Source organism: Lissotriton vulgaris, chromosome 6, assembly GCF_964263255.1.
Source record: "Lissotriton vulgaris chromosome 6, aLisVul1.2, whole genome shotgun sequence".
Lineage (NCBI taxonomy): Eukaryota > Metazoa > Chordata > Amphibia > Caudata > Salamandridae > Lissotriton > Lissotriton vulgaris.
Window position 1 is genome coordinate 1,771,761,493 of NC_141694.1, and position 72,089 is coordinate 1,771,833,581.

Consider the following 72,089-nt stretch of genomic DNA (forward strand, 5'->3'; position numbering starts at 1 on the left):
CAGAATTACAAGGGAGCTCTGCCCCTCTTTCCATACCCGTTCACTCACAATGGCTCCTGCGGAGCATGGTTTAAAATAATTAATTCTTTAGATCCTGATATTGCTGTTTTCGATGGGGGTTGGGTTTGGGGAAACCTGAACTTGGTCCTGCTCGACGCCTGTTACCCAGATAAGGAGGGACTCCCCACTAGAATAGGAACTGATCTAGAAAATGAAGTATATGGATTAGGTAATTATACAATTAGCCTTATGATTCTCACTGTCGAATCCGAAGCCACATCAGTTCTACCCATTATGTCAGTACTACCAGTCACTGGTGAATTATGTATCAAGAAGAAAGGTTCTGTACACTTAGGTCATAGTAAATGCACTACTGTGGTCGAATTCAGTGATCATGGAAAATCGTCCTTCAAAGCCATCAGTCACTCTTACTTTGTTTGTGGTCATACCGCATACATTCGTCTACCTCCAGATTGGGATGGTATCTGTTACATTGCATTCCTTCTGCCACCTGTTTTTCTAGCTCCTCCTGATTACCATAGAAATACCAATCTAGTAAAGAATAGACCCAGAAGAGACATCCCACTTGTCGACTACACAGAAACGGCATGGGAACAATACACCGATTTTAATAAAGGATTCTTTTTCTTTTTAGGTCCTGTCCAGAATAGTAAATTAATACGCAGATTAACTAGAACACTTGAAGCAGTAGTGAATGAAACTGCCTCCGCCTTAGGTAACCTAACAGAAGAGCAGTCCGCCATGCGGGTTGTTGTCCTTCAGAATCGTCTTGTAATTGACGTCATCTTGGCAGATAGAGGTGGAGCCTGTAAGGTCATCGGGTCAAGTTGCTGTGTTTTCATACCACAAAACGCACCATCTGTATATCAAGCTATCACCCGTCTTCATAAAATTGCAAATCAGATACATCAGAATCCAGGCACCTGGACTTGGTCCGGTTGGTTCTGGACAACGTTAACAGCTTGGGGATGGAAGATCCTATCCTTCCTAGGCATTGGCCTAGTCCTAGTATTCAGTTGCTGCCTGTGCCTGCAGTGTGGGCCAGAGATTTGTGGACTGTGTGCCACCTCTTGTATTGAACACTCCAGTTTTCTCACAAAAAGTAAACGAAAGAAAGATGAACAAATGATGTTACAAGAACAGACTGATCGATTCATGAGGATCGATATTTCATGAAGGGTCCGTAGGGAACAAGGAGGGAATGAGGAAAATTAAATTTTGGTCATGTCATGTTCCCTAGCGCGTACCCCACCGACTCCATGTACCAGCTTAAAGTGCATGTAACTTCCCTCCTGTGCCAGCTATGAAGACGCAAATATATTTGCGTCCAACGTTAACTTGTCCTCTTTCAGATCCACCCTGAATGGATTATATAGTCCGTTCCTAAGTATGCTATGCCACCGTCTTTTTGTAGTACACTCTACATGTTTTCCTGCTCCAGCAGAATAGGCCCTGAATTTCTACCATCGAACCTCTTTTGTGGCTCCTGACTCTGGCAGCCTCTGCCCAGGTTACCTCTGTACCCGTGAACTCTGACTTACTTTCAGCGCGGCCCCTCGCGCTCAGCTCAAGCCTGCTTTCTGCCAAGACTGACTATAACCTTCGAGTTATCTGTTCCGCTTCTCGAAAATACATTCCTGCCTACTAGATCCTATAAACATCCTCCCCAGCTGCAGAGCCAAAGGGCCGACCTGTCTCAATGCAAGTAATTCATAGCCTCTGTTGCCATGCTTCCATGGAAGGCCCCGTGCCCCACGCTTCACATGTAGACACTTAGGCGCTTATACACGCATCCACAGTTAGCATAGAATAGCTTCTGCCCTAGAGACCTTTTCGCCCAGATAGTATAGTTCCTAAACATCAGATATCATATATGATAGAAGTACAAGTTGATCTGACATGTCAGACTTCTGTCTCTTTCCGTCAGTGTAAATGTCAAATCCCCTGCACCCCGTCAATCACACGTCATGCAGCTGCGCGCGCATCCAAGCTTCCGATTTCTGCTGACCTCGCAACACCCCTTGGTGCCACCCACTTGCGTCACCTATCAGTGACGTTTCTAGCACACACCTCTGGTTCACGCCTAGTTCACGCCTCTTGATTACGTATTAGTATCACGTGTATACTGTTATCTTGTCTTCTCTCAGCCGTTACGCCTCTTGCATTATTCTTTATGATATGAATTAAGTATATAAGCTATGTATTGTTAATAAACGAGAGCGCTCTATCCCTTCTGACACCCCTGTGGTGGTCAGAACATGATATCCTGATCAAGACCATTCCTTTATGAGGAATAAAACCCTTAGAAACTCTAACACCACGGACTCTGTCTTTTTTCATTCTGATTGAGTTATTATTGATTAAGTACTTACCTGCATAGAAATTAAGAGAGTAAATTAATTATTTACGTCAATTCACTTGGCTTCCTGTTTTTAAGATTTTTCCGGCTCCACCCGAGATAACAAATGTAGGAAAATATAAATAATAGAGTTTAGAAATTAAGAAATAGATCAAACTAATAAACTAGGGATTATGCAACAACCTTAATTGAATACTGTGGAATTATAGGACCTTTTTGTTTTGATATCCTTCCATAACAGGTGACATCCCCCCTCTTTGTATAGTTTCTTCGGGCTCTTCAGATAGGTTACACTATGAGAGACAGATATGAGGATATTTCCTCCCGAATGATGAATTAGATACGTAAAAAAGTATGGCATAGATCGTAAATCTTTTTTCCCCTCCCTCTAATAATTTTTCTCTCTCTCTTTCTTTCTTTTCCGTTCTTTTCTCTCTCTCTCTTTTCTTGCTCTCCTCTCTCTAGCCCTAAGACATAGTGTTTATAAGTCATTGATCTGTTTACACAAATGTTTTAAAGTTAATTCTTGTGTACATTTATGTATATATGTATATAGAGATATATGTATATAGGAAGCATACTTGTCTAAATGTCCTCTCCAGCGATGTATCATGTTATATATATGTATGTATATTTTTTTCATGTCTGACGACAGATGGTAACACCACTGTATATAGTAATAAGGCTTCAATTGCGACTGACATAAGGAGATGTTATGACTCTTTGTTTGTTTAAATCTTAGCATTTTGCTGATATTGTCCTGAGGAAGACACAAAAAGGTGTGTCGAAACGCGTCGACAGAAATCAGCATCCTCAACAATTTTTGGACATTATTATTATGTTGATAATATTTTTGTGACCTATGTATATTTCTCTGGAGTAACAGCTTATATTACAAAAATCCAGTTTTTTATCCTTTCAATTTTAATTATATGTATCAATAAATATGTTCATATCAAATTTTTTATCAATGTAATTAAACTTTCTACTTTATCATATGGTATTTTCTTCTGAGTCTCTTTTCTCCTTATGGTGTGTCTTTTTTCCTGTTTTTGTCAGACTTTGTATTTTTGGCCTGGGCCTTTACCCTTGCATATGTTTGCTTAACCCTGACCCAGGAAATGTATCCCTTCCAAGGGGTCCCTGTTACCTCACCAAGCTTACTTTTTAGTAACCATATCGGGACTTCATCAGGACTATCAAGAGGAGGTGGACAACCTGATAGTTTGACGATATCCTGCGTCCATTACTGTATGGGCAGGGGGCGTGGGGGTTTATTTGGTGTCAGCGACACCATCTACTACTGAAACTTGATCGTGATATCTTCTGCAATAAATGCTCGGAATTTCTCCACCAGCCGGTGGAGAAATATGAGAGTAGGGGGATAAGTGCCGCAGAAGCGATCACCTCTGTTGTTGCTCCAGTTGAGTGTAAAGGCTTTGTTGATTCTAGCTGTGTTGTTGCTCCAGTTGAGTGTAAAGTCTTCGTTGATTCCACCTTTGTTGTTGCTCCAGTTGAGTGTAAAGGCTTTGTTGATTCCACCTGTGTTGTTGCTCCAGTTGAGTGTAAAGGCTTTGTTGATTCCACCTGTGTTGTTTCTCCAGTGAGTATAAAGGCTTTGTTGTTTCCTTGGAGGAAAGAATTCTGAGCAGGGCTTCTGGGCGCTGAGGCAGGCTGCGCTCTGTGCAGGGCTTCTGGGCGCTGCGTTACTGAGAGAATTTCATTTTTTTCCACATTACACTTTAATTGGTCAGCCAATCACTGGAACACTTAGGGGTCCCTTAGGATAGCGGATGGACAAAGTCCGTCCACCATCCTGTCGGGGGCCGGTAACGTCCGCCCCAAGGGCGAAGGAACCGTGCCCCCAATTAGGATGCACCCGACACAGTGGCGGGTGCATCCCGCATTTTTTACATTGGGGCGGGCGGTGCTTATTGCACCAGCCGCCGCAATGTGAAAAATGCTTGTTGGGCGTTTCACAGCACAACATGACAGACACCACGCGGTTCCTGTCATGTTGTGCTGTGAAACGCAGGGGGTACTATAGGTACCCCCCATGTGCACCCCCCACCCCCACCTTCACCCTGGAGGCCCGCAACAGGCCCCCAAAGCAGAAACCGTATGCTTTTTTGTGGCGGCATTGCCGCTTTGGAAAGGCATTCCTCCCAGGCCATCCTAATATGGCTGAGGTGTCTGATAGACCATTAAATATAATGGGGTGGCCCAGTGACCCTCAGAACCTTGGTTCTAAGTATTGTACATAAAAAATATTTCTGGCGGGAGATTAGTCAATTTCTTAGCAAAACTCCATTGTGCGTGCTACTATCAGTGTATTACACAATATTATTTTGGAGATACTTCTTCAAACGAAAAACAACTTAATATGAGGGGAGGGAAAGGAAGGAAAGGTAACAAACACACCAATTTTTTGATTTTGCAAGAATTTTTCTTATTTTTGAAAAACAGACATTGATTTGTCATGGGTAAAAACGGGTTGTCCAGAACATAATTGGCATAAGTATATGAATAACAATTACGTGCTCAGGTGAATGATAGTGACAAATGATGATTTGAATATATGGTGACACAATAATACATAAAAACAATGGATCAGTCCAAAATTCAAAGTTAGTTGTTCCAACAAAAACACTGTTTTTCTCCTTTTATCGTTGAAACTTGGTATGGGCTGATTGGTAGTACAACATCGACGTTTCGACCCTATAGGATGGTGCTTGCTTTTTGGCAACCGTATCGGGTCTTCATCAGGACTATCAAGAGGAGGTGGGCAACCTGATAGTTTGACGATATCCTGCGTCCATCACTGTATGGGCAGGGAGCGGGGGGGTTTATTTGGTGTCAGCCGACACCATCTACTACCGAAACTTGATTGTGATATCTTCTGCAGTAAATGCTGGGAATTTCTCCACCAACCGGTGGAGAAATATGAGAGTAGGGGGATAAGTGCCGCAGAAGCGATCACCTGTGTTGTTGCTCCAGTTGAGTGTAAAGGCTTTGTTGATTCTACCTGTGTTGTTGCTCCAGTTGAGTGTAAAGGCTTGGTTGATTCCACCTGTGTTGTTGCTCGAGTTGAGTGGAAAGGCTTTGTTGATTCCATCTTTGTTGTTGCTTCAGTTGAGTGTAAAGGCTTCGTTGATTCCACTTGTGTTGTTACTCCAGTTGAGTGTAAAGGCTTTGTTGATTCCACCTGTGTTGTTGCTCCTGTTGAGTATAAAGGCTTTGTTGATTCCACGGAGGAAAGAATTCCGAGCAGGGCTTCTGGGCGCTGTGTTACTGAGAGAATTTCAGTTTTTTCCACATTACACTTTAATTGGTCAGCCAATCACTGGAACACTTAGAGGTCCCCTAGGATAGCAGACGGACAAAGTCCGTCCACCATCCTGTCGGGGGCCGGTACCGTCCGCCACAAGGGCAAAGGAACGGTGCCCCCAATTAGGATGCACCCACCACAGTGGCGGGTGCATCCCGCATTTTTCACATTGCGGCGGACGTGCTTAAAGCACCGGCCGCCGCAATGTGAAAAATACTTGTTGTGCGTTTCACAGCACAACATGACAGGCACTGCGCGGTGCCTGCCATGTTGTGCTGTGAAACGCAGGGGGTACCCTAGGTACCCCACCCCCACCTTCACCCTGCGGGCCCGCAACGGGCCCCCAAAGCAGGAACCGTATGCCTTTTCGTGGCAGCATTGCCGCCACCTAAAGGCATTCCTCCCAGGCCATCCTAATATGTTCTGCCACAAAAAGGCATAAGGTTCCTGCTTTGGGGGCCCGTTGCGGGCCCCCAGGGTGAAGGTGGGGGTGGGGGGTACCTATGGTACCCCCCTGTGTTTCCCAGCACAACATAGCAGGCAACGCATGGTGCCTATCATGTTGTGCTGTGAAACGCACAACAAGCATTTTTCACATTGCGGCGGCCGGTGCTTTAAGCACCGTCCGCCGCAATGTGAAAAATGCAGGATGCACTTGCCACTGTGACGGGTGCATCCTAATTGGGGGCACGGTTCCTTCGCCCTTGTGACGCACGGTACCGGCCCCCGACAGGATGGTGGACTGACTTTGGCCGTCCGCTATCCTAAGGGACCCCTAAGTGTTCCAATGATTGGCTGACCAATTAAAGTGTAATGTGGAAAAAACTGAAATTCTCTGAGTAACACAGCAGCCAGAAACCCTGCACAGAGCGGAGCCCGCCTCAGCGCCCAGAAGCCCTGCTCGGAATTCTTTCCTACGTGGAATCAACAAACCCTTTATACTCAACTGGAGCAACAACACAGGTGGAATCAACAAAGCCTTTGCACTCAACTGGATCAACAACACAGGTGGCGCCCGTGTGAGGAGCGGTAGCGCGCGTCCTCGGTGAAACTCTCCGCTCCCTTTCCTCTCCCTCTCTCATGATACACGGAAGGTCGTGGTGCCGCTAAACGGAAAGGCGCTGCCTCTCTGAGCCGTCCAGCAGATGTGTTTTGGGGCTTCGGACTGGGCCCCCGCCCCCACCCTCATTTCTGCTCGCGGGCTTTCTCTACCACAACGCTGGAAGGCTGCAGCCGTGGAGCTCAGGCGTGGCCCCAGCGCAGCGGCTCGAGGACTCCTTCGGGGAAAAGCAGTGCAGGCAGGCATCTGCAGAGATCGCGGTAAGGTGACGGGGGAAAAAGGAATTGGCGTTTTTTTCCCCTGGCGACCTCTGTATCAGAACCTTCTGTCCCGTTTTTGGAGCCCCCAGAGTTGTTTTGCGACGGTGAGCTGGATCCTACCTGTGTGGGTAACGGTCAGAGTGTATACAGGGGGGGCACAAGCGAGGCTGTTTTTGTGAGCTCTAAGAGCTCTAGCTTTGGAAAAAGTAAGAAAAAAGCCAAAAGTAAATCACGAAAAGGAAGGGGGAGAGGCAGGGGGTTAAAGGACAGTCAGACATTATCATCGGATTGTGGCAGTGAAAGTGATTTGCAGGAGGGGTACGTTTTTTAACCAAAGGGGCGCCAGAGGGGGCTCCAGAGAGCTACAATCAAAGAGAGACCCTGTGAGCTAAAACCTGCTCGTATAACCCCCTCCTTGCGCTCATTTTCTAAAGTTTTGCCCCAAGTATTGACTATTCAGAAGCCCCATATACCTGAACAGGACTGCCACTCTGACCGCTTAGATTTTCAAGGGAAAATGACCTCCCATATGGCAGATCTTGCTCTAGAAGATACAATCATGCCAGTAGATGGGTCAGGCAGTAATGACCAGACGGCAGAAGAAGTCAGGAGCTTGACAATATTAAAATCTAACGGGCCAGTCAGCTCAGGAACCTGTGAGGTAGTCTCGAAACAGACACAGAGAATTAATCAGCACCCACTACAAGAAGAAAGGGGAGAGTCTGGTGGAGGTGTGGATTCAGCCGGTTCCTCAATTGAGTCTTTGTTAAACTCTCTAAAAGCAGACATAAAGCAGGGTTTTGCAACATCTGCTGAAAATCAATCAGAGATTAGGGCTGCCTGCGATGTCTTGGAGCGAAAAGTAGATCGTTTGAATGAGAGGACAGAAACGCTTGAAGGCTCTGTAGAAGAACTTAAAGCCAATTTAGGCTCTGCCCAAGCAAAAATTCTTAACTTGCGAAGAGAGGGAGATGCGATAGGGTTGAGTCTTTGGAGAACTTTTCAAGAAGAAATAACCTCCGGCTTCTGAAGATTCCCGAGGGGAGAGAGGGAAGCGACATAAAAACCTTTGTCGTAGAACTGCAAAAAGTCTCATTCAGCTTAGAAGAATCATCAGATATCTTGGGGAGAGATATCCAAAGGATTCATAGGGACCCTTTCCGTCTAAAACCTGGCAGAAAGAAGCCTAGAAAAATTCTGGTCAACTTTCTTACCTATTCAATCAAAGAAAAAATCTTAAATTTGGCCCTAAAAAATAAGACTTTAAATGGTCCTGATTTTCCTTTTGAGATTCGTTCTGACCTGTCCAAAACCACCCTGGATCGGCAGTGGGAGCTGGGCCAGAGGATGGAGAAATTCCGTGCTCTGGGTGCAACAGTGCAAATGAGATTTCCTGCTTTTCTGCGCGTTATGTATAACAACAAAATGCATAATATTAGATCTCCTTTTGAGGCAGATGAAATGTTGGAATTACTAAAAGATCATTCCCGGGGAGGAGCAGGAGTCTCCTAAAGGAAAAAAAAAGAAAAAAAAAAAGAAAGGTTTGGCTGATCTTTCCATGTCATACTTGGGTTGTACGGTGGAAAAGATAGGGATCTTCCAGCCAGTCAAGAAATGTAACAGAAGTTAATTAGAAAATATATAAGAGGGCGAAGGAACCTAATTGTCAGAGACATAAGAAAGGAAGGGAAAAAAGAAAAACATTTTTTTTTAAAAAAAATGTGTATGTTTATGTGTATGTATGTATATATATGTGTGCATGCATGGATATATGTATATATATATATATATATATATATTTATATATATTTATATATATATGTATATATATATATATATATATTTATATATATATGTATGTATAGGAAAGAAGAAATAAAAAAGGAAAAAAGAGGCTGGAAGTCTCCTAAAATGGGGTTGTTTGGTGTCACTGGGAGGCTCTTTTTGTTTATTGTACTTTTATATTCTTTAGGAGTGAGTACCTTTTGCACTGCCCTTGCACTACCTATTACGCAGCTTGTGAGTGGAGGGAGGGGAGGAGGGGAGAGGAGGTAGAGGGCGCAAACTGGCAATACATCTGTCCAGTTTAGGTGGGTTAGGGTTTTCCAGGGGGGAGGGTGTTGCACAGGGTGGCAGGGGTAAAAATACAAAAATAAATCCTCAAATGTCTGAGCCCGAAGGGTACTTGTATGCAAATAGCCTAACCTATCAACGAATATTTCTTGTCTTATGACCCATAAAAATCAGAGTAAGACATGACAACAAGGTGGCAGGGAATTTAGAGGAGGCAGGGGGGAGTGGTGACTGTTTGAGGAGATGATTCAGTTACATTTTTTATCCTGGAATGTCAATGGCCTGCGCACTAGGGGGAGGAGAGCAAACATTTTTCAATATTTGAAAGATTCCCCGGCACAGGTCATAGCCATTCAGGAGTCACACCTCCTCAAGGTAGAAACAACAGAGCTTCTAATAAAGGAAAAATGGGTTGACAATTTTATTTGCACAGACCAATCAGCAAACATTAGGGGGGTGCTCTTTATTTTCAAAAAACAAGCAACAGCACAAATCATGGAATATAGGGAGGATAGAAGTGGTAGGTGGCTTATTGTAAGGGTTATGTTAGATGGCCTTCCTTTTACCCTGATCGGGTACTACGGCCCTAACCAGGACGACCCCACCTATTTAAATATCATACTAGACAACCTACTGGCTCTTCATGACCCAGTTATTTGGATGGGTGACTTTAACATCGTCCTAGACCCAAAATTAAATAAGTCTGCTAAATCTAGAGCCTGCGCCCTCTCCAAATCTAGACAAGACCTCTTAATAGCAATGTCACAACTGGGTCTTGCAGATGTTTGGAGGGAAAGGGCAGGGGATACGTTGGGGGTTTCTTTCCGAAACTTTAAATATAAACATGTGTCTAGGATAGACTATGCTTTGTTTAGCTATTGTCTGAAAGACCTATTGATAGATATTTCCTACCTTCCCTCACATCTCTCTGATCATTCGGCCATCTCATTTATATTGAAACCTGGACACAAACATAGTCATACTTCTTGGTCATTCGACCGCACCATTCTTTTAGAAAATGAGGAGGTCAACTTTTTTCGATCAGAGACCCGGCATTTCTTGGAGGTAAATATAGATTCTACGGAAATCCACGTTATGTGGGATGCATTAAAAGCCTTCTGGAGGGGATGTATTACGAGCAGAGCTTCCTACAGAAGGAAGAAATTCAGGGAAAATATTGAAAATCTGGAGGGGGAAATGAAATCTATTGAAAGCACCTTGGGTGCCCAAACTAGATCAGGTGCAGACTTTGAAAGACATGGAGAGTTAAAGTCACAATTAGAAAATATATTACAAGCTAGGGTCTCTAGAAGGTGGGAGGCGAGTAAAATCTCTCATTTTGAGTTTGGCGAGGCGGCGGGGAAAATTCTCGCTTGGAAAACTAAAACCGACCAAGCCCGAAACTACATCAGGGAGATTAGGGTGGAGGGAGATGCTGCCCCCCGGACCACTAAGGAAGAAATAGGAGGTGCTTTCCGGGACTTTTTCCAAAATATCTATAAGGAAGACACTCTGGAGGATAAGGCAGGGAGGGAGGCCTGGCTAGACCAACTTTCTATTCCAAAGCTATCACCAGAGCAGAGTAGGTCGTTGGAAGAAGAGATTTCTGTTGAAGAAATTAAGAAGGTTTTGGGGCAAGGAAAGCGGGGGAAGGCAGCAGGCCCCGACGGGTTGCCAGGGGAATTTTATAGGGCACTTAAGGAGGAGATTGCCCCAATAATGGTTTCTGTCTTCAATAACATCATTTTGGAGGGGAGGGACCCTCCAAAGTCTTGGAGCGATGCCACAGTTGTCGTAATACCTAAACCAGGGAAAGATCCAAAAGAATGTGGGTCATATCGCCCGATCTCGCTCCTCAACAGCGATTATAAGATCTTTGCAGCCATTATGGCAAGCAGGCTGGGGAGGGTGGCAAGCTCTTTAATTCATGAAGACCAAAAGGGCTTCATTAAGGGCAGATACTTAGCTGACCTCACGCAAGATCTGGTTGGGGCGATTGACATCGCTACCACTTTTTCTCTGCCTTTGGCTGTCTTTACGCTGGACGCGACTAAGGCCTTTGATAGGGTCAACTGGTCCTATTTGGCTGCAGTCATGGAGAAATTCAATCTGCCCGAAAATTTCTGCCATATGATTTCACTCATATATAAGACCCCGACGGCAAAGCTTTATGTAAATAACTCCCTAACAGAGCCTTTTGAAATTTCAAGAGGCACAAGGCAAGGTTGCCCGCTTTCTCCCCTCCTTTTTAACCTTCATATTGAACCTTTCGCACAATTTCTTAGAGAGGAGGCTAATATACCACCATTTAGCTTTGGAGGGTGGGAAAAGCGGGTAGCTCTATATGCCGATGACATCCTCATAATGACATCAAACTTAGATCTGGCCCTTCCTTCCGTGATCAGGAGGGCTGAGGAGTTCGGTAAAATCTCCGGATACAACCTAAATTCCGAAAAAACTGAAATTATGGTTTGGAATATCCCAAATACTCAGGTGGATGTAGTGTCCTCTATGCGTTATCTTGGCATCAGAATAACCCAAGATATAAGTAAAATCGCCACTTACAATCTTGAGCGAGTACATAAGGAATGTCAAAAACAACTAAAAACATGGAACCGTCTCCCGTTATCTATCTATGGGAGGACAAATCTTATAAAAATGTCTATCCTGCCTAAATATACCTTCTTGTTTAACTCTATCCCCATGGCTTTCAATGTCAAACAAATATCTAAATGTCAACAAGAAATAAATTCTTTCATTTGGAGGAATAGAGCCACAAGATTGGCTTGGAAAAAACCGAGGAGAAGGAGAGAAAAAGAAAAGGAGGGTTAACGTCTCCAGATATCCGATATTATGCTTGGGCTTTCCAATTATCTTTTTCAAGAATGCTTCTAAAAACACCAGTGGATAACCCTAGGGGGAGGATGTTTCGAGCTATGTTGGAGGGGTCAGAACTTTCATCTGACGGTTTTCTTTTTAAGTTTGGGGACCAGAAATTCTTTAAAAAGATAAAATTAAAAACTCTTCATTCATTGGCCAGTAGTTGGTCCATAATTAGGAGACGAACAGGGATGAGCTACTTTTCCAACTTAGCCCCCATCTGGGATTCGCCAGGCACTCCTTTGTGTCTTAAAGAAAGGCTGGCATGCTCAATAAAGGAAGCCGGAATTCTTAACTGGGGAGAACTGATAGCAGGAGGTTCATTGTTACCCTGGGAGGCTTTGCGGGAGAGAGTCAGGCCAAGGTTAACCAACTTTAAATACATGCAATTGACCAGTTGGGCTCAGGCATTGATAAGGAAGGGAGCCCCCCTGGGAAATTACAGCAACTTAGAAAATCTATTGATGACAAGACCAGGGGGGGGAAAGGAGGTTACATGTTGGTACTGGGTGATCCTGGAGGAGATAGATGATGACATCAACCTCCCGGAGGTGCTATGGGGTAGCAATGTGGGGGAACAGTGTCAGCATTTGTGGCGGAACTCTTTTAGTTTACTGTATAAAATTGTGAAGCCAGCTTGGCTGAGACGAAACCACCTATTTACTTTACATCGGGCATATCTGTCTCCACAAAAATTAGCCTAATTCCAGCCTGGTAAAAAGTGTAACAAATGTGATCTTGCAGAAGCTTCAGATGTGCATATGTTTAAAGAGTGCCCAGCCATTAGCCGTTTTTGGGAAGAGGTGATGGATGCCTTTCTTCTATTCTAAATATCACTTTGAGTAGCACTCTCCCTCTGATTATCTTCGGGATTGATGAAAACATCTTAGGGCATGCCAGATCCTTCCTGTTTTTTGCAATTTTAATGGCAAGGAGACAGATCTTTAGGTTTTGGGTGGATACAGCTCCTCCTACATATGCAGGATGGTTATCGTCCCTATATGAAGTTTCTAAAGTAGACCTGGCCAGATCCTGCAGTAGGAAAAGAGTTGCTTTTTGGGAATACCTGATACAGTGGAAGTAGGTTTCCGGGGTTTTTTTTTTCCCCCCGGTCCTATGATTATGCTTGTTTCCCTGCTCCATGGACCAACAACAAGGGTCTTTCTCCGAATCTCTGGTCCAACAGGCCGAAATATGCCTAGATGGAGTTTTCTAAAGGTCCCCCTTTTTGTGTGTGGTTTTCTCCTTCTTCCGCCGATCTAAGATCTGTTCCCTTTGTGCAACTGTCTGACGCACACTATAGTTTCCTGGTGGGCAGGACAAGTTAGCACAATATGGTGGTCGGTGGTTTCTTCAAACACACATAAGGGTTCGGCAAATGAGGACAAAAAAAAACAACAAAAAAAAACACAGGTGGAATCAACGAAGCCTTTACACTCAACTGAAGCAACAACACAGGTGGAATCAACAAAGCCTTTACACTCAAGTGGAGCAACAACATAGGTGATCGCTTCTGCTGCACTTATCCCCCTACTCTCATATTTCTCCACCGGCTGGTGGAGAAATTCCCAGCATTTATTGTAGAAGATATCACGATCAAGTTTCGGTAGTAGATGGTGTTGGCTGACACCAAATAAACCCCCACATCCCCTGCCCATACAGTGATGGACGCAGGATATCGACAAACTCTCAGGTTGTCCACCTCCTCTTGATAGTCCTGATGAAGACCCGATACGATTGCCAAAAAGCAAGCACCATCCTATAGGGTCGAAACTTCGGCGTTGTATTACCAATCAGTCCATACCAAGTTTCAATGATAAAAGGAGAAAAACAGTGTTTTTGTTGGAACAACTAACTTTGAATTTTGGACTGAACCATTGTTTTTATGTATTATTGTATCACCATATACTCAAATCATCACTTGTCACTATTATTCACCTGAGCATGTAATTGTTATTCATATACTTATGCCAATTATGTTCTGGACAACCCGTTTTTACCAATGACAAATCAATTTCTGTTTTTCAAAAATAAGAAAAATTCTTGCAAAATCAAAAAATTGGTGTGTTTGTTATCTTTCCTTCCTTTCCCTCCCCTCATATTAAGTTGTTTTTCGTTTGAAGAAGTATCTCCAAAATAATATTGTGTAATACATTGATAGTAGCACGCACAATGGAGTTTTGCTAAGAAATGTACTAATCTCCCGACAGAACCATTGTTTATGTACAATACTTAGAACCCAGGTTCTGAGGGTCACTGGGCCACCCCATTATATTTAATGGTCTATCAGACACCGCCAGCCACCACGGAAAGGCATTCCTCCCAGGCCATCCTAAAATGGCTGAGGTGTCTGATAGACCATTAAATATAATGGGGTGGCCCAGTGACCCTCTGAACCTGGGTTCTAAGTATTGTACATAAACAAGGGTTCTGTCGGGAGATTAGTCAATTTCTTAGTAAACTCCATTGTGCGTGCTACTATCAATGTATTACACAATATTATTTTGGAGATACTTCTACAAACGAGAAACAACTTAATATGAGGGGAGGGAAAGGAAGGAAAGGTAACAAACACACCAATTTTTTGATTTTGCAAGAATTTTTCTTATTTTTGAAAAACAGACATTCATTTGTCATTGGTAAAAACGGGTTGTCCAGAACATAATTGGCATAAGTATATGAATAACAATTACGTGCTCAGGTGAATAATAGTGACAAGTGATGATTTGAATATATGGTGACACAATAATACATAAAAACAATGGATCAGTCCAAAATTCAAAGTTAGATGTTCCAACAAAAACACTGTTTTTCTCCTTTTATCGTTGAAACTTGGTTTGGACTGACTAGTAATACAACGTCGACGTTTCGACCCTATAGGATGGTGCTTGCTTTTTGGCAACCGTATCGGGTCTTCATCAGGACTATCAAGAGGAGGTGGACAACCTGATAATTTGACACTATCCTGCGTCCATCACTGTATGGGTAGGGGGGTTTATTTGGTGTCAGCCGACACCATCTACTACCGAAACTTGATTGTGATATCTTCTGCAATAAATGCTGGGAAGTTCTCCACCAGCCGGTGGAGAAATATGCGAGTAGGGGGATAAGTGCAGCAGAAGCGATAACCTGTGTTGTTGCTCCAGCTGAGTGTAAAGGCTTTGTTGATTCTACCTGTGTTGTTGCTCCAGTTGAGTGTAAAGGCTTAGTTGATTTCACCTGTGTTGTTGCTCCAGTTGACTGTAAAGGCTTTGTTGATTCCACCTCTGTTGTTTCTTTAGTTGAGTGTAAAGGCTTTATTGATTCCACCTGTGTTGTAGCTCCAGTTGAGTGTAAGGGCTTTGTTTATTCCCCCTGTGTTGTCGCTCCAGTTGAGTGTAAAAGCTTTGTTGATTTCACGGAGGAAAGAATTCCGAGCAGGGCTTCCGGGCGCTGAGGCGGGCTCCGCTCTGTGCAGGGCTTCTGGGCGCTGTGTTACTGAGAGAATTTCAGTTTTTTCCACATTACACTTTAATTGGTCAGCCAATCACTGGAACACTTAGGGGTCCCTTAGGATAGCGGACGGACAAAGTCCGTCCACCATCCTGTCGGGGGCCGGTACCGTCCGCCACAACGGCGAAGGAACCGTGCCCCCAATTAGGATGCACCCGCCACAGTGGCGGGTGCATCCCGCATTTTTCACATTGCGGCGGACGGTGCTTAAAGCACCGGCCGCCGCAATGTGAAAAATGCTTGTTGTGCGTTTCACAGCACAACATGACAGGCACCGCGCGGTGCCTGCCATGTTGTGCTGTGAAAGGCAGGTGGGTACCATAGGTACCCCCCATGTGCACCCCCAGCCCCACCTTCACCCTGGGGACCCGCAACGGGCCCGCAAAGCAGGAACCGTATGCCTTTTCGTGGCGGCATTCCTCCCAGGCCATCCTAATATGGCTGGCGGTGTCTGATAGACACCGCCACCATATCAGGCCTTTTCCGCCGCGGTTGCAAGGCGACCGTGGCGGAAAAGCGGCGGACGGTCTTCCCCTCCGCCACGGTCCCCCCACCTTTGTAATATGGCAGGGGGAAGAAAGCTGGCGGACGGGCAAGGATGGCGACGGATCGCCACCGCCAGCATGGCGGTGGCGATCCGTCCGCCATCCTAATGGACCCCATAGTTAGCCAGGTTTTAATCTGGACTCCTGAGATCTCTTCACCCTTGCCAAAAGAAAACAGCAATTGCGTATCGTCAGCATATGATATAATTTGTACTCCTAGAGCTTCAGCAATGCGGCTAAAGGAGTTAGGTATAATTTAAACAAAGTTGGGCTTAGTGCTGAGCCCTGCGGGCCTCCCACTATCAATTTAAGTGTTTCAGCTGAAAAGGAGGAATCCAGATTCTTAGAAGGGAAGTGTATTTTCCTCTAGGCTGGACTGCCCTTTTAAGGCAGAGTGCGCCAGTCAGTAATGATGGGAGCTTATTTCCTGTTTGGTGTTTATTTAGCTGCCAGATAAAACGGATTTAGTGTCGCAGGTTAGTTGGTACCGTACTGCAAACTGGTTATGTATTCATTCACCCTGTTCTTTAATAGTTATGAGTGATTACAGATATTCTGACATAAGAAAATTGAAGATTACTTTTTAATGGCCTGCCTTCCCTAGAAATGAATTATTTATGGGCGCTCCAGCTTAGATAAAAGCTGCTGGGAGAATCATGGTGATGAATGTGCTCTGAGATCCCATGCTAAGCGATGGCGTGTTATGTCCTGAAGCGAAGGACTGCTAATCTCCCTGTTTCTGTTGCAGTACCAAGGCACATTTTTAAAGGTCGTGCTCATTGCCTGCGCTGACACTAGGCAGTACATCACAAGCGGCTGTCCTTCTTATGGATGCTAAGGAAAGATTTGTAGCTCCTGCTTTCAGAGGCGCGTCACATGGTACCTGAGAGACATGTTCCCAATGGAATCGCCTGCTGGTGCTGCTCTCGATCGGAGATAGGGCTCTGAGGCAGCTGGCCCAATGCACACACAGTCACAGCAGGCATGTAGTGGTGCTGATGGGGCCTGCCTTCACATTCAAGCTCCTAGAAATGCAATCCAGCAGTGGTGTAGGCATTCACACGTTTGAGAAAAAGCTCTCTGGGCTTTCGAAGTGGCTTAAGCCCTGCCTTACTGTAGTAATGAAGGATCCAACGAAGCGTGTTAAAAGTAATAGCATTTATTTTTGAACAAACTTTTTCCACAACAGGGTGCCGCCAGTCAGCAGAATCCGCAGAGTCAACTGACTCATAAACCGGCAGTTCTGCTTACCAGCTAAACGTGGGTCGCTGGCCCAATACAATACATGGAAGCGTTGCCACTAGACAATGCTTGAAAGATAAACGCACTCCAAACTAAACATGATGGCGTGTCTCGAGGCAGAACCTACAAGATGGAACATGCACGCCTTGAGACACACCAGTGCATGCTGAACACCTTGGACATACATATCGCCTTCCTACCCAAAAACACAAGTCAATACACAACAAAATCTTTGAACCTATTAGGTCTTCTGAACTCATGTGATCGGGTAACAGGTACATCAGAAGAAGCATGAGGAGTTACAATAGCCCTTGGGTACATAACATCAGTATCATAAGAGGCGGTCTTGATCCACTGTGTCCAGTCAGAGATGGGCCTCATCACTTTCCTTTGATTAATTACCTGTGCTTTTTGATGTGACACTTTGACTACATTCCGCATATTCCACCATCCTCTATCTTCCAGCAACACAGATCCTTTACCTATTTTAAGAATTCTAGTGTGAGAAGAAAACACAGAATACCCTTTCTTTACTAACACAGGTTATTTGATCAGTGCACAATCCCCAACATGAAGACTTTTGCTATTATCTCCACATGTTTGTCTGTCAGCAGACATTTTGAATTGTTTTATCTGAACTCTTGGTAATACCCTATCTCTAACAGTTGAATCTATACTGGGTTCACTGATTCCCAACTGGTGTTTTTACCAATTGGGACACAACCCAGAATGAGGTTTCCTTCCCTTTAGCGTGAAAAACAGAAAAACATCTGTGGTGCAATGTGGAGAGGAATTATATTTCCTTACTTTTTTCTTGAGAAATGCTTTTTCATTCAAACCTGCAGACATGGCTGTCTGTATGCCTTTTAATCACTTTGTTCTCTCTCTCAACTTGGCCATTGGATGCTGGTGAATAAAGAGCTACTCGTAGGTGCTTGATGTCATGTTTAGCTAAGAACCGTTGCATCTGATCAGATACAAAATGTGTCCCATTGTCTGTGACCAGGGTCGCAGGGGATCCTTCTATGAAAATAACTTGCTCAAGGAACTTGATGGCTGAGACAGAGGAAGCTGAGTTAGTGAAAGAGAAATATAACCACTTTGAGAAATAATCGACCAACAAGATTATATACTTTATATCACCATGTAGGTTGACAGTAGGTCCTGAAAAGTCAAGGCCTAACTTGCCCCAGGAAGCTTCATGGAGTGGAATCGGGTGTAGTATACCTTTACTCATTTTCCGATGTTTGTCTGAAACTAGGCATTCTGGACAGTTGTCAATGGCGAGTTTTACTTGGTTTTCAAGAGAGGGCCACTAATAGTACTCTTTGATACACATGCTGGTCTTGGTGGTACCAAGATGTCCTATGTGTGCCTTCTCAATGATAATGGGACACATTTTTGTAGGAGTAATATGCATACCACCCCTCATGATTAAACCATCATTCATTGAAAGTTCATTGGCTACTTGTGCATATGTTTTTAAATCATTATGTAAACAGCGAACGTGAGGCTAACCCTCGGTGATGTATGTGCTTCTTCGTTTCAATACATTATCCTCTTGGTACGCTGTCTTCCAAGCAGAGAAGATGACATCCTCACCATGTAAATCCAGAATGTCATCAATGCTTGCAACATGCTTAATATCATCAGTGTCATGTTCGTCTTTAACGTCAGAAACAGTCATTCTGGAGAGACAATCTGCTCTAAAGTTGCTCCCCCTAACACAGAGAGTAATGGTAAAATTGCATTCATGTAATTTGGAAACAAGTTTAATCAGTCTGTCAGAAATGTGGCCATCACCTGAGAATATGGAAAAAGAGGTTTGTGATCAGAATGGAGCTCAAACCACCTGCCCCACACATACATTTTAAACTTGTGTACAGCCCATATGCCCCTAGCGCCTCACATTCAATTGTGCTGTATTGTTTTTCAAACCTTCTTAAAGATCTAGATGCAAATGCAACTGTTTGTTCCTTACCATTCACCTTTTGACTCAAGACTGCACCTAGCTCTTATGAACTTGCATCAACTGTAATTACAGAATCACAACCTTCTCTAAATGCTGATAAAGCAGGAGCTTGTATAATCAAATCCTTAACCTTGCAAAAAGCATTCTGCATTTGATCAGACCACTCAAATTTCTTACCTTTCCTGAGTAGCGTTCTAAGTGGTTCTACTGCCTGAGCATAGCCTGAAACAAGTCTTGCATAATATTCTGAGAGTCCTAGAAATGAAAGAAGTGCATCACAATTTGTGGGGGGAACAAGCATCTTTGATGGCTTTAATTAAGGGTAATTTGGGTTTAATATGAGACCCAAAAAAAGTGTGCCCTATGTACTCCAGTTCTTGTGTAGCAAATTTGCACTTGTATCTTCTGATATGTTAGTAGTTTGTGTAAGCGCGACAGCTGCCCCAGCAAAGAGGCGTCCCGGCACTGGTAGATCAAAAAATGCAGTACTGATAGAGGCAGGCCAAGCTGGGACAAGCAACCCTAAGGAGGAGGAAACAGAAAGGTTTTGACGGCTTTCTGGAAGGCAGACAAGTTCTCCATACCACGGATGCCCACCGGCAAGGAGTTCCAGAGCTTGGCTCCAAACACCCCGAAGGTGCGACCACCAATGCGGCATAGTTTGGTACGAGGTACGATCACTTGATGTTGTCCCAGTGAGCGCAAACTACGCTGGGGCACATATGGAGTCAGAAGCGGACACAGGAGATCTGGGCACCTGGATTTAAGAATCTTAAACGCCAGACAGAGAGCTTTGAACTGGATTCGGGAATCAATTGGAAGCCAGTGCAGCTTTCTGATCGTGGCTCTGGCAGAACATCTACAGGGAAGACCTACCAAGGTCCTTGCTGCCGAGTTCTGAACTCTCTGCAGGCGTGCTATCTCGGCTTTGTTTGCGCCCAAAAACCGCACACTGGCGTAGTCCAGGTGTGAAAGAATGGTAGCTTGGACAATTAGCTGCCGTACTTTAGAGTCAAAGAACTTTAGTATCGGATTAAGGCCCCTCAACAGACCCACAAAGGTAGCTGCCACTCTCTTGGTGTGGGTCTGGAAGCTGAACAAGGAGTCCATTCAGACTCCCACGTTTTTGACTAATGACTTGGATGCTGGCATGGTGCCCAAAGAGGATGGCCACCAGTGCTCATTCCAGTGGGTTGTGTTCTTCCCTACAAGCAGCACCTCCGTTTTGCCTGCATTAAGCTGCAGGCAGTTGTCAGTCATCCATTGGGCTACTGCAGCTATCCCGTCCTTAAATCTTGTGGCCGATGTAGATGGCCCTTCAGTAAGAGTGATGACTAGCTGAGTATCATCTGCATATGATACCAGCTTAAGGTCCCACTCTTTAGCTACTGCTGCAAGCGGCTGCACATATAGATTAAAAAGGGACGGGCTGAGTGCAGAGCCCTGAGGGACTCCCTGACCGATGTGATGGGACTGAGAAAGATGCGGAGGTGCCGACACCCGGAAGGATCTGTCCTTTAAAAATGAACGTAACCATTCCAGGGCAATACCAGTGATCCCAGCTGTCTCCAGACGATATACCAGGATGTCATGCAATACCGTGTCAAAGGCCGCGCTGAGATCTAACAAAATCAGCGCTGCACTCTGACCGGCGTCGAGAATTGTCCGGAGATGTTCGGTCGTGGCCAGTAGGGCAGACTCGGTGCTGTGACCCGGCCTGAACCCATTTTGAGATGGGTCCAGAATGCCGTTATGGTGCATGAATTGAGACAGCACATTGTTAACGTGGGCCTCAGCGAGCTTAGCCACCCATGGGAGAAGGGAAATCGGTCTAAAGTTTTCTGGTTTAGAAGGATCCAGGGTGGGCTTCTTAATGATAGGGGAGACCCATGCCTGTTTCCAGGCAGTAGGAACACTGGCCATAGAAAAGGACAGGTTAAGTATAAAACTCAAAGGCTGCTGCATCAGAGACTCAAGAAATTGTGCCAGCCTCATAGGATCTGCCAGAGAACCAGATTTAACTTTCCTACAGAGTTTAACCAGCTCATCATTCGTGATTTCTGGTATGAGAGTCAGGGCAGCACCACCAACATTGGTATTAGTGGAGACATGTAAATCCAAAGAGTGCTGCGGGAATGACCTGATATTTTTTGCACCTTTTCCACAAAGAAAATGGCAAGGTCATCACACTGCTGTGCGGAGGTAATGCTAGAGGCAAGGGTTCTATTACTCTGAAGTTCCTGCACCAATTTAAAAATACATTTAGTGGGGTTAGAACTAGCTTTAATTTCTTCCGCATAAAATGAAGCACGCGTGGAGCAAATTACTTTATGATAAAGTTTTAATTTAGCTAGGTACATCATTTTATCCCCGTCTTTATAGTCCCTTCTCCATGTTCGCTCTGCCATCTTACAGTCTTTCCTCATGGATCTCAGGGCATCATTATACCAGGGGTTAGAGAGGGATCTGCGTCCCTTAGTCCATTTAGCCGGGATGAGGGCATCGAGTCTCCTCACGATCCAGTCATGGAAGATGGTATATGCTGTCTCGGGGTTCGCAGTATCCCCACAGGGAAACATCCCTTAGGAGGTATGGAGGTCCTTTGATTTAAGTTTATGCCATGGCCTCTTAAAGACCCGATTCAGCCCATCCCTTTTGAATGGCTCGATGACCTCCACGGTGGCTTTAACCAGGTAGTGATCCGTCCATCCCATAGGCTTGGGCACATCCGTACTGACCTCCCGGATGTTGGAAAACAGTGTATCCAGTATATGCCCTGCCGAGTGCGTAGCGACCTGAATTAAGGAATCTAATTGTAAGGCCGCTAAATCCATCAGGAGATTCTTGATGGTTGGGTGGTGAATCTGGTCAAAATGGAGATTTAAATCTCCTAGAATCGTGAAATTAGTCGATCCCACCACCAAGAGCTGGCCACCTCTAGTAGAGATTTAATAAACTTAGAAGCATAGAAGCAGGTCGATAAATATATAGTCCTGACAGCGAAAAACGCGGGCTAATGACAATCTTAAAGCGGGCACCTTCACAACCCCAAATATCTTCCTTGATGAAGGAGCAGGCGTATTGTTTTTTATAAATTACTGCTATACCTCCGCCCCTTGCATCCCTGTTTACAAACCTAATCAGATAGCCTTCCGGAAGCGTACGTTTGGGTAAACTAATCATGTCATCGCGCAGCCACGTTTCAAACAGGAAGAGAACATCAGGTGATTCATCTAGAATGAGTGTCCGTATCTCTAAATAATGCTTAGCCGAGTGATCTGACATTCAATTGAAGGATAGTGAGCTCAACTTGATTGGCAGACCCCGATTTCTCTCCAGCCAAACAGGGCCTAGGTACAGCGAATTCACAGGAGTTACATTGTAAGCATGTTTGCCCTAGTTGACCCGGCAGCTCACCACAGGTCTGACCTGGGTTCAGTGTAAGTAATGTCTCTTTATCATAGTGTCTGACTTCCCACAGACTTCCCGCAGACCTCGACCAGGGGTACAGGCGACTTCCCGCAGACCTCGACCAGGGGTACAGGCGAGAGGCGATGTCCTGGCGATGACAGGCGCAGACGGGCTTGCCTTCGGCGCGCCGCCGGCGCGCCCACTGCGCCCGCCCGCTGGGCCGTTGGGGAATGGTGTTCCTTTATAGGAGGAGAGGAGGGTGGGAGGCAGCCGCAACTAGAGCGCTACCCCTGCCTTCACCCAAAATGGCGTCCACCCCACACTCGCACCAGCACCTGATCGGCTGTGCAGGGAGTGGGATTGAGGTAGGAACAGTATCCAAGTGCAAATAGCAGTTTTTAAAAAGGCACAAGTGCATACACTTTTAAATATAAATTAAAAAAGCGATTGTGTGCAGATGCTAAAAGATTTAAAATGAAGCACAATAAGAAAGAAAGCGTCCTCCTAGCTAGCATCCCCCGGCCTTCCGCCTCAGGGGTGTACAACACAAGTAATCTGTGCGGCCGCGTTCTTTAGCGGTTTAAGTAGTCCGGGAGGGCGGGAGGCAGCCGCAACTAGAGCGCTACCTCTGCCTTCACCCAAAATGGCGTCCACCCCACACTCGCACCAGCACCTGATCGGCTTTGCGGAGAGTGGGATTGAGGTAGGAACAGTATCCAAGTGCAAATAGCAGTTTTTTAAAAAGGCACAAGTACATACACTTTTAAAAAAAATTTAAAAAGCGATCGTGTGCAGATGCTAAAAGATTTAAAATGAAGCACAATAAGAAAGAAAGCGTCCTCCTAGCTAGCAGCCCCAGGCTTTCCGCCTCAGGGGTGTACAACACAAGTAATCTGTGCGGCCGCGTTCTTTAGCGGTTTAAGTAGTCCGGGAGGGCGGGAGGCAGCCGCAACTAGAGCGCTACCCCTGCCTTCACCCAAAATGGCGTCCACCCCACACTCGCACCAGCACCTGATCGGCTGTGCGGGGAGTGGGATTGAGGTAGGAACAGTATCCAAGTGCAAATAGCAGTTTTTTAAAAAGGCACAAGTACATACACTTTTAAAAATAAATTAAAAAAGCAATCGTGTGTAGATGCTAAAAGATTTAAAATGAAGCGCAATAAGAAAGAAAGCGTCCTCCTAGCTAGCAGCCCCCCGCCCTCCGCCTCAGGGGTGTACAACACAAGTAATACCTTTGAGTGTGAGGATGGAAAGTTCACTTTCCAAGATGATGTGCTGTTCCAACAAACTGGCAAAGACCAAGGTATCATCCTGGTAAGTTTGAACACCCTGCATGTCAGTGAATAAGACATCCATGAGCTTCTGAAAGACACTGGCAGCTGATGCCCGTCCAAAAGGAATTCTAAGGTACCTGTAAGCAACAAAGGGTGTAACAAATGCTATAAGTTCCTGGGACTCAGGATCTAAGGCAATTTGATAGTATGCAGACCTTAGATCAATGACTGAAACCCGCTTTGCACCCCCCAAACTGGCCAGCATCTCTTGGATTCTCGGGAGGGGATCAAAATGTTGGCATTGAGGGACCTCAAGTCGGCACATTGACGAATCTCACCTGATTTTGTGCGTGCAACTACAATCAGAGCAATCCATTGTGATGATTCTGGGTTCTATTATGGCCCGGGTAAATAAAAAATTGAGAAGTAGTTTCAATTCTTCTCTGACAGAGAGAGGAATTGAACACACTTTGTGTACGACACGTTTTGCATTAGGTTTGAGTTTAATATGGTGAATGAACCCTTTGACGGACCCCATTTTTTCTGAGAAAAGATCTTTGTGTTTGTCTAGAACCACGTCTAGTGATTCTGCCACAGTTCTCACAGTAATTGGAATTTCTCCTAGTCTAATAGGATTGTGTGAACCGGGGACTGAGTAAATACCCATCTTGGCTAGATACTGCCATCCAACGATATTTTTACTTCTGATGTCCACGTAAACCTTGGTCTGTATTGTTCTACCTTGACATTGCACATTTGCCATGAAAAATCCTAACATGTCAATTGATTTCTCTTCGAAAGCCAATGGATTGGCATGCTTTATTAGAAGTGCTTTATAAGTACTATTCAAAGAATGTTGAGTCACACAAGATGGTGACAGGTGAACCAGAGTATGCTGTCGCAGGGATTCCGTGCTCATACAGAACTGTGCATAGAGGCTTGGAACCTCAGTGAATTAGGGTGTACCAAAACTCACCTTAGTAGCCAAAAATCCCCTACCAGACTAGCTACAGTGTCTCATTGGTTATCACAAACTCCCAATGTTTAGACAAACCAGAACATGGACTTAGTACACCTCAGGTAACGTGGAACACATGAACACTCTTTCGTTATACAATCATTTCAATCCAGAACAAGGAGTAAAAAAGAACACGTGCATATTTGAAATGTTTGTTCACTAATGCAGTGTTCTCAAACGCAGTATCTTAGCTAATACAAGCAAACATATTATAAGAAACAAAGTAATCAGCATAGTCACTAGTCCATAGAACACAAACGGTGAAAGCATGGTATTATGCTAAAATGAATAGGGTTTAACAAAACCTAATTCTCACCCTCCCTAGCTAGTATAATATATTATATCTAAGAAGTTCTCTTTGGGTTTGAGCAGGGCGGCCCCATACCTTAAGATCCTAGTGGTAAGGGATCACATCATCTTCCACCAGCTCTCTGCATGCGAAGCACCATCAAGTGTTTTTGTATGCTCTTGTGCAAAGCAATATAAAACACGCCTAAAGCCAGAACTTGGCCTCAGCTGAATGTATGTTATGTCTAGGAACGTGCGAAGATCAGTGTTCACAACAACCACTGTGTTGAGATATCCTTGAAGGTTTCTGCACACACTGTACAGACACAGCTCGCCAAGCAAGGCTGATATCAGAGTAACAACATATTATTCTCGCATGAATCAAAAACATTCTACTAGGCTCAAAGCTAAAGCAACAGCTATGTGCCGTGTGCCAAAGCAGCAGAAAGGTAAAATGGCGTTTAAAGTCCTAAAAAGCTCATGCTAACTTAACACAGCATACAGGCAATATATATCTATATGACACCCATCCTTGATCCGAGCACGGATAAGATAAGATAAGATAAGATAAGGGACTCAATTTTAAAATGCAGAGTTCAATAAAGTAATCCAGTCAAATTCGAGTATGTGAGGAAAAATAATTTAGTCCGCCCAAAAATCCAAAATCTCACCAGCATGACAATGTAATATCCACTGTTATTAAAGCCAATAGGTCTGATATATAAAAAATTGTCCATCATAATCCTAAACATTTTTTGGGAGAGAGCAAAGAGAGAAAAAAAAAACTTCATGATGACAAAGGCCTCAATAGGAGTCAGCCAAAAACGGAGTATGTAAAATATGCAGCAACAGCCTCCAAAAGGAAGTCACTGTTATCATCCGAAAATAACTCAGCCATCCAATTTAATAATGAGAAAGAACATACATGCTCTTCAATTTCCGGAGCCTCTAGTACCAGCAGAGGACAACTCGGTGGGTTTTCAATGAAGCTGTGTGCCAAGAAATCTTGCGCAGCTGCGAATATATTCCAACAACCCAGTACTCCATGCATCGCTGCAAAGGCCATAATCCCTCTGTCAGAACAAAGCAATTCATGAGTAACTAAGGGACTCTTGAGATGATTAAAATCCACTTCAGGAGACACCAAATTGCAGAGACACAAATCCAGGGCCCAGTCGAAATCGCAGCTCAGGCAATGAAAGACAGGCTGGACACAGGTGTAATAGGAAAATCGAAACGATAATCTATATGCTGCACTCAAGGTGGCCAGTGGCAGCGTGCCATAGTATTCAAGCATCCTGTTGCGAAACAGCGCTAACTGCGACTTCTCGTCTGCGAACACAGGACGGGCATCCTTTTTTAATAAAACAAAATAGCACCAAAAAGCCAGCGCCAGTAAAACGGGAAAACCACCAAATAGGCTGGAAAAGATCGAATGGAAAAAAGCAGGAATGACTCCAAATATCTTTTGGAAGGAAGTCAGTAGACCACTGCTCACTACCTTAAAAAAATGAGCCAGCCCCGAAGTGGAGGCTGCGTTAAAGATTGTATGAATCAGCTCCCCAAAATGTAAAGGAAGGTCAGTGTTTAATAAAGCTTGCACTTCTGTGCGGATGTTAGCCACATGAAGGACAAATGTTTCACGAGCAGATGTCAGGGCAACTTCTCTTTGTGACAATAAGGCTCTTATTCTGCTCATCTTATTGAACTCTGACTTCAAGGTCGGAATCCTCGGCCAGATGGAAACATCCAGGTTCCCATGCGTGGGTGGATACAACACATTTTTACAGCAAACCACACGCTCACTGACTGTTACAACATAAGCTATGCCTCTCAATAACCCACAGCAATTTCAATATTTAAAAGCAAATAACTACCGTTTGCTAATAAAGTAAAAGTCGGGACAATAGCGGGCATGGGTGTATCCTTTAAAACACATGCTAAATTAGGCCGTTCCTGATTACAAGAGCCATGCAATTATATGTGTCTACACATTAATGAGTGATCTGGTGTTTCCGTGCACTCCTCCCCTTTCAGATAAACTTCCTTTCCGTCCGTAAGGCATCTGTAAGTGAAAGGGAGTGACCAGGCTTCATGTAAATAGGAGCTACCAAGAGACTCTTACCTACCAATGGCGAAATATTTCATGCAATTTGTAAACTGGAAAAGCGCAAATGGTAAAGTTATCAATCCGTGGATAAGCCACGTAGCAGGCGCTAGAATCCACACTGGCAATTCCCTATGGAAAGGGGCCCACCTCAGGATTTTCTCCACAAATCTTTGCCAAATCGCTGCAGCGTGCCTCACCACATAAGATAAAGACGTGTCCGCTCCCCTTCCTTGCATCAGTGCTACCTGTTGAGACTCCTCATCAGCTCTTCCTGCCAAAAGGCTCAGTTCCCAGCTGGCTGTGCCGGCAAACCAGCGTGCAGCTGGTGTAAGCTGTGCCGCGTAATAGTACAGGTCGAATCTCGGAGCCTCCAGACCTCCCTCCTCTCGACTTCGGACGACAGTGCCCAGAGCAACTCTGCTGCGTTTACCTGCCCAGAGTAGCGACGTAAGTAATGAATCCAGCGCGCGGAACAGGCCTGACGGGATTGGGCACAGCGAATTCTGTAGGACATATAGAGCAGTCTCGGGAGCATCACCATTTTAGCTACCGCCAATCGTCCCATGAGGGAAAGCGGAAGTGTGTTCCAGAACGAGACAGACTGCTGAAGGGAGCGCACCACTCGCCCGGCATTGCGGGCCAGCAACTAGTCATCCGTCGATGCCACCTGGATGCCCACATACCGGAAGGCATCCAGTTCCCAACGTAACCCCAGGTGTGGGAGGTTCGCCCGCTGGTCGGGCCTATAACCCGCCAAGGGGAAAATGAGGGACTTATCAGGATTAATCCGGAGACCCGAGGCCGCGCCGAAGCGATCCAATAGCTGTAATAAAACTATCAGCGACTCATTCGGGGATGTTAAGTAAAATAAAGCATTTCGGGCGCCGCGGATGGACGAATAGGTCCCAGGAGGAACCAGACCGAACTACTCGGTCTCTTTCTCTGCCAGGCGACCCATGAGGCTTTTTACATTGAAATAACAGAAAAAGCTTGAGGGAATCCCCCTCTAACAGTTACAGCGCCTTAGCGTGCGCGACACATAGAGAAAATAACAACACTCACTTAACATAGTTTATTATAATTTTGCACTTTTCACCCTCTTTGGTCCTGAGGAAAGCCAGCTTACAACAAAAGGCACTGGCTGAAACATGTAGACCACACTGTACGCTGGAGGTCATTGTAACTCTCCCTTAAAACGTCCTATTGCCTTTTTAACCTGCTAACAGAGGCCCAGTTTATTAAATATTGCTAAACCCTCGGGTGCTGGGACCTCCTGGATAGCATTTTAATTTCTCACCTTCACACCCCTTCACTGCACACTCAGCAAAATACCAGCTCCGCAGTCACCTGGCGTTGAAGCACACCCGGGGCACATTCGGTGCCACTGTGGTGGGCCCGATGATGAAGCATGCCACCGACTAGGTCGGTGGGTGAGGGCTTTCAAAGGAAAACAGTGTTTTTTCCGCATATTGTTACTGCTGACGTACCTGAGTCTCCAAAATATTCCCTTAAACTAGCTAGCCTTTATTGATTGATATATATAAACTGGGGATACAGGCTAGCTTATCTAGTCCTCTCTCTCTTGTTGATCTGTATATAAGTAAAATAAAGCATCATCCGCGTACAGGGAGACCACATTGACTGTGTCCCCCACCCGGATACCCCACAGTACCATTTCCATCCTCACGAGGACCGCCAAAGTCTCAATTGCCAAGGCAAAGACCAGCGGCGAGAGGGTGCACCCCTGCCACTTGCCCCTACCCAGTGGCCAGTCCTCCGACCGCGCCGCGCCAAGTCGAACCCAAGCTCGAGGTGTCCCATAAAGGATCCGGATTCAGTTACAGTAGATGGGGCCCGACCCACCAGACGAAGCACTTCCAGTAGGTACCCCCAATTCACCGTTTCGAATGCCTTTGCCAGATCTATGGACACCAGGACCTGGGGGTCCTGTCTATCCCGCACCTCATGGACAATATGGTTTAGGCGTCTGAGGTTCATCGCAGTGTTGTGGCCGGGAATGAATCCGCACTGATCCTGATGCACCAGATGCGCCATGTGCGGTGCCAGGCGATTGGCCAACACCTTCGTGAGAATTTTAGCATCTGTATTGATAGGAGTAATGGGCCGATACACTGCAGGGTCGCAGCTGTCGCCTCCAGGTTTGAGAATCTTGCACACCTCCCCCTGATTCATAGTGGGCGGGAGGGCGGCACTCTCCAGCGCCTCACCATAGACCTGCAGGAGCCGGGGGGCCAGGGCCTCCTCAAACGCCTGATAAAATTCCGCCGGAAACCCGTCACCTCCAGGGGTCTTGGCCCACGGCAGACTGGCCAGCGCGACCTTGAGCTCATGTAGCGACAAGGCCACCTCCAAGCCCTCCGCTGCCTCCTCCGATAAAGTCTGGAGGGGCAATCCCTGAAGGTAAGCCTGAGAAGCGGATTCCGTCACCGAGGGGTCCGCAGCATATACCGCCTGCAGATGGGCCTGTAGGACCCCCAGGATACCGGCCTCCGAATGCACCAGGTCCCCCGCAGGGTTCCGCAGAGCAGCTATCCGTTCCGGGGCGAATTTCCTTCTCAGGATCCAGGCTAGCAATCTCCCAGCCTTATCCCCTTCGCGATGGAGTCGCTGACGATACTGACCCAGAGTGTACTTATCTAGCCTGGTCAGTATGTCCTGGACCTCCTCCCTGGCCGACCTCTCCGACTCCAAATCCGGGTCGCCTGGGTCCGAAATAGCCTGGCAGCTCCGCAGGCGATCCTCCACTTTACCCAGGTCACGGAGCAGCTCCTTCCGGACACCATAGGTCAGGCCCATACACGCGCCACGCACCACCGCTTTCATGGCATCCCATTTGACCGTATAGGACAAGTCAGCTCCACCCCATTTCAAATCCAAATATTCAGTAAGAGCTGTCGCCACATGGGCTTTCCCCACTTGGTCCTGTAATAGATCCCCCGGCATCCTCCAGGTCCGAGGACAGGAGGGCTGGGCAAGCCACTGGGCTACGCATGTCACCGGGGAGTGGTCCGATAAGAGGCAGGCCTGGTGGGTGACCGTTAGGGAGAGGGATACATCCATATTCGCAGCGAGGACACTGTCCAGTCGACTATGAGTATAATGCGTCGGAGTGTAGCAGGTATACAATTTTTGTGAGGGATAGCGCTGTCGCCATACGCCGACAACCCCTGGATTAGCCATCACTTCCCTAAGTTTTGCCGTCATACGAGGTTTTGTTCCAGCCCGGGGGGGATGCCTGTCAAACTCTGAGTCTAACACACAATTAAAATCTCCAAACCAAAGGAGGGGGGCATCGAGCTCCAAAGCCAGGACATCCTGGAGTCGGGAGAAGAAGTAAGGATCATCCACATTGGGCGCATATGAGTTTATGATTGAAAAATCCCTTCCATCAAGCTTCACCCGCAGTAGCAGGTACCTACCCTCTATGTCAGCCTCTACATACTGTCGGCAAAGGGAAACCCCGGGGCCACCCAGATCAATACCCCTCTAGCATAGGTAGAGAAGGAGGAGTGAAACACCTGACCTCTCCATTTTTTAGCCAGTTTTTGAGCACCCTCGTCTGTTAGATGCGTTTCCTGCAGACATGCAATGGCAACCCCGTGGCGGCGGAGGAAGGACAGGACCCTATGTCTCTTGGTGCAAGTGCCCAGCCCCCGCACGTTCCATGTCATCAACTTATATCCCATGACCTGTGTTGCTGCCCTTTCGGGCCACTAATTGCATTCCAGTAGGTTCCCCCACTTGTGACCCTGAACGGTGCCTCAATGCCAACAACAACCATCCCCCTGTACCCCACCCAACCCCTAAGAACCCCAAACCCCACAGAACACACTCCGCCACCCCCACCCACGAGCAAACAGGCAGTGAAAACAATAAAACATGCTACCTTGCCCTCCCCCTGCCAGTGCCAGGACGTGAACAGCCACCCCATCCGTTCCATACAATCCCCACACACACACAACCCAACCGGTACTACCCAGCTCCCCACTAGACCCAGTCTAACATAGCAAACCTTAGGCAAGATACTACAGTAGAACACACAGTTTCCCCGCCCCAGATTCCCCCCTCAGCCGAATGCAAGTCCTCCGCCCCACCCGATCATCCCGGGCAAACCGCTGAACCCACCATTATCATAAAACATCAGTAAGGGTTCCAAAGTTCCTCCTACACCAAGGATAATATTGCAGAGATCATAAGTACCTCAGGGTGGATCCGACTCCGTCAATGGCTCGGATAGTCCCAGGCACCGCATCTTGTAGGGTGTCCGGAACCAAAGTGTCCCCAGGGAGAGACCTGTCCAGAGACTCCGGCTCCGCCTCCCCACCGGGAGGTCTCAGCAGCAGAGCGCCATCCTCACCCACCATGATTCTAGGTCCTACAGGATCCTTTGAGGCAGATCGGCGTCTACGTCTCCCGCGGCGCCGTCGCTGAGGGCGGACGCCCCACGTCTCCCAGGGTCCACCTCGTTCTCCCGGTGGTAGATCATCGCCTCGTATCTCGAGCCACTCCCAGACCTCCGCCGGGGATTCAAAAAAGTGGGCACGACCTTGTGAGATCACTTTGAGCTTAGCTGGGTACAAGAACATATACTGCAGCTTCATCTCCCGGAGCTTCTGTTTCACGGCCAGGTAAGATTTCCTCTGCTCCTGCACCTGCTGGGTGTAGTCAGGATATATGGAGACGCGGCTGTTTTCAATAGTGAGGTTGTCCGTTTCCCTCGCCGCCTTCAGTATACAGTCCCGGTCCTTGTAGTTCAGTATCTTGGCGATGAGCGCTCTCGGGGGTTCGTCCGGGTGCGGAGGCGGCACCAGGGCTCTGTGTGCCTGTTCGACAACAAAGACACTGGATAGTCCCCGTGGACACAGGTGGGTCTGAATCCAAGTTTACAGAAAACGTTCGGTGTTGCCCGCCTCCAGCCGTTCCGGCACGCCTAGGACCCTGATGTTACTATGGCGTGCTCTACCATCCGTGTCCTCGGCTCTCCGCTCCAGGGCATGCGTCACCGCCGTGAGGGTCGTTACCGTTTTCTTGAGGGAGGCCACCTCACCTTGCAATTGGGTGATATTGCCCTCAGCGTCGGAGACCTTTTCCGCCACCTTCCGGGGATCTGTTCGCAGGAGGTTGACATCAATGGATACTGTCTCGATCTGCCGCTCAAGCGCAGTGTGGGAGCCCTGTATAGCTTTCAGCAGTTCGGCTCTGGATGGTTCCGCCGGCCCCTCCGCACCCTCCTCTTGGCCAGTCTGACTGGTAGTTCTTTGCTAGGGCAGCCTCTGGGTAGTGTATTGTGTAATGGTGTTGGGTTGGGTGGACTTCGACATCCTGTCCTTACGCATCGCCGGTGGCAACAAGGACTCAACGATCCCCCCCAGGTGATGCCGAAACTTCTCGTTCCCCCTGTCTTCCCGCCGCCGGGCTCCAGGCAGCTCTTCGAGGATCACAAGGACACCAGGCCGCGTCCAGGCAGGCCCACACAACTGCGGTGAAGGCTACAAGGTCCACTGTCGCCCTCTAGAGCATCGGCGTCTGTGTGGGGCCGCCAAAGTCGACCATCCGCCCCCCCGGCGGCGCCAGTGAATTGGATGGACCTAGGGGTCCTAGGGCAGCGAACACAGGCCGTACCCCTCCTCCTCCTCCCAACAAGCGTCGAGATTCAGGAGAGACAGGCCAATACAGGGGTCAAGGATGTCGTGGTGGGCCAACACTCCAATAGTCCTTCACTCCTCCGTATTCTCGTCCCTTCAGGCACCTGGGATTCCGGGGTGTTCCCCTGCGGAGCGTCCGAGGTCTCTATTCAATCATGCAAGGGCCACTCAGCCAGGGAGACAGCCTCCCAGGAGGAGCCGCCACGTGACCCAGCAGCCCCCTCTCCCACCAGGCTGCCGGCGGGGCCCAGGGGAACCAGTTCACTCCAGGGGGCTGTGGCCCAGCACCAGCGGAAATAGGCGGCTCCACCAAGCGGCCCCCAGGGAGTGTCGAAGCAGGGGCGGAGGTCCGGTGCAGCCAGCCGCTCAGGCGGTGATATCCGACCATTCACCAACTCCGTGTCACTATGTTCACGGGCCCATATCAGCCTGTCAGGCACCAGAGACAGGCTCCCCTCATCCGTGGGGGGGGGGGAAGCACCACAATGTCTCCGCTGGAGCCCGCGAGCCCCTGCCGCGCACAGGCTCCGATGCCGCCCGCAACCTGCGTCTCTTCTGTTCCATGGGCAAGATGGCGGCCCGGCCCGGCAGGGTCTCAGTGCCAGACTTCAGAGCCGCAGGGCGGGACACAAGGCAACTCCGCCCCGGGCCCCACGCCAGCATCCAAACCCCGCAGGATCATCCGCTCCGGTTCCAGGAGCACCGACCCGGGCAGGGGCGCTCCCCGTAAATCACCAGGCAGCTCCCGGGAGAGAGGGCGGGCGCCGCGTCTCACCTCCGGTCCTCCGATAGGGTTCGGGCCGCCGATGAGGAACAACACCACTGCCGCTGTAGAGCCCAGGAAGGCCACTCCCACCGCACTCCTCCGCACCAGGCCGCGATCCCCGGCCTTACCTAGATGCTCGGCCGGGCCCCGCTTAGCAGGATTTGCGGATGCCGTCCGACCAGCCGCCGGCCAGGGGGCCCCCAGGGCAGGGGTAGCTCCAGCAGGCAATTCAGGACGCTATAGACGCCTGGACAGGATTTAAGTACACGATTTTCGGGTCCGTCGGACGGGAGCTGGCGAAGCTCACGTCCTGCCAGCCATGCTGCTTGGCCACGCCCCCTAGATCCACAGTTAAAGATGAATTGATCACGAATGTAAATGTCAACATTTGCTCCAAAGTAACATGTGGCAGCTAAAACTCTAAAGGAGGACACATAGTCATCAATCCCTTAATCCGCAAGTTGCTTCCTTTTAACAAAATGATGTCTCTCTAAAATGATGCTCGATTTCTCACCAAATTGTAGACAATAGCTTTCAATAGCTTCCAAGAAGATGTTCCAGGGGCTCTCCACAGATTGGCCAAGGGGTCTTACTGCAGGCAGAAGGTTATCAAACATTTGCTGTTCAGAAAGACCTAAACTGCCATATAACACTGTTAATTTGCATTCTGGGGAATAACCATCAATGGCAACTAGATGATTTTCAAATAGATGAAACCAATGTACCAATTTAATCCCAGGTTTGCCGGGAGAAGATAGAATTGGTGGGGGTTTTATAATTTGGTGAGGAACAGCCATAGTTTAGATTAAATTAATTAAGCCCAGCGTTATATAGCAAATGTTGCTTAGAATTATGAAAAACAGTACCTTTGAAGCTCCAAATGCTGTTCCTCACTAGAAAATAAGTAAATAAAGTACCTTTGTGGTTCCAGACACTGACAAAGCATACCAGCTCTTGTTAAGAATGACTTTTCTATATATGTTCCTGAGGTGGGCTGTGATTAACCAGCAAGTAGAAAGAAGAACACGCCCTTCAGGAAAAATCTGCCCTTGTTGACCTGCCTTTGCCGGTTCTTAGCGAATTACTGGGTTGAGCTATGACCAACCGGCATGCATGAAAAAAACCACATACCGTTGGCTGGCTCCAATTAGAAGAAAAGCGCTGGTTCACAGCATTTGCCTGTGTGAGCCAATCGGCTTTCAAAGAAAGAAACACACCTTTCGCTGTCTCCAATACGAAGCGAAGCGTCTCCCAAGCACCTGACTCTAAGAACCAATCAGCATGTAGGTGGTGTCAGGAGGGGGTCTAAATAACGATTCAGGTAAAGAAAAAATCCCAAATCGGCGTGGGTGCATCAGATGGTGGGCGAAGCACCCCGATCGCCAAATGTAGTAATGAAGGATCCAATGAATCGTGTTAAAAGTAAGAGCATTTATTTCTGAACAAACTTCGTCCCCAACAGGGTGCCTCCGGTCAGCAGAAGCTGCAGAGTCAACTGACTCATAAACCAGCAGTTCTGCTTACCCGCTAACGCGTGTGGCGGGCCAAATACAATACATGGAAGCGTTGCCACTAGGCAATGCTTGAAAAATAACTGCACTCAAAACTAAACATGATGGTGTGTCTCGAGGCAAAACCTACAAGCTGCAACAAGCACACCTCTAGACACACCAGTGCACACTGAATACCTTGTGCGTACATACCACACTTACTCTCACCTATGTGCTCTTTCACATGCCACAATCATTGGGCCGCAGTCATGGTGGGCCTACGGTGTGTCTCCACATGTCAAGACCCCACAGGCCCTGTGTCTCTGCAGGTTCTGATTGTGAGATTTAAAGAACAGCGGCCAGCATGCTGGTGCTTATTAAATTGGGTGTTGGCTGGTCTCTGTCTCCCGTGAGCTCTGTGATACCCGCACAAGATCTTTACATCTCTGGAGCTGCAGCAGCTACACAGCTCAGGAGCTTAATCAAGGACCACAGGGGCAACACGTTTTATAGCACCTGTACATCAACCAAGTCATGGCCTTGGTTGGTGTATGCTTCAACAAGGAGAAGAAGGGAGTTGTATAGGAAGTCTGTTGCGTCGGGAACAGGCATCTGGTGTTATTGTGCCCTGTGTGAATGCCATAGCGCGAAAGAACATACAAGTCTCCCACATCAGTCACTCTTCAGAACGAAACCCATGAGCAGTGAATCCCTGTTTATTAGTCCTGCAATAGCATGTTTGATGCTACAGGTCCCTCCTTAAGATGCCCACATTGCCACTTGGTGTCTGAATATAACTTCAATACACGGAAAGTATCAGCACTTTGGTGATCAGTGAATGGGTCTGGTTTCCAAATCCTGGGCAAGCATATTAACATGAAGCTGAACGCACGTTTTTGAGCGGAACGTAGGTGATACTTGGACTTGTGGGCTGCATGTGAAAATATGGAGGTCAGTAATATTATTATGCATACATATTGGGCCCACAGTGTCAGCTACCACCATATTATCACGGTAAACATATATAAGAAAGTGTACATTTATCTTTCTAACTCTATGTCTACTTACTTTGACAAAATAGTGGTAGTTGATGTTATGAAGTCAGCATATGTGCAGGATGATATTGTTATGTGTATTCGTAAGGTTCACTATCACCCACAACGGTATCCTGGCCCTGAGCAGGTGTGTGAGCCAGGGCCCTGCCTATAGTGGGTTGGTTACTTGAAAGCCAGGACTTCAGCTTCTTGTGGGATTCCAGAAGAGAGGAGGAAGCTCTTATGTGGAGTGGGAGGCAGTTTCGCACTTTAGTAGATATGTAAGATAATGCACGTCCTCCTGATCTGATTCTGTGTATGTGTGGGATGTGTGTGAGCAGAAGTCCTGTGGAGCAGAGGTGTCTGGATGATTGCTGGAAAGAGAAGTGACTGTTCAGGTAGTTGAGGCCTAAGTTGTCTGGTGCCTTGAATGTGTGTGTGTGAGGAGTTTGAGATTGGCGCATTTTTGTATCTGGAGCTAATTGAGCTACCTGAATTGTGAGTTCTGTGTGGGAGGTTTAGAATAAGCCTGGTTGCCAAGTCAAGTTCTGGATGGTTTCCAGTTTACTTGTAAGTTTCTTCGTAATCCCAGCGTAGAAGGTTTTCCCATAGTCCAACGTGCTGGTGACTAAGAAATGAGTGCCAGTTTTTTCTAGTATTGCTTGGGAGCCATTTTAAGAACTTCATCAGCATCTTCAGGATGTTGAAGCAGAAAACAGTGACAGAGTTGACTTGTGCAGTCATGTTCAGTTTGCTGTTGGTGATTACTCCGGGGTTCCTGGCATGGGTGATGAGTGTGAGTCTGAGTTCGGCTTGCCACCAGTTGATGTCCCATGCTGATGTGTTCTTGCTGAAGATCACTACTTCTGCATTGTCGCTGTTGAGCTTGAGACAGTTGTCTTTCTTCCAATTAATTTCCTTGGTCATGCAGGAGGTGAACTTGTTTCTTGTGTTGGGGGTCGTGTTTGAGATGTAGAGAACTTTGATAGTTTATTCCTGCACCAGACCCATGCCCTCAAGCACCAGCAGGCATTGCCAACTTCTCAAACGTTGTTATTGGTCCCACTCCAAGGTCCCCTCCACCCTGTAGACTCAGGTCAGCAGCAGTTTTCATTTGGTACCCAACTGGGCAATGGTCACCCTGTGTGATCACCATTACTCTGCATCTTCACTGACATCTCAGCCAATTAAGTGCTAGTTTTCTTGTAACCTATTGTTTTGGCTCCAGTTCTTGAGACAGGCAAATTCTTGTAACACTTATATACGTTTCAGATTTCCTTAACAACGGAACTCTTCACTAGCACCAATTTATTTTTCAGTTTTGTCAGCACTTTGCACAAATAAATAACAAAAGGACCAATATTCAGGACCAGGCCGTGTGAAGACGAGGTCCTATGGCAAAAAAATAAAACCTATGCTGGACGATACTGAAAGTCCAAACCGTGAAACTTTATTCAAAATTAAGAATCATAACAGAAACCAAAAAAAAACAGTTAGTTAATTTAAATCTAAATCAATGTAATCCATACATGAAAAGAAAAATTCTAAGTATGAGGTCAAATAAAAGACTGTCATAGAGTCTGCCTCCAATAAAGTGTGCAAAAGGACTGGCAATCAAATATATTTTATGTACAGAATTAAATTACAGTCCAACATTGTGGCTGCTCTATATGAGCACAAAGAAAGGTCTGGCGCGCACACCCCACAATAGTCACTTTTTATAGTTTCAGAGGAGAGAAAAAGAATGCTCTTGACATAATATGAGGTAGAAACTAACATAGGGCTGAACTAATAAAGTTACATGACGTAAACCAATACAAATTGTGCAAATTGTGTTACATAAAACAGGCTACTCTAGGGACCACTCAGATCATTGAATAATAGTGATCCCCTTTACCCTACATGCAAGGGAAATTCCATAGCACTGGTAAACAATAAAGCAAGCGAGCAGCAACAGCCTTGATTATTTCCAACATTATGTGAACATCTTCATCTTCAACATGGCTAACTCCGAAGCATAAGTTAGATATGGTGCGAGAAGCTTCACCATAGAATAGATTCTATTTCCACCATTTTCTGCTAATAAGTCCAACCGGTCTTTTGAACATGAAGAATTAAACAAGAAGTCAGAAAAGGAAGTATGAGGCCTGGTTATGCTAACTTCACCACACAAATGAACATTACTTTTAAATTAATAAATCTGCCATAACAGCTTCCTGAATTCCCTACCTAGGCCGTATTTCCTCACCAGGCCAGACCACTTACACGTATGTCTGACACTCTTACACTTGTTCTGTGAGTTGTGCTCATTGCTCTTATTTTGGCCTCCCAATACACGTTCAGAGTACAAGACTGGCAGAACCTAATAGGCATGGCTTGTCTATCTATCTGGTGAAAAACCAAAGCATCAACAGGTCTACTGTTTTTCGAGGGATGAGGATTTGGTTAAGATCTCAGAAAATGGTGAGGACCACTCCGGTTCAGTTTATTTTTCCTTTGCAATTCTTAGGACTTCTTTTGTGCCACCCACTACGTGTTCCACTGTTCATATATAAAATCACACTGTAATTCTGTGGTGGGCTGTTGTCAGGGATTCTGTGTATTGTTTGAATTAATGTCCTTGTAAAGTTGAAACACACATGCCATTATTGTATTGAGCAGTGGATTTTTGAGGTCTAGTATACTCGATCAGAAAAGAGAAAATGTTCACGTTTGAGTTCAGAATTGTAGTCAATTAGCTTATTTAGACAAACAAATGTTCATACAAACAAATACCAAAAGTATAACTGAAACACATTTTAAAACAAGTAATATTATATATATTTTTTTACTTTCCTGGCCATCCCATCATAATTAAAACGAGCATTGGAAAAGCCAATATGCCTGGGGTGGGCTGCAGCCTTTTGGTAATTCCTGCTTTGTTTTGTCTTGGTTTTTGCAAAACATTATTATTTGGTAATATGCAGGACCCTCATCGATCTAAAAAAGCTACAGGCAAAGAAGTTTTTATGTTCTCAAAAAGACACAAATTACTATAGTGCTTCTTGGAACTGAATGGAACTATTTAAAACGTAATTCAGTCTGTATTTGGCTGCAAGCCTCTTGCCTTTGAGAAAGAAAGCAAGCAGGTAAGAAAGAAGGCAACAAATAAAGAAGATTCACTACACCTGCAGGAAGGAGAAAGGGTCCAAGGGAAAGTTTAACGACCAGACTACAGATTTAATCCTCAGTAGAGTTAATAACAACAACAAAAGAATCTGGTGGTCTCAAAAAAGGGAGCGAAAACCAAGTTATTACAACAGCCAAGATTACAAAAACCCAGCACGTATCCGAAGTGTAATGAACAAAGATAAATATATAAGGAAAAATGACCTTCGCGGGATGATAGGATTTCCATCAACTACCAAGAGAGGTCAGTGTCATCATTTGGATATCCTTCCTTCCTACCACAACTCCTCCAGATCACAGGGGGAAGTTATGTGGATCGGATTGCGACCAGCCCACATGGATAGCAACAGAAGGAGGTGCAAGCAATAGAAAATAGAGACCACTTTGATCATCTTCTTACATATTTCAAAAATGAATATCAATGGCTTGGGTGATGGAGTTGTTAGTGCAGTACATGTGAGTGAGATTTAAAGGGATTTGTGAGAGAAAAAATTACTTTAATACAGATATCACTGCCAATCATTTTAAAATAGTGCAAAAGCAGCTTTCAACAAATAGGCCGCTTTTCAGTATGGTCAACTAGTTTCAGCCTTAAGGGCCCCTTGCCCAGGCTTTCTTCAGGACCTAAACAAAAGATTGCTACTGCATTCTTCGAAAAGTGAAATGTGCTGAAAGTTATCATCAAAGTACAACCTTTTGTATGATAATACCTCAAAACAAGCAGAGTGATCTTCACACCTGTAAAAGATAAGCACATACAACCTCGTTGTTAAATGATAAACCAGTTATAGACGCTCACCACAAATTATGTATCATAACTAGATACTATCAAATGGCTATATATATCCCAACTGATTTCATTTTACGCACCGCCATTTCAATTCTTAAGCTGGTGCACTCACCTGTCTTGTATGAGATATAAACCTCACCTCACCCGGTAACAACTCAGGTATGGGAGACCCCGCCCTGTAAGGAAAATAAAATGCCTATTGAGGGGAGCAGAAGACAAACTTCTATTCAATGACTCTGCCCCTTCATGAATGTATCATGTGTTATGATACTATACTCAGTAGTGGACAACTGTTTTACAGTAGGAAGGCACTTGAAAACCCACCTCAAAAGACTGGGTTGTCAAAAATGGCAGTTCATTTCTTTTACTCGCTTTTGTATCAATGCAGGCTATCCAGCCTGCGCTCTATAATCAGGGGATACAACCATTTCTTTGGTACAGTGTGTGTAAAAGACTCAAAGGGCCATATGTATGAAGCCAAAAATCAGTCGCAAACGCTGCGATTTGTTAAAAATAGCGTTTGCGACTAAAAAATCGCTAATCGCAATGAAAGAAGCCAAAAACGCTTGCTAAATAAGGAATCGCAAATTAGCGATTCCCAAACGTTGCGAAAGTGGGAAATAGCGATTACAATAGCGATTTCCAAATTTACGATGAAACCTGTTAGCGAAAATCGGTAAACTGGAAATCGCTATTTAGAAATCGCAATGGAATGTATCAACCAATCGCAATTAGCGAAATAAGCAAAATCGCAAAATAAGGAATCGCAATTACCATCAAGTGGGAGCAGATGGTAACCAGGTGCAAAGTATAAATTGAAACCCAGAAAGCAACACACTCCCTACCACAATGTCCGGGCTGTACATGATAGTGAGGAGGCGAAGAGGGAGAGCTCTGGCGCAGAGGAGGATACGGCAGGAGAGGATATTCCGGTTGCGCACCACCATCTTCCAACGCACTGAGGAGGATATCTACACCCATTACAGACTGGAGGAAGACAGCATACTTGATTTGATTGAGGAACTCAGGCCCCCACCTAGTACACCCCACCCGCAGGACACAAGCCATACCCACACACATCCAGGTCCTCTGTTCACTACACCTGCTGGCCTCAGGTAGTTTCCAGGGGATCATAGCCTCTGCAGGAGGGTTGTCACAAAGTGCCCTGTCGCGCTTTTTCCATGCGTTCCTCGACGCCATGACACATAGGATGCAACATCACATACACTTCCCCAGCACCCCACAGGAACTAGCACAGAACAAGCAGGAATTTTACAACATAGCCCAATTCCCCCACGTCATAGGATGTATAGATGGAACACATGTTGCCATTTCACCCCCCTCAAACATAGAGTATGTATTCCGGAACAGGAAATGCTACCACTCACTGAACATACAGATGGTGTGTGATGCCAAAAACATAATCACCGATATAGTACCCTGGAAGCACACATGACGCCTTCATATTCCGTCACTGTGGGCTATACCGTAGACTCTCAAGAGGGGAATTTGGAGTGGGATACCTACTAGGTAACAGCACACACTGTCAGCCCACATATCTCATGGCCAGCATGTGCATCACAGTGACTGACCTTTAAACATTTCCACCCACAGGGGACAGTACCTATGCAGTCCGGGATTTCATCCTGACACCCTACCTGAATACTGCCACTGCTGTGGAGCGGCGCTACAACCGGGCACACATTTCAACAAGAGACACCATTGAGAGAACATTTGGGATTTTGAAGAGCAGATTCAGATGCATACACAAAAGTGAAGGAGCCCTCCAATACAGCCCTGAGACGTGCTGCAAAATTGTTGTAGCTTGTGCCATGCTCCACAACATTGCAACCAGGAAAGGGACACATATGGAGTTGAGTGACTCTGAATCCTCTGACGTGGAGGGACCTGGACCCATACACATGGAAGCTGGCGTAGCTGCTGCTGCAGCTGGGCGACAGAGGCGTGATGAGATCATGCGGAACTACTTCTAGGTGAGTGAAAATGATACACTGACAACTTCTTGCTTTGCAAACGTGTTTACTACCCAATTGCAACAATGTCACACATCCCAAAAAACATGGATGAACTCTCCCAAACCAAAGCACATGTTTCAATCACAGTGCTACAAAATCAGTCATTAGTACAGCAAGTGCTACACTGTTGCTGGCCCCATATCTCTCCTGTGTGGAATAGTCATTTTGCTGCAGTCCCTATTGTTGTGTGGCAGGCCTGGTGCTCCGGCCACTACGGTGCCTCTCAACAGTGGGTGGTGGTGTATTTGAGCTCCGCACCGACTGTGAGTCCTCCTCACTGGGGGTAAGCACCCCGCGTCCAGCAGTACACAGCGCACGCAGCTCATCCAGGGTGGCAGTTGACTGCACTACCACAGTGGCTGTGTCCTGGATACCATGCGAGAACTCACGCTGGGTCTCTATGGCACGCCTTGCCAGCATATTGGTGGAGGAGGCCAGGCGATTAATAGCACGCGTGTAGTGGTCCATGCGGGCCATTTCTTTGCGCCTGGCTGCGCGTTCAGCTCTCAACTCTGCAGTCAGCTCCTGCACAGCCCCCCTGATTTCCTCGCGTATTCCTCTGTTCCCTGCCCTGATCTCTCTCTGAATGGCCTTCATGTGTTTCGCTTGCAGGCGGTGAACCTGAAGAATGTGCATTTCTAGGCCGGCGAACACAGATTCATCTTGTTGCACATTGGAGCTGATGGCCGTGCGGGGTATACGCCTGCCTTTGGACTGTGGTCTGGACTCCTGCTTCTGGGGTACTGGAGCATCAGACTGCACATTTTCATTTTCATCCTCCTCATCATCCATAATCCTGAATGGCCTCACGTTCCTCCTACTTTGTCCCTGTGGTCGGATGAAAGGACTGTCCTCCTCATCTGTTTCATGGCCATGGCTGCCTTCTCCTGAGGCTTGGGGTCCTGTCTCAGTTGCACTGGCTGTAGCCTTCCCACTTGCAGGTGCTGTGGATAGAACAGCACACATTACTTATTTTTTCATTACATGTGATGTTCAAATACATTTTTTCACAGTGTTCCCTGACTTTACTTGTGACATTCACCTTTCCTGACCTGCACATTTGTACAATGTGAAATTCTGATGCTACATTCAACATTACAGACTATTGTGACTACATCTCCCAAAATACATTGTTGTGACTGCCTGTGTAATTGCTCTAGCCTGCCATGTGGTTCCCCTAATCCCTAGGTCGCTGCTGGGGGTGGTTTAGGGTGGGGAGGCATGCTTCTTACCTGGTCTTGCAGCTGGTTGTGCTGAGCTGTCGAGCACGGACACGCCCGCAACACTCTGTGGAGGCAGTGTGGCCTCTACCAGCTCCTCCAGTGGTGTAGAGTCAGGGACGTTGGAGGTTCCCCCACCGGTGAGCTGGGACTGCTCCAGCCTGGCAGCCAACTTCTCCTTGGAGCGCTGTCGCAGGTCATACTAGCGCTTCCGCAACACTTCGACTGTCCTGTGGGTCACTCCTAGGGAATTCACTTTGGCTTGGATGCCCTCCCAAATCCTTCTCTTGCCTGCTTCTGGCACCTTGTGGGAACTCCTCCCAAATAATGCCTCATGGTGTGGCACCATTTCGGTAATGAGGGTCTATAGTTCAGCCTCTGAGAACTTGAGCTTCCTCTTCCTGCCTGCTTCCCCTTCTTGCTGCTCCTGCTAGCTTGCTTGGACATCCTGGTTTCCACCTTCTGCCATGGCTCCTGAGTTCCAAACAACACTCTCACACTCTCTGTCTCTATCCTGAAGCACCATGGGAAATCACTCACTTCCTGGATGGTGATGTCATCATGAAGCATCAGGATTGCGATTGGATGTTTCCAGAAAATCGCTAAATTGCGATTTTTCGCATGGGAACATCGCAATTTAGTGATTTTCGGGCTGCGATCGCGCTATTTTGCGATTTACTGGGTGCGAACTCGCTAATTTGCGATTTTTGACGTTTAGGGAATCGCTGATTTGCATCGCGCAAAAATTTAGCGATTTTGGGCGAATCGCTAAAAATATGCGTTTGCGTTGTTACATCCCGATTTGCGATTCTGATTTTGAGATTCGGTAATAATCTCTATTTCAGAATCGCAAATTGTTTTCTTGCTACATATGGCCCAAAATAACATCGCTGTGTTGTTCCAAATTACCTTTTACTGTTGTGTACCATGCATTTACACCTGAATTTGGTTTCAAATGGAGGACTATCTCTTTAGTCTGTAAGAGCCTCCTCCTCAACTGTATTTAGGTGTACAACAGCCATGGGGTGAGCCCAAACCAATTTCAGAAGCACCCTGTTTATCAAGTGTTTTTCCGCATAGGTTGTGTGAATATGTGCGCATAGGCGCTGGGGCTAGTTCATTTAATAACAAGCACCAGCAGTTTCAAAAGGTATGTGTACGCAGAGTAATGTGTACGCAGAGTAAAACGCTGACAGGTCTCTAGAGCCGCGTTAATTAGCTCATTGTAAATTGATAAAAAGCCAGTCGTTTGAAGCGCGTCAATCGCATACATAATATAAGAAGCCCCTGCTTGTAACGTGGTACGGAAGCATACACAAAGTGTAAAAACAAGGGAGCAGAGGTGGTTACGGACCTCTAGAGCCGTGTCAGTTGGCTCATTGTATGTTGATAAAAAGCCAGTCATTTGAAGCGCGTGAGTCGCATACAAAAGATAAGAAGCCCTTGCTTGTAGCGAGGTTCGGAGCATAAACTTAGTGTAAAAACAAGGGAGCAGAAGCGGCTCACGGGCAGTGCGCGCCACACCACTCACCTCTCCGTCGGTGCCTCGGACTCTCCTGAGTCAGTGAGAGGTACCGAAGCACTTCACTAGCCTGTTTATAAATCACTCGCGACCTTTTGGCGCTTTGTGTTGTCATCATCAAAAACTACAAAATGACGTCATACATCCGGGAAGCTGTAGTTCGAAATGTCAAGTCGCGCAATATTCCGAAATGCAAAGTCGCGCGATATTTTGTCAGGACCACAAAATTGCATCACCCTACCCGGAAGTGGTAGTTTTTTGAGGGTATTTTTCACAAACAATTTCGAAGATATTATTAGAAGAAATGGTGTTATTAGTTACGCATGCCCTACCGCTTTAAAGGCCTTTTAGTGTCAGGAAACTACTGTCTACAATGTAGGGAAAACACCTAGGGGGGAAAAACGCTCCATTTGTGAGTCCAACAGTCAGGGCCAAAAAATAGCGTCATCCTATCCAGAAATGGTAGTTATCTCGGGTCGCTTAGAGCAAGAGGACAATAATTACTACCTCTAGATTTATACTGGTTGTGTACACATAATCTGACAATTATTACAGATGTGATAGTGTATTAAGTATATGTTGTGAAACGTTTGGAGAAGACAAAACATAATTAGTTTCCTCTTCATTTATACTGGTGCAAGTCGCATATTTTTCATGTTGTTTCAGCTGTCATGGTGTCTTTAGTATTTATCGCCACATATTATGGGAGTGAGTCACTATTATAAGACATGGGCCATACACATACCAAGGTTTTTTTGTTTGGGGCCAAATGAGTAGTAATGACTAGTACAAAAAGGCTATGTACCCTGCATGTGCTGTTGAGTCTCATAGAGTGTCATAAGGCCGTCCACGGTATGTCATCGTTCAGGCCCTTGGTGCCACTATGCAATTTGAACACCCATTCCTGTTCTTTGTTAAAGAGAAACCTGGCTTTATCGCTCACATGAGGTGGTATATAAGGTTTTTCTAAAACAGTCGTAAATTCGTCTGCTTGGTGGTCACATTCAGAGAAGTGCCTTGTCAATTTGGTGTTGGTTTTTCTGCATCTAAATGTGTTTTTGTGTTCAAACATCCTTAGTTTGACCTTGCGAGTCATCATCCCTACATATTGATATTTGCAGGGGCACTGTATTGTTGTATAGGATTTTAGGATCCTAGTGTAATTTTCCCGATTCATGCCCTTATATAGGTATAAATCACCCTATCATTGTATAGGCATAGAAATCATAACCATATTTAGACAAAGCCCATGCAGTCCAAATACGGCATGGCTACTTCCACTAGTTCCGAAAAACCACAACGAAATCTTGGAAAACTCGCCTTCAGCAGTCAGGGACTTCCCCTTGCTTGAATATTGATTTGTCCAAGAACTCATGGAGTTTTCAAAGAACTGAGACTCTTTGATGACGTAATTATGTCCAACCTTACGTCAAACTCGGCACCTTCAAGGTATAAATGTGCCCACACTTGTCCTAGCAAACACACGGTTGTTTGGAGTAGTTCGACTATCTACTTGCCCGACGCATCTCGCTGCAGCAAGTGCCGAAGGAAGCCGACCGTCCAGCAGATGCACTGAGAGAGATGCTGTCTTTTCTCTTGCCCAGAAATCCAGCTCCAGTGTTTCCAAGCTACCCTTGCGGGTTGTTGGGAAATCGAGTCCTGAGACAGAGAGATACCAGACCTCCTTCATTCTAAACCAAGGTACAGAGCTGATTAGACCCTAAAAGAAATCTTTGATAGATTCTTGGCAAAAAGAATACTAGATTTATGCTACACCTTCCTTACTGCTTCACTGATACTAGACTTAGGTTAGGTACATCGTGGTAGGCGTATTTTAGAAGCACCAGTTGAGTACTTTTAGTCTTTATTTAATGTATGTATTCTATGTATTTTATGGCTTAAAAACCATACCATGCTTTTACAGTATTATTTTATAATACTCTTCGTACTGTATGCATTGTACTTTCCAGCCAGTATTACTATTTTAGCTGTTCATTTCTTCTGCATGAGAAAGAAGACTGTTCAATAAATACTTTTTATTGAAAACGCCCGTCTCTCTATTTCTCTGCACCTCTGGTGAAACGAAGCATGCACGATTGACTGGGTAAAATATCTATCTATTGTTTCCACAACTCTGAAGATCAGTTTTATCTTGAGGAAACAAAGTTGTCATGTTTATGCGGTTGTCAGAAACGAATCCCATCTTGTTGATTCGAGAAAGTTTCTAGTGACCTCTGAGCTAGCTGGCACTCACAATTAAGTCTAATATATTTGATAGAGACCTAGTCGACATAAGTCCTACGTCAGTTCTATAGTATATATTATTCCAATGCGCAGAGCCTATTGGGAATATAGGAACAACACTACATGGCGCCCAACGTTTGATAAGGCACTAATTTAATGCTAGATACTAGAGTAACTCAGTCGTGCTTTTCACAGAGACCCCTTTTTTCCGTAAAATACTCCAATAGACGTCTGGAGTGGGTGAAAGGATAAAAAAATCCGCTATAACTGAGTAGGACGAAAAATCCTATGTATTCGTTTTTGGTGAGTTCAACGTTGAAGGATAGTGTTCCAAAATATTGTGCACCTTATCTTGGTTTCCTTGAAACTTGCTCTGCAAACTTTCATTAAACAATGTCGGTTAACGGCGACAACAACGCAACCTGTGGAACTGCAGTAAATGCAAACCAACCGGTTTTAGACGTTACAGGGTTTAATGAAGACAACGATGATGCTATAATCATCCTGGAAAACTTAAGGAAAACTATAGCTATAAAGCTTATAGAAAATGGCCTATCACCCAGAGGTGGTAGAGTTATATTTGTCATAGAGGGACATAAATATCGGCAGACAGAGGTATTCTATTCATGGATTATCTTTCCACAAGCAAATCCAACAACACATGTGTTCCACTTCTATAAAATAGAGGAACATCCAGCGGCATACGTTCCGTTCGAGGATGTTGAAATTCCTCTAACTTAACAAGGGCATCAGCCTTGGTTTAAAGGCGCCCTACAACATCAAAATCACATTACCAGGCTCGGTCCACTTGGTAGACCAGGAGCAACATGGCCGGTACTAGCCAGCAATACACTACATCCTGCCATTGAACAAATTACAGGTCCAAAACTGTGAGCTCAGCTAAAACAATTAATTAAAATACATAGACAATTGGTACAATATGTCATGCAGACTCTAACAGTCCAACCTGCTAAAAGAATTCCACAGCACACCCCTCATCAGGGGAACACAAACAAAATTACACCACAGACTATACAGTCAGTCATTGGTAAATTACCAGCAAAAAGGGAACAAATTCCATTCTGGTTAGCTCAAAAAATCACTCAAATAGAGGCAGTATTTCCCAATAGTACACGTCATGAGAAACACAGGATTCTAACAATCTGTTTACCAATAGGGATAGCAACACACGTGGAGGACTGTGACACTTGGGGTACAGTCTTTGCTTCAATCTACACAAAAACACATGGTGTTCCGTCTATGGCGGTAATACCAGACGTCCTGAAACAGATTCAAAATAAATACGGACCAGAACCTGCCTTGAATCGTGGTATGAAATTACTAAAAGATTACAAACAGGTCTCTGCTATACTATTAGCTAACATTAAAGGTGAAGCAGCATCCGTGGCAATACGCCAACAATTAAAATACCTTTATATTACTGAGCTACCATATGAACTTGCTAGATTTATTGAAAAATCCTATGAAGAACTAGGTAGAGCTAGTTTGGGAGGGAAACCAGTAAAACCTGAACTGACAGAAAATCCTGAAAAGGTTTTTATCAAAAACAATCTCACTACTCCTAAAAAGAAGTGGGAAAATACTAGACAGTCACTGCCTAAAGAGAAGCGTTCTCAATCCAGAGGTAGATCTTCTCAAAAAGAGCACTCTGAAATGAGGTTTAACCTCAGAAATAAGGATAATTTAAGAAAACCTGACACATTCCTCTTGTACCTTTCAGACTTCCTCACAGAAATCCGAAAGCGGATGATCAGAACACAAAGAAGAACGCGTGAAGTCCAGAGACGAACAGCACGTTCAGAAAAATAAGAAAACTTAATTCTCAAACAAGAAGGTAGCAAGTCTAAAAATCAGACATGACGAGGATCTTGCGGACAGAACTCAAGAACGGGGAGTGGGCCCAGACAATGCTGGACAGTGCAGCAGAAGTTACCATAGCTCGCAAGATCCTGAGGGATCATCTGGAGACAGTGGACTTGAATGAATGCATTCAAGTTAAAACTGCAGATACCAGGGTTAGTGTACCCCAAAATGTATATGAAGTAACGCTCTGGATGGAGGGGGACATAACTAGGAAAATAAAAGCACTCTTTTGGGAGAAGCTTTCAAAGGGTAATGATATTCTTCTAGCTAAAAAAGGCTGGCCACGTCAGTTTGTCAGAGAGTGCCCACATGGCGAACACATTATTATACCAGCCTTCTCAAATCATATTCCAATTCATAAAAAATACACCTATGCCAGAAAATGGGCTGTAGCCCAAGCTCCAGCATTATATATAAAAATCATGTGGGATGGGATGAGGACTCTCCTCACCACAAAATCCAGTTAAAAAAATCAACCAACTTCTCAGAGGCAGTATCCAGTTAAGCAGGCAGCTAAAAAACAGTTCAGGGAGATCTTAGATCAACTTGAATATCAAGGGGTGATTGAAACATGCACCTCGTCAATGAACAATCCTTTGTTTCCTGTCTCCAAACCAGACAATACATATCGTCTAGTTTTGGACTACAGACATTTAAACTCTTGTTGCAAAACCTTTGCAGTACAAATTGCACACAGTGCAGCACTGATGAATAACATCAAGAGCAAAAATATAAAACCACATTAGATATTTCTAACAGTTTCTTCTGTCAAAACATTGCACCAGAAAGCAGGAATCTGACCGCTTTCTCAACCATGTGGACACAGCATCATTTTTGCTGTCTTCCTCCAAGGATTCAAGAATAGTCCAGGGTTATTTTCAACCAGAGTAACAGAGTTACTACAAACGTGTGATGATGAGGCATTATCTTATGCCGATGACATCTATCTTACTGACGATGACTTGGATGTGCACTTGAAAAGAGTAAACACCATAATACTTGGGTGCGCTTCTGAAGGGTACAAATTCAGTTTTAAGAAATCATGAATTGCACACCTCTACGTCCTATTCTTAGGGTACGAACTTTCAAGTGAAGGCAAAAGCCTAGCAGCAAACTTTCCAGAGAAATGTGCGCTGCTCCAACCTCCAAAGACGCTGAAAAACTTACAGTCAATTCAAGGTTTCCTGAATTTCGGAAGAACTTACATTCTAAATTATGCAGAAAGGGTTAAGCCTCTCTACGAATTAATCAAACCTGATTTCAAATCAACCAATGGACTCAAAAACACACAGAAATTTAGCGTTTAGTGCAAACAGACATGTTAGCTACAAAACATTTACAGACACGCGACAACGTAGGCAACCTTTTAATCCGAATCAGTTCGCACGGGTTTCTGCAAGTTCGCGAGGGTTTTGTACAATTTTGCAAATTGCGAAATTGTACAAAACGCGTGCGAACTTGCAGCAACCCGTGCGAACACAATTATATGAAAAGAAAGAAGCTCCTGGTCACAGGAACAGCACGGGGATTGCGCTCATGAAAGTCAAGGATGCAAAGGCCTCTACCCAGCATCACAGCTGATTTTCCACGGTAGATTTGGGAAGAGGCACACCTGTCCAGCCTCGAAGACGCTCATGATTGTTTTTGGGCTAATGAATGAGTCACTGATTTTGAGCATCAACTAGTTCGAGCGACCATGCAAAGGCCGCCCTCTACCCAGCATCACAGCTGATTTTTCACGGTAGATTTGGGAAGAGGCACACCTGTCCAGCCTCGAAGACGCTCATGATTGTTTTTGGGCTAATGAATGAGTCACTGAATTTGAGCATCAACTAATTCGAGTGACCATGTGTGTGTTACTATGCAATCGCCCTGAAGGGCGCAGGGGTCCCTTGAGTGACCTGTGTAAGGCTGTGCCTGTAACTATTTTACAATGGCGCCAGCAAGCTGCCAACGCCGTTGTAAAATAGTTACAAAGTTAGCTTGCACAGGAAGCACTTAGATAAAATAAAGCAGCACCTGCTTCGTTTAATCTAGTGGTTCCTGTGCAAGCTAACTTTGTAACTATTTTACAACGGCGCTGGCAGCTTGCTGGCGCCATTGTAAAGTAGTTACATGAGTGTGGGTTCAACTTTTTAATCCGTTACGTCCGTGGATTTTTTTTGCGGATTTTGCGGGAAATGAGCAAAATTCGCGGATTGCGGATTTCCCCAAAATCCGCAAAATCCGCGGGCATAACGGATTTCACGCTCATGCCTACTTACAAATCACACTTGTACACACAAGCTGAAATGAAATTCACTTCAACAGAAAAAATTCTGACAGCGGTTCAAACTGCAGTAGCAAAAGAGAGAGCTCTCACGCAGGGTAAACGCATGATGGTCTTTACGCCTGTACCTGCCTTAGAGGCAGTGACAAAAGCGAGCATTCCAAATGCTAAAGCTTTACATCCGAAATGGATACAATGGGTTAACTCTCTTGCTGCAACAGACGTTGAATACATTTTTGACCCCTACTTGAAAACACAAGAATTTCTCCAATACGAACAAGAATGTCCTCTGCCCACTGAGATTCTGCCTCTAGAACATTACGGATGTATAATGTATACAGCCTGATCAGTACAGCCCCCTATTGGAGGCAAACAAGCTTATAGTGCTGCGTGCGCGATTGTTAAAGGTCGCTGGCACAATGGTAAATTCAGACCTATGGTCACAAAAACACAATCTCTCGGAGACTGTACAGCTCAGCGAGATGAACTACAGGCTTTCAAGATGGCGCTTAAAAATACAGATCGCGAATTCTCCACACTCATAGTGTGCGATTCTTATTACTGCGTCCAATCTTACAACGAATACTTGCAGAACTGGGTTCAAAATGGTTTCAAAGTCGCAAAAGGTGGCACAATCAAGCATAAATTGCTTTGGGAACAAGTAGTTCTATTACAAAAAGAACTACAAGAGACTCAAGTGAGCCATACACTGAGTCATCAGCGTGATGGCGTTCCCGTTGCAAGGAATTGATTGGCTGATGAGGCCGCGAAGGCAGCTGTGCAAACTGCTTCCATAGCTGCAATCACTCGTTCAAAAACAAAAATAGACAGCGAAATAATACAAGCTGTCACTGCCTCAGTAAAAGACAGTGGTAAAACGTTACCGAAAGGCTTTCCACTCAAGTACTCCTATATAACTGATGCAAATAATGTTCCTTTTGCTCGAATCCCTGGAGTGGGGGATAGAGTAATTCCAAACATGGAACACAGATTAGGACTAATTTTAGCAGCGCATGAAGGGCTCGCCTCTGCACACGCAGGTGTTTCCGCCACAGTGTCATTATTAAAACAGAGATATTGGTGGCCACACATGAGGAAACAAACCAGAAACTATGTTTTGGAGTGTGAAATCTGCCAGAAAATGAAAGTTTCAACAGTGAAACGTCCTGCCCAGACGCCCCTTCTTATTTCAGATAAACCACTAGCATGCGTTTACCTGGACCACTGTGGTCCCTTACTAAGGGATGGTAACTATAAATATATCGTGGCCGCAATGGATTCCTGCTGAGGATTCTTTTGGATGTGGACTCAGCGCTCGGCTGACGGCCGAACTGGTATAAAAGATTTGCGAGTCTTTATCGCCACATAAGCAATCGGGACGCTACATTCTGACCAGGGTCCTGCGTTTAGCTCTCAAGTTTACAAAGAAGCCATGGCCAGCTTGGGCGTTGCATTGCGGTACTCAAGTCCATTCCATCCTGAGGGAAATACGGTAGTGGAAAGAAAAAACCGAGAGATAAAGCAATCTATAACAGCTAGGGTATTAGACCCGAGTGACGGGGTGGTCAAACATCTAATAAGTGTCCAAGGTAGTCTTAATAATCTGCCAAGAAATTCTCAGGGTGGAATCACTCCATATGAAATACTTTTTGGTACTAGAATACTTATCCAGGATCTTGATCGTCACACTTCACTGGTGGAACAAAAATCCTTTGATATCAAAGACCGTTTGGCAGTTTTGCAGGACTTAAATGAAACAAGGAGAAGTCTGAGCAACACAATACAGAAGCCAACGACCACTGAAGAAAAATCACCTGTCCCAGCAAGACCTGTCTGGATTCGAAAGATTGGGGATCTGGTCAGGGAAAAGATCGCGGTCAAGAAAGAATTTGGGCCTTCTTACAGAAAACCAGTACCCCGCTTAGCAATCCACGGAACAAGATCAGTGTTACTACGCCCCTTGCTGGAAGAAAGGAAAACCGAGTCGCGTCCATCGACCTGATCAAACCACATCATGTGGCCGATAATAAGTAGTAGGCCCAGTGGACTCCAAAGATGTAGCAGACGACCAAATCTTACTTCTATCCAAGAGGTTCAAACTGAAAGACTCATCAACTTTGAAGAATCTACAGTAAGAAAAGAAGGACTATGTAACAAAGCCATGGAACTTGTGCCTCTTGAGACCCACATAACAGTTTGTCAAGACACTCCTGTCTACAATGATATAGCCTCTGTCTATACTAATATGACAAGGGACCAAGAAGCTCCAGCGATTTCAAATAATCTGGATGCAATACCAACAATTGACAGAACTGCCTCTAGCTATTTTATCAACTTTGATACGTTTTCTGAGGATCCCAGTAAGCCCAAAACAACGCCAGCAAATAAAACTTTCAAAGAAAAAATAACAGAACTCTTTCATCAACTTGCTCCTGAAACCTCACAAAGCATCTCATCGTGAGCAAAGAGACCTGTCATCAGTAAACATCACAGCCGTTCCTATACCTGGTGGTATAGCATGGGACACAACTGATAATGACATTTATGGCCCGTGGAGCTGTTGAAGATTCCACACCAGTTTAAGGTTTCTTTGAGTGACTTTGTTTCACCCAGCACATTTTCTGATGATTGGGACTCTGAGACTGTTAATAACATGATGACAGACTTAGAAATGTCAGCAAAATTTGAAAAACATGAATACTTAGAAGGTTCATCAGATTATGAACAAATGTATTGTTTTAATCATTTTAGTCATCATTATTTGCACAAATCTGCAAACCCTAGAAATGTTTTAACTTATAATCAATGGGAACATTGTCCAACGCCACCAAAAGGTAGCTCAAAAACATTTTATGAAAAATGTCCATACTTTTCAGGTTTTAATGTCACAAATACAGAATCATTTTATTTTAAAAATGTTAATAAGACAGGAATGAAAAGTATGATGACTAATACTAAGCAAATTTATTCTGCAGCCTTTTATGCTCAATTGTCCACATTAGGTTTTGACTTTTGGAAAGACAATATTGAGACAAAAACTGTCTGGGGCACACAAGACTGGCAGGTGCAAGGTTTAGAAGCCTTATTTAGAGCCTGCATCATCCCAGAACAAATAATGTTTTTAAATGACACTGTTCAACAAACATCTTGTCTTGGCCTGGCTAAGATAAAAGATTTAAACAAACCTTCCATACCTAAGCCCACACCTGATAATAATGGAACTACAGATGAGGAGGTTGACGTAAACTACATTTTATAACAGAACCGAACTAATCCTGATTGGAGAAAATGGTTAATCTGGCCCACAGACTTGGTGCGGTAGGCTACAGTATCCATTATCACAATGGCACCACCTTTGTCCACTGGCTTGATTGTGATTTTTCGATCATCGATAAGTGCTCGAAGAGCAACTTGCTCTTTCTTTGGTTGATTTTTGTAATTCCTTCTCATGTTGGTGCAGAGGGTGGTGATCTCTTCCTGTACTGCTCTCTCGAACGAAAGTACGTGTGGTGGTACACTCTGTAATGGGGGATTAAAAGTAGACCGCTTCTTAAGCCCGGTATTGCTCGTGTCAAACAGGGGCTGTGTTTGGTCTCTGTCTTTGAAAAGTAATGTAAGCGTATTTTACGAAAAAAGGACGCTGACCTCTCTTGGTAGTTGATGGAAATCCTATCATCCCGCAAAGGTCGTTTTCCTTATGTATTTATCTTTGTTCATTACACTTCGGATACATGCTGGGTGTTTGTAATCTTGGCTGTTGTGATAACTTGGTTTTCACTCCCTTTTTTGAGACCACCATATTCTTTTGTAGTTGTTATGAAATGAAATAAAGAAGGCCATAAAAAAGGGAAAAAAAAAGGAAAGAGATGGAAAAAAGGAAAGAAAGAAAGGAAGACAGAAAGAGGATGAAAAACCGAAGGAAAGAAAGAAGCAAAGAGATGGAATGAAAGAGAGAAGGAAAGAAAGAAAGAAAAGGAACGAGGTAAGGAACTAGAAAGAAAAAAGAGAAGGAAAGAGAAAGAAAGAGATGAAAAAAAGGAATAAAAGGCAAACGTGAAAGGAGGAAGATAGGAAGAATTAACAAAAGAAAGAAACCAACAAGGATAGAGAGAAGGTAAGAGAGATGCATAAAGAATGAAAGAAGGCAAGAATGAAAGAAGACATGAAAAAGGAAGAAGGAAAGAAAGATGGAAAGAGAAATAAATGAAGAAGGAAATGAAGAAACAAACAAAGAAGGAAGGAAAGAAAAAAGGAAAGAAAAAAAGTAGATAGAAGGTAATTTTGAAATAGCAGCAGTCAGAAAGGCAAAACGCTCAAAAATTAATTGAAAACAGCATTGGCAGGAGATAGTATCTGATAAAGATGGAATGTGCAACAGAAGCTTCCTGCTATCACATCAGGCTCTAAACACAAAGGCAACACTAAAGTAATTGTAAAGTTGAAATAAAAACACGAACACTTAAGTGAACTAGCTTGCGTGCGGATGTGCTACTTGTGAGAGAGCTAAATACATTCACTCATAGTGAAGTGAATCAGTGGCATCAGTAGGCTGATGCACTGCTTCATGCTATATGCTGAAGTGGGTGGAAGCAAAATGTGAATGACTCAATAAGAGACCAATGAATGAAGAGAGGTGGCTGAAATCCCTTATATGTAAGTATATTAAACATATTTTTGTAAAATCAAAAGGTCTTGGCTAACACCAGACCTAAAAACTCGTAGACATTGCAAAATCATTACACTGTAAATCCATTATAAAATCCAAAGCATTACAATTGGTTGTAACCTCAGATTTGTAAAACAACAGAAGAAGACATATAGGACTTTGGGACAGAATAGGGTTAGATGAGCAGATGCATTCAGAATATTTTTAAACATTTACAATGTTCCTTAGATTCATAATGGCCCTCATTCGTAGGCGGGAAATCAAACCCTGTGCAGCCACTAATAAAAGATGCTGCATCTGCGTATAGTTTATAGTAGTTTAGAAGATGTGTCCCAGTTGAATTTTCAGAATGCTCTCCAAATCACTAAAACATCAAGCAAGCAGGTTCTTATATGGCAAGGCAAGTTTCTTACGTCATATTGCGGAAAGAAGGAAAAATAGGACTCTTCCTCTTTACGATGAAAAATCTGGGAAACCCAATATACCCTTGTAGGCTTGGGCAATAAACAATTAGGAGTAAAGACTGTCTACAAGGGATTTTGTTTCTAGTACATTTGTTGTTATTGCATTCTATTTAAAGAGTAAGTCACACAAGATCAAACACAAAAGTGTCCAAAAGACAACAATACTGAATGTCGATTGATGATACAAAGCACACAGAAAATCCTATTTATATAGAAAAGATTATATTTTTATATATCAAAATTGAGAAGAGTATATTCAAAAGGAAGACATCAGCAAAAAGTGTCATAAAAAGAAGTAAAATTCAATTAGTCAAACAGTTCATAACATGCATCAGCTCCTAACATAATCAAAAAGCAACTGTTCTCCAACAGAGAGTAAACGTTACTCAAAAGACAGTGAATTTTTTTGGAGTTGATGAGAAAGTCGACGTTTCGGTCTTTGTGGCATCAGTCCATTAGATCATCATTAGGACAGTTGTTATTTTGAAAGAAACGACTCCTACACAAATATAATACAATGTGTTACAACTTTTGTAAACATAATTGTACTGTCAATAAATTACAATTTAAGAAAGGAAATCCGTGTGCATTAAAAAAATATGTGCCATATGACATGCATTTAGTGTAAGAAATCACATGTGTGCAATTCCAAGGTGAAAGCATGCTAAAAAGTCTGTCACCGCCGTCACCCTAATACCTTAGCAAAAAAGAGACCAGGGAGGAGGAAAAAGCTTACTTCTATTTAAATAAATTCTGGATAGGCAAACACAGAAAATGTAGCCCCAGCTTGAAGTTGCAGTCAAGACTGCGTTACAATCACTAATGGAAACAGAACGAAAAATAAACAGGGAAATGATAATTGATCCACTGTTTAGCCATATCCGAAAAGGCAAAACATTTGCTAATAGGAAACATACCTGACAATCAGTCCAGACAAATATTCTGTAAAGAGACCCAGCTTTAATGGCAGTGTACTCTTGGAATGCGTGGTATTCAAAAATTCTGTAAAAAGCAACATTAAGGACCTGTGAAGAAGCATTCCATGGAATAAATATTGCAACAATCCTAATACGTAGAGTCATGAATCAGAAGAAATTATTTATGCTGACTGGGTAGCCAAAACAAGAAATTAAAAAAATGTGTAGTTAACACTGCACAGGCAAGCCTGGAGCCCTGAACATGCTGGCTGTCGTGTCATTACTGCAGCCCTTCCAATGTTTAAATGAGGTAGCAAAAGTGTGATTGACCAATCAGAAACATAGGACAACCGTGCTACACAGACCTGTGTTCAAGGCCTAACAGTACGAAATCATGACGGTTAAGAAAGTGATATAAGATCATCTAATCTACTTTGACGACAAAACTTAAGGAAGTATCATCGAATATGATGATTACGCGAGGATTAAGTGAAACTCCAAATGGTATCGTTTGAGTCAGGCACGTATGTTTCATATACGAAACGGTAGGGGACTACTAAGTGAATTCCTAAAGCGTGCTGTGTGTAAATCAGCCTGCTGGATAATCGTAAGATGGTATCAATACTGTGGGAACAAGAAGTAATGAGTCGGGCCATTACTTATATGTACAAAGAAAGGACGGCTACCGAACGTTAAACCTCTTCCAACAGAAACCACTGGAAGTCTTATGGTGGCATTACACATGTGGCGTAGGTTGTTAGAAATACCCCTTGTTATAAATTAAAATGTGGATTTATGACATTTGAAGCCATCATCCAACGTTCATATCAAAGAACAGTAATCATTTTTTTTTTTAAATATATTTTTATTGCAGGAATCAGCCAAAATTACATAATAGATCCAAGACAGTTCTGCAAAGTAAAACATAAGCAATAGACCTCCCCGTGGGGAAGTACCCCTCGTACACAGCCATTCAGCCCACAACCCGAAGGCCGGGCGACGCCTGTAATGAGTCCACATTAGAGGGTCTGGTGGTCTGTTGAGGTCGATCTGGATAAATGATCGGTCTTCGTCTGCTTTTCTAAATCATCCCAAACCCCCCCCCTATTCCTACCTCAACCCAACTCCCCGCGAGGTGTCGGGGACTGATCGCGCAGTATGAAAAAACCCCAGAATAATGATGAAATGAAAGTGTCTAACGCTCCCCTCCACCCCTGTCCACCCCCTCCCCCATTTAACCCCGCCATCAGTGTATAGAGCGTGCGATAAGAGCTTGTGGAAGAAAACCTTTTTCTGCTGTGTAGAAGCGCAGTGTACTGTATGTCTAACGGGGCCCAGGTTGTGTCATATCATCACTCTCGGAATCACTGGAAGAGCTGTAATCACGCAAGGCCTGCACTAATGTCTCCCATTCCAGTGCAGCTTCTAGCGCCTTCTCGTTCTGTTGTCGCCGCGCCAATTGGTATCGCAGGGTGCTCTCCCCCATAGCCCATTTCAGGAGTTCATTGTGCCATTTAATGCCTGTTGGACCAACTCGTGCCTTCCAGTGCCTGGTTATCTCCCTCTTCGCCAGAATAAGCCCCAGGTCAATGAACTTGCTGGAGATTTCATTTTTAGGGGTATGAGGGAACCAGTGTAGGATCCCCACCTCCGCGTCGAGGGTCAGGGATCTCCCAGTGACTCTATAAAGGGTGTCACCTATCAGCAGCCAGTATGAGGACAGCGCTGGGCAGGACCACAGCATATGTAGAAGGTCCGCCGCAGGTGCTCGGCACCTGGGGCAAGCCGCCGTATCAGAGGCAAAATATTGTTGAATTTTCGCCGGGGTCAAGTAGGCCCAGTGAAGGACATAAAAATGAACTAACTGAAACCGAGCGTGGCGTGTTCCCTTCCAGGCACGACGCATCAGTTGTGCCCACGTGGTTTCTGGTATATCTCTCCCAATGTCGGTCTCCCACCTAGTCCTGAGTGTACTGAGCGGGGGCAGCCCTTCGTTAATCAATCTAGAGTATAAACACGTAACTGCTTTGACCGTCCCCGACGACATCATGGCATATTGGCACACCGGAGACGTTGGTGGCTCCTCTGCAACCCTGCGCCAGTGCGTCTGGATCGCTCGGGTGACTGCTGTGTGGAGTAAGAAGTCGCCTCGGGGGATGTCAAAGCGGTCCAGAATCTCCTGGAAGGGTAGCAACATTCCGTCTTCGTAAAGGTCACCTACCAATTGTAGCCCCGCGTCCTCCCAGTGCCTTAAACGCGACCAGTCCCCCCGTGTGGCAAGGCAGTGAGCATTCCCAACGTATTCTCCGGAGCATACGGGTGTTTCGACTCCCCTCGGCCATGGGCTCGACTCCAGCACAATTGAATAGTGCGTTCCTCGAGCGTGAGGTCTTTCAGAGCTAATCGTTGACGCAATGCAATGTAGGATATGACATGTCTGGGCATACACCTTCCTCTCCCCTCCTCTGGGCCTCGGAACTCCCTCGCCACTTCCTGGGTAAAGGTTTGCAATTGAGCCGCCAAATAGTACTTTTCGAAATCTGGCACCGCTAGGCCCCCCTCCGGTTTCGGTCTCATCAGGGTTCTGAGCGCCACCCTTCTGCGGCCCGATCCCCAGAGGAACGCCACCAACATGGAGCCCAGAAGCCGGAACGTGGCCGGCGGGATCCAAATCGGGAGCGTGCGAAAGTAATATAACAGCCGAGGGAGTGCCACCATTTTCAGCAGTGCTATGCGTCCAGCCACTGACAGCGGCAGGGTGGCCCAGAAGTCCATACTGCCTCGCAATGCGCGAATACATCGGGCTATATTGCCGTCTAGGAGATCGGCAGGGTCATGGTATACATATATTCCTAGGTACTTGAGGCAGCTAGGTTCCCATCTGATCTCTCTGACGGTGTCAGGTCTGGCCTCCCCTTTTCGAACCGGAAACAGGCAAGTTTTGGACCAGTTTACTTTGAGACCCGAGATCTCTCCGAACGTCGAGAGGGCGGTATCAGCTCCAGACAGGGCATTGCCCGAGTCCTCGAGGAAGAGGAGCAAGTCATCGGCATAAAGGGAGATGTATTGTTGTCCCGATGGGGTCTGAGCCCGCCGAAGTAGGCCCCAGTTCGAATCGCCATTGCCAGTGGTTCTACCGCGAGTGCAAAGAGCAGGGGGGATAGTGAGCATCCCTGTCTCGTGCCTCGTTCGACTGTATATCGTTGGGAGACCAATGGGCCCGTTCTCACCCTGGCCGTCGCCGAGGCATACAGTACCATGGTCCATCGGGTGAATCCTTCTCCGAGACCAAAATGCGCCAACACCCTACGTAAGTACTCCCATTCTAGGCTGTCGAAGGCCTTTTCCAGGTCAATCGACAGGATTAAGGGGCATGGGGCCTCTGCGTGAGATTCCTCCAGTAAACGGAACAAACGACGGATATTCATAGTCGTATTACGTTTAGGGATAAATCCCGCTTGATCCTCATGTACTAAGGAGCTCATGTGTCCTAACAGTCTCAACGCTAATATGCTGCTCAGGATTTTATAATCAACCGTTAGCATCGATAGCGGTCGATAAGATGCCGGGTCATCGGCCTCCCTGCCAGGTTTGAGGAGGGGGACTACTAAGGCTTCGGACATCGAGCCGGGGAAATGACCCAAACGTTTCGCTTCCCTATACACCACTAATAGTCGGGGGCCAGGAGGTCCACGTAGGTAGAGTAAAATTCCACCGGGAGCCCGTCAAGGCCCGGAGTCTTGTTTCTCGCCATCCCTTTTATGGCGCTACGGATTTCTCCGAGCTCTATGTCTTTACCCAAGTCCTTCGCTATTTCAGGGTCCAGTGCGGGGATCTGCAAGTTCTGCAAGTAGTCATCAATCTGGGCAGTGTCCTGGGTTAATCTACTACAATATAGCCTTTCATAATATCTCAGGTAACAGTCGAGTATCTCTGGTTGGGTGTGTACCACGGCCCCCTCCGCGGTGCGCATGGCCACCGTTGGGGTGGTTCGCCTCATGGGATTGGCTAACCAGGCTAGGAGTGCGCCCGATTTATCCCCCTCTATCAGTGACCTGGTGACATATGCCTTATAGTCAAAGCAACGCAATCGTTCGACTTCTGCAGCTACCGCCTCCCTCGCTGCTATATAACAAAACAAGAACCACTGCTGAGAAGTTCCTTTGGCCAACAGAAGATTCATACAAGTAGCTGTTTTGAATCAAGCACAAACAACCAGCTTAACGTATAGCAACATATACATTTTAATCTTTTTGAATTTTTCATTTGTTTATGACACTATGTTTTAGTGCATGGAAATACAAACAATTTTATCTACAATATATACAATAATAATGTGGATAACAAAAACGACTTTTGCACACTTCACACATACTTGGCCATTCAGTCATACAAAACACATTCATACAAAATGGTCTAAACTAAAAAGACAATGGGTCCGCGTATCGGTCGTGAATGAATGGAAGAAATCCTTTTGTGATTTCACAATTTTTTAGAGTCTTTACAGATCGCAATTGAAAAAGAGTGTCCACATCTCTTGCTGATGGTGAAGGGACCGTTGTGACACAATAAATATGAGCCAGATACGGGACTGGGGTGGTTGACGCGTTTCGAACCCCTATTAGTGGCGGGGTTCTCCTCAGGACCAAAAGGGTTCTGTAACAATGACAAAAAACACTACTTAGGGAGGTGTTCTAGTATGAGAAAGAGACATAGCCCCTGCATAAGACAACAGTCGCCCCTACCTTAAACCAATTGGTCAATGAAGAACCAACGTATTTCCAACAGTGAAGTACACGCGGGGGCTGCAGAAGGGACAGACAGAAAAGCGTGCTGCATTTAGTCACAAACAGCGCACTTTTCTGTCTGTCCCTTCTGCAGCCCCCGCGTGTACTTCACTGTTGGAAATACGTTGGTTCTTCGTGCCTGGAAATCTATCCTTTCACGTTTGGATCATTGACCAATTGGTTTAAGGTAGGGGCGACTGTTGTCTTAGGCAGGGTCTATGTCTCTTTCTCATACTAGAACACCTCCCTAAGTAGTGTTTTTTGTCATTGTTACAGAACCCTTTTGGTCCTGAGGAGAACCCCGCCACTAATAGGGGTTCGAAACGCGTCGACCACCCCAGTCCCGTATCTGGCTCATATTTATTGTGTCACAACGGTCCCTTCACCATCAGCAAGAGATGTGGACACTCTTTTTCAATTGCGATCTGTAAAGACTAAAAAATTGTGAAATCACAAAAGGATTTCTTCCATTCATTCACGACCAATACACGGACCCATTGTCTTTTTAGTTTAGACCATTTTGTATGAATGTGTTTTGTATGACTGAATGGCCAAGTATGTGTGAAGTGTGCAAATGTCTTTTTTGTTATCCACGTTATTAATGTATATATTGTATATAAAATTGTTTGTATTTCCATGCACTAAAACATAGTGTCATAAACAAATGAAAAATTCAAAAAGATTAAAATTTATATGTTGCTATACGTTAAGCAGGTTGTTTGTGCTTGATTCAAAACAGCTACTTGTATGAATCTTCTGTTGGCCAAAGGAACTTCTCAGCAGTGGTTCTTGTTTTGTTATATAGTTCTGGTTTGACTCAGCCACGCTGAGTTAGGAGTCAAGGCCCTTGTGTGTTTTTTGGCCTCCCTCGCTGCGGCAGTCCGTTCCTGAAGTTCCGGATGGCCGGGACGGAGAAGTTCCATCTCGCTGAGTTTCCGGTCTGCGTTGGCCAGGTCATCAAGGATGACCCTTCGCATTCCAACCTTCTTGGTTATGCAGTAGCCTCTAACCACCACCTTAAAAGCGTCCCACTCTAAGGCCCTCGACCCGGGCGTGCCTTCGTTCATCACAAAATATTCAGCAATTTTGTCCTCTAGATCTGTCTTAAACATTAGATCCTCCAATATCTCGGGGTGCAGTTTCCAAGTGGGGACACTAGGGACACTCGGGAAACATCGAAAATCCGCTAACAGGGGGTTGTGGTCAGAGATAGTCCTGGTCAAGTATTCGGACCGCACGGTCACGGACACTAGCTCCGTCGATCCCAATAGCCCATCCAGTCGTACATGTGGTTCATGCATGCCAGAGAAGTACGAGTAGTCCTTGGTACGTGGGTGTTGTGCTCGCCATAAGTCCGTCAGCCCCCACTGAGTCTGCCACTCCCTCCTGCCTTTAGCCACCCGTCGGACTGGGGAGTCCGGAAGTGGGGGTGTGAACGATCGATATCAACGTCCACCACCGAGTTAAAGTCTCCTCCCATCAGGAGTGTCCCCGACAGGAAGTGGGCCAAAGAGCCCGATAGCGCGGCCAGGAAAGCGAGTTGGTCCACATTAGGTGCATAAATGCAACAAATGTTCAGAGCCCTACCCCCCAATGTGCCAGAAATTGCCACAAATCGTCCCTCTGGATCCACCACGGATTTGGTAACCTGCAGGGGTACCCCAGCCCGCACCCAGATCAACACCCCTCTCGCGTAAGCTGAGTATGTGGTGTAGTATACCTGCCCTCTCCACCTACGCTGTAACGCTAACCCTTCTGCTTTGGTAAGGTGTGTCTCTTGTAGCAGCACAATCTGCACCCCTCTACGCACCAGATAAGCGTGGACCTTGTGCCATCTGGACATGGTGTGGAGGCCTCGCACATTCCAAGTGATACATTTCAGATTAGTGACATCAGCCATTGTCCCATAGTGCTTCGTCTAGGTTCTTCCAGCAATGCTCAGTTATAAACAGTTGTACAGTCCCTTCAATACCAATGGCGGTCTCCCCCCCCCCAACAACAACAGAACTACCCCCTGCAACAAACGCCCTCCCATCCTCCCCAGAACAGGTCCCAAATAGTACCATCTAGTCCCCATCCAAACCGTACCCTCGAAAAAAAAAACCCTTCCCAACTATTCCTGCGGTAGTCACCGCAGGTATGCCTTAAGGGCCGAGTGGGGGTCGAGCGCCAACAAGGGGTCACCGAGTCTCAGGCTGCCGAGACCTGACCGAGCTCCCGATCGTGAATAACGGGCATAAATAGCCACCCCCCTCCCTCTGGTGATCCACGGCCAGGCAACGACTCCCAGAGACCCCTTACCTCCCGCCATGTTCCCCCACCCAAACGGAATCAGCTCACCCAAGTTCATCCCTGCCCATCTAGTAGGCCTTCTGCCGAGTCAGGAGTAATCACAGGTAGTTTCACACTGTCAGTCTCCGAGTCCTCCGTGTCCGACTGGCCCCCATCTCCGCCGGGTTCCGAGTCTTCTGTGATGGGCCCGCCCAGGGAGCCAGATAAGTTGGAAACCATCTCCAGCACTCCTCGCCGCTCGGCTGCAGTCTCCACCTTCGAGGGCCTGTTCGGTTTACCGCGGGTGCTCCGAAGTCTTTTGGACCTCAATTGTTGTCCAGCCTCCGATGTCGTTTGAAAGGAGGAACCGAGGCCATCTTTACCGGCCCTGTACAGTTCAAGCCAATTGCAAACGTCCTCTGGATTTTCAAAGAATTTGGTCGTGTCATCAAGGATGATGCAGAGTTTCGCTGGAAAGAGTAGGGAGTACTGAATACCCTTGCTCCGCAACTCTCGTTTGACCGCTAGGAAAGAGGTCCGCTTACGCTGGGTCTCATAAGTGTAGTCAGGGAAAATGTTCACTTGGCTGTTCTCCACCTGGTACGGGCCGTTGTGCCTGGCGGCATTGAGGAGGAGATCTCTGTCCCGAAAATGTAATAGTCGCGCCACCACCGGGCGCGGGGAACGGCCTTGTTGAGGAGGCCTGGCTGGTACCCTGTGTGCCCGTTCCAGGGTGTAGAAGGAGGAGAGCCCCTCAGGCGCCACCACAGTCCGGAGCCAATTCTCCAGATAGGCCACCATGTCGCCATTTTCAATCTTCTCCGGTAGGCTCACTACGCGGATGTTATTCCTCCTATTGCGCCCTTCCGCGTCCTCCGCTCGTCTCTCCAAGTCACCGATCCGGGTCAGGGCATCTTTTATCGTAGCGACCAGAGTCTTTTGCGTTGGCTCCAGGACTCTCACCGAGCTCTCCACCTCTTTGACCCTGTCCGAGAGCTTGCCATGATCCGCCCTGAGAAGGCCCAGACTCGTTGCGACTTGCGCAATGTCCTGTTGTAAGGCCGATCGTGTATCTGCAATCGCCTCTAGGATCCTGTCGAATTGTTGATGTAGTTGTGGGCCTCCGGGTCCCTCCGGGTCGTGCCGGTCGTCTTTATCCGGGGCCTCCGTATCCGAGACAGCCGGAGTGCCACCTTTAGGTCCCCTCGGTTTCCCCATGGCTGGCGTGCACTGGGGGCTCGACAGACTAGTCAGCCCTCCCCTGGTTAGCTGCAACCCATTCTCTGGGAGCACCTGAGGGGGATGCAGGAGCGATCGCCGTCAAGCAGCGCAGTTCCGCCGTACCAGGTTAGGCCCTAGACTTCCGCCACCTACGTAGCTGAACCTTCGGTTGGGCGTGCGAGTGTTGTATCACCGCTTGCAATGTTCCGCGGGGCCCGAAAGGGTCCGGGCCCACTGGCGTCGGGTACCTTCACCGTTAGTTTCAGGGTCCAGGCGGAGTAAGTTTGTCCGTTCAGGGCAGCTCAGCGCCTCCGGCCACACCCTTCGGCAGTGAGGGCCCTCGCAGCGCCGACAGATCAATCAACGATCTTCCAGTGTTCGCAACCTCCCGGGTCGCTGGATGGACCTCCGCTCCTCCGAGGGAAGAGATGGCAAGAAGGCGAGTGCGGAGCCAGCGGTCTCGTCCGGGCTGAGATTCTCGCCAGTTCTATCGAGCTGGGGCGGGCGCCATCTTGAGGTCCGCTCCGCTTCCCTCGCAACTTCGGTTTTCGTTGAGATCAGCCGGTGTTCGGGTTTCACCAGGCGCCCCACCAAGTCGGCCCTGCAACGATCTTCAATTTGAGGGGATCGGGGCGCTCAAGACCCTTGGGATTCAGGATAAATGCGGGCTCAGTCTCGGAGCCGAGCTCTCAGGCCCAAACCACGCCCCCTTCAAAGAACAGTAATCATGTCATTAAGGCGTAAACCACTTTGTACGGCCGAACGCGTTGTCAAACTAAGGGGCACAAATCAAAACAAGTGACTAAACATTTTCGAGTGCTGCTTAATGAGTAATTCGGTCGAAGGCGTTTAATAAACTTCAAATTGAAACGCATAACGTAAGGCCGATGAAATAGTAAAGATAATGTACCGGGACGCCACACGAATCTACCGCCCGTTATCAATGCCAATGCATAATAGCATAATCAAGACACCCAATCCCATGCGCTATGGTTGCTGCAATGAATACTTACATTTCACGGAAAAATGTCGTCGGGGACAAAGTATGACAAACAAGAATCCAAGCATAAAAAATACAGACCTCAGAGCTTCTGATTTAAAGGTGTTGACCGGGAAACATTACACCGGGTCTTCCCATGGGAATACTAGATAAACATGGGCCATTTTGAAATGTCTAAATGCCTGTGTAAGACAATGTTGACATCTGGAAGTCATACATTATAAGGATAATTTTGCCAAGGTAGGGTGAGACAAAGTGGTACTTATGTTAACTGGGAAAAACACAGAATAAAGCTGACATTTATGAAATACAAATATGAGAAAGAATTTAAAATCATCTGCACATCATCTGGTGATATTACTTACGATCAAGTTTTCGACATTATTGCAAAAAAATCTCATTAACAGCAGTTACATTTTGACTATGATCCCCACAAAAACAAATTACAAAGTCAATGTTGGACATATGATGCCTAGAGGACGTTGGTAATAGATGGATATATAGCATATTTAAAATACAAATCAGCATCGAATCATGAGAGTTTAAATACTCAACATTATTTTATCAATAACATTTCTTTCACATACATCAGATTTAATAAAAATTGACTACACACAAAATTGATCATAGATGTTAGATACACGGAAATCACAGTAATAGATCAACCTGAACAATGATGATTGTTGCATGAACTATACTAGATAACATGCTATCTGAAAGACAACTGGAGTCATGAGAGACACGCCAGAGTGTGCCATTCCATAGAGGAATTAAGCCCATATTTGACAGTGCCAGCACGACAGATCCAACGTTGTTCTTTGATTGCTAAAGCTCTATCAACATTGGTTTGTGTAATGGTGGGTTTCACAACCTCAACAACCCACCAAAGCATATCTTTCTCGGTGTGTTTCATTTGGACAAAATGTTCAACGAGCAGGGCATTTTCTGTTTGACAGCGAACCCTGGACTGATGCTGTAGTATCCGCTTTTTGACCATTTCTGTCGTTTTGCCAAAGTAATTCAGGCCGCAAGGGCACTGAATGCAATAGACAACATTTGAGGTGTTGCAATTAGAAAAACACTCAAGCATAATCTTATTGCCATTCAGTTCAAAAGATTTAAGATTACTTGTGCATTGACAAGCTGTACAATGATTGCACTTTTAGTGTCCCACCAACTGACTTAACTGTCTGATATTGTCAATCAGATTGCTCTTAGTGATTCTAGCTTTAAATGCCATACATAATATATAAATAGATGACAGGAGTGATGAGTCTCCAAAACAGATTACGTAGATTTCAAATGCTTTTTTTCGATTAATTTAATCCACAGCCTACGCGTTTTGCCCAACACGGGCTTCTTCAGGGCTATAAACAATATATATATATATACAGTGTAAGAAAACAAGTAATTCACACATATAGTACCTTTTACAACATACTTTACATTTACAATAAATACATATATACGTTTTAAAAACAATAGAAACGGAAAAAGAGAGACTAGTACAGTACATAAAAACCAGCGATTCTTTTTTACATGATCGTTGTATCCAACTTTTTCACATCACTCTATTGTTACTATGTTTGTTCCTATACATCTAAGATTCAAACACATTCCTTGATCCTGACCTAAAGACCACTATGCAAGTTAAGGTTATGCCTTTTTTTGTTGTTTGGAAGAGAGAGGTAACCAACATTCTTTGTACCTTCATGAGCTGATAGCAGGGAAGAAAAGGAAGGAAAACTATGAGGAAATTATATCTATGTGGGTTCATTTGCAGATTGCTGACTGATGGATTATTAACCCATTTTTTAGGGAAACATAATCAATATAGAATGAAGACGTTATCATATAAATGTACCTTATCTTTCTATCTTGAGAAAATAACGTGATTCCTCCAATCAGACAGTCTTCGCGGGATTCCCAATCATGGAAGGGCCAATGTATCATGGACCATGAAGTCACCAACTCGTTTTACAAGTGGAGATTAGTAATTCTGTAATCAAAGTATGTCACATTGTTTGTTCACCACAGGAACCTGTTTATCACAGTTTGAAAAATACTGCTATGTTACAAAAATATATAGTTGCTTACGCCTTCTATATGGCTGAAGGGTATCCTTGCTTCCCAGATCAAAAAATATTTTGTGTGTAAGTAGCAATGTTTTGCTGTTATGTGCCGATTTGGGCACAATTGATTATCTGTGGGTTTTGACAAAATAAGAGTGAGCCTGTTAGCTGTTTATGCTACAGGCAAATATTCAATTCATGGCACCATCCAAACGCTATCACACAGATAATCAATTGTACCGCTGTGTACCTAAAGCTCCAACTGCAGCATATCGGCTCTACGAGACGAGACGAGACGCCTCCCCCAGCCCGCAGCATCCGGTGAGTGAGTGAGGATACGGGGGTGGACTGCCTGATCGCGCTTGAGCAGCTGTTCTGCTCGTGATCTGCGGGCAACACGCCCTGTGGTCAGAGGCGCGTCAGACAGCACAGTACAAGAGGCAGCTCATCCCTGCGTTTTCAATAGAAAATAGAAGAAAAAAAAACACGCCCAAAGACTAACAGATACTGCTGACAAGACTCTAATCCATCCATCTAATCCATCGGTAGCATTCCCTCTAAGCACCCCCTAGGAGCAAGACGATGGGGAGGGGAGGAGGTCAAGGCATCAAAAGACAGCGGAAAAACGGGCAGGGGGGACGGAGCGACAGCTAGACAACAAACAGTCATTAACAGTTGTTAACTGCCGACTGAGGCCAGAGGCTAAAGATTGAAGGACAGCCTAAGGCATCCAAGCTGGTCGTGATAAGTGTAGTCCAGCCTAGCTTAGATCAACAAAGCCTGTCTCATCGCACTTTGGTGGACCCACCGTTCTTTGGTTGTCAATCAGGAAAACCAACAATTAACAGTCAACTACAGAAACAAAAGCAATGAAGTAACAAGCGGATACCAACCTGACCAAGGCTGGCTTGCTAGATAGGCAGTGGCCTACCTCCAAGTTAAAGGCACCGTTTATTACTGTTTATTACCCGGTTCCGGACTAAGCAGCCCTATATACTTGCTATAAAATAGGCAAGAGAAGCCACATCACCACGCACCTTCCTCTGACACCGCCCCCGCCCTCTCCCTGATGGCAGCTGTCCCTCCATGGGGCAGACGGGCTTGGGAGCGCGAGTGTGAGGGCGAGTGAGAGGGTGAGCGCAAGTAAAGCAAAATTGTGGGGCCATCACTAAGGGGGCACAACCTCCCAGCGCAATCTAGATCCTTGGAACAAATCCCGCGTCCTGATAGCCGGTGGGTGCCGGTGGAAGAGCACAAGCCCAGACAAGCCGAAACAAGACAGGAACACCGACGGCCGGCTGCACGTAGGTTATATGCAAGCGTGATTACAAAGATCTGATCCACACTGAGAAACCAACGCCACACAGGCAACACCGAGGCAGCAAGTGCACAGCATCGTGCGGGAGGAGGTTAAGCACCACATAGGTTACATGACAGCGTGAGCGCGGCGATCCGTGCTGTGATAAAACGCTGCTGTAACCCAAAGCCAGTAAGTCCACAACACTAGGGGGCCCTCATATCCCTTAAAAAAAAATCAGGCAATACCAGAGCGTGAGGAACAGCTATCTAGTCGCAGAGACCTGGTCCATTGGGACGCGACTTGCAGTAGCTCAAGCCCAAACAATGAGGTCCGGCAAAATAAGAAAAGCACCTACCGAGAAACCGACAGCACGGAAGACCTCAGCCAAACGGAGAAGACTTGATAAATCATCTGCAAATAAGGCCAATAGCACCCTGAAAAACCCTCTAATATCACTAATTGCAACTCTCTTCGAGAAATCAATAGCGAACAAGAACTCTTTAAAGGACCTACGATTCAACTTCCTGAAAAATCCAGGCGAGGTACTGTTTTCTTCCACGACCAACGTAGCGGGCCTACAAACCCCATTGGATCCTGAGATAGAATCAGAAGACAGCTTCCAGTCAACAAAAGAAGCACGTACACACTCAACCTCGCCTGTAAAAGTAGCTGTTCAACTTACAGAAGACAGTCCTGTTAATAAAAGTCAAGATCAACTAACAAGCAGTGATAACAATATAAATCCGCCAAACGGATGAACAAGTGTAACCACATCTGCATTAATTCACTCTGTTGACAACTCAAGTCTGAATAATCCGTCACAACAATGGCCCACCACCAGTCAACTACTTCACAAAATGAAAGCGAGAGAGTTATCAGCCGAAAAAGGCCCCTACGATCCGTTGAACCAGGAAATAGGAAATGTAGAGCCTGAAAAACTCCAGTCAGACGAGGTCCCATACCCACACGTCCTGACAAACAATCCAGTACACGGTTCAAAGGCCCCCGCTGGGCAACAAGTCCCACTCAATAACATGAAGGGTCTTAAAAACTCGCTAAGACATGACGGCAAAACAAATTCATCTACAGGCGACGAGTCTCTGATCCTCGTGGCACCCTTCCTGCACGCACTAAAAACAGCTACGGCGACGTTAACAATGCACTCCGACAAGTTGGACATCCTAATAGATTTGATGAACATAATTGCATCCTACATAGCAGGAATAAATACAAAACTGGATAACCTTAACAACTTAATTAAAAGAGCGCAATCCATCTCGACCGAACAGCATCAAATGTGCCCTTGTGGCCCAATTCTGGATAAATTGAGCACCCTACCAACGGTCCTTGACCAGATCATTAGTCTACACAAGCAAGCAATATGCCGCGACAGAGTGACCGAAAGCTTAAAGAGCGCCAAACTTGAAGATCAACAACCTGGCAGCAACAGATCTCGAGAATAAAAAACACCTGAATTACAGACATCACGGCACCAGATCAATATAATCAGTAATAACACACCTGAAGAACCAGCGACGGAATCTACCACTGCCAAGCAAATGATACAAAATTTAACGAAAAGACAAAAGAAAAAAGAAAGGAAAGTAAGAAACAAAAAAATGGAAGATGACGTGCTCCGACGCCATAGCAGCTTTCCTATATTTTTAAAACACCATACACAAAACACACCAGAGTTAGGCACAACGGACACCTCCAAGGATGCTGAAGTAGGAGCCATCGGACAACGTATATACACAACCTCGCTAAACGCGAAACCCAATCCTCAAAGCTCACTGGAATCTCAGCAAAACCCCCAGTTGACGCAAATACTCGATCAAAATCCCGCCGCAAAACAGACCCGTCTGACTACAAAAGGGCCGGAACACAAAATATCTCCGGCAACTGAAAACAACAAAACTATTGTTCAAGTACACAACGAGCAGTCAAAAAATTTACTAAACAGGAGG